Source organism: Trichoplax adhaerens, genomic scaffold, assembly GCF_000150275.1.
Source record: "Trichoplax adhaerens TRIADscaffold_16 genomic scaffold, whole genome shotgun sequence".
Classification (NCBI taxonomy): Eukaryota; Metazoa; Placozoa; class Uniplacotomia; order Trichoplacea; family Trichoplacidae; genus Trichoplax; species Trichoplax adhaerens.
The window spans coordinates 1,207,310-1,265,955 of NW_002060958.1; the positions used below are offsets into that span (position 1 = coordinate 1,207,310).

General features: G+C 32.6%; 6 protein-coding genes across 6 annotated transcripts; 4 read left to right on the forward strand and 2 right to left on the reverse strand.

Annotated features, from left to right (window-relative positions):
- Nucleotides 1-20,342: 20,342 nt before the first annotated feature.
- Nucleotides 20,343-24,042, forward strand: TRIADDRAFT_60614 (uncharacterized protein; the record flags this gene model as incomplete). Its single annotated transcript, XM_002116530.1, has 3 exons — nt 20,343-20,700; nt 21,612-21,671; nt 23,639-24,042. The coding sequence occupies 3 exons, from the start codon at nt 20,343-20,345 to the stop codon at nt 24,040-24,042; spliced, it is 822 nt and encodes a 273-aa protein (XP_002116566.1).
- Nucleotides 24,043-28,236: 4,194 nt separating this feature from the next.
- On the forward strand, nt 28,237-31,315 carry TRIADDRAFT_31028 (uncharacterized protein; the record flags this gene model as incomplete). The annotated part of the gene is made up of 5 exons (XM_002116531.1): nt 28,237-28,470; nt 29,213-29,476; nt 30,149-30,487; nt 30,582-30,875; nt 31,007-31,315. The coding sequence occupies 5 exons, from the start codon at nt 28,237-28,239 to the stop codon at nt 31,313-31,315; spliced, it is 1,440 nt and encodes a 479-aa protein (XP_002116567.1).
- Nucleotides 31,316-34,981: 3,666 nt separating this feature from the next.
- On the forward strand, nt 34,982-36,940 carry TRIADDRAFT_60616 (uncharacterized protein; the record flags this gene model as incomplete). The annotated part of the gene is made up of 1 exon (XM_002116532.1): nt 34,982-36,940. One exon carries the CDS (start codon nt 34,982-34,984, stop codon nt 36,938-36,940), a length of 1,959 nt encoding a protein of 652 aa, XP_002116568.1.
- Nucleotides 36,941-50,129: 13,189 nt separating this feature from the next.
- On the reverse strand, nt 50,130-50,934 carry TRIADDRAFT_6541 (uncharacterized protein; the record flags this gene model as incomplete). Its single annotated transcript, XM_002116599.1, has 3 exons — nt 50,130-50,243; nt 50,435-50,541; nt 50,718-50,934. Coding segments are annotated over 3 exons (438 nt in total), but the record flags the coding sequence as incomplete, so codon positions are not given.
- Nucleotides 50,935-53,906: 2,972 nt separating this feature from the next.
- Nucleotides 53,907-55,598, forward strand: TRIADDRAFT_31069 (uncharacterized protein; the record flags this gene model as incomplete). Its single annotated transcript, XM_002116533.1, has 2 exons — nt 53,907-54,177; nt 54,430-55,598. The coding sequence occupies 2 exons, from the start codon at nt 53,907-53,909 to the stop codon at nt 55,596-55,598; spliced, it is 1,440 nt and encodes a 479-aa protein (XP_002116569.1).
- An 873-nt stretch (nt 55,599-56,471) lies between these two features.
- On the reverse strand, nt 56,472-57,169 carry TRIADDRAFT_31104 (uncharacterized protein; the record flags this gene model as incomplete). The annotated part of the gene is made up of 4 exons (XM_002116600.1): nt 56,472-56,546; nt 56,668-56,784; nt 56,873-56,941; nt 57,032-57,169. Coding segments are annotated over 4 exons (399 nt in total), but the record flags the coding sequence as incomplete, so codon positions are not given.
- Nucleotides 57,170-58,646: the final 1,477 nt, after the last annotated feature.

Sequence of the window (58,646 nt, forward strand, 5' to 3'; positions counted from 1 at the left end):
ACTAGACAATTGAGAACTGCTTTATTCACTATCTGACGGGCTTATATACCCTTCTACAGCAGTTAACATTCACGAGTCATCTTATAAAAATACTTAGGTGAGAACATCTACTAACTAATTTTTCACAGTCAGACTACAATATGTCCATTCACAGAATCATTTCAGTGCACATTACAGCACAGCATTAAATTTACTGTAACACATTTATTATTAGAGTAATTCCTACTGTAAGTAACTAGTTGTAATATATTATCACTATATTATATTAACCAAATTTAGATGGCTATTTCTTCACGGTAGTTCGTACCGTGACAAGGTGTAATAGATATTGTGACCTATTAATGCTAAACTTGATAGAAACTATCAATTCGCATGTTATAATGTCTTGGATGTGATTGCAAGCTTGATATTTTGATCTGAAATGTTGACGAGAGAGGTTGGAAAAAAAGGCTAACGTCAAAGTACCTGTTTACATGTTTATTAATGTATTAATGTTATAAAACCCAAATTAAGGCCAGGGATGATATTTTTTATGCGAAGATGATACTCTCTATTATGAGATCTTTTTAGGAAATAAAGAGACGAATCGCTCTAAAATAGAATTAGAACTTTATGTAAGATTGCTATAGAAGGAAGATTGCCCTACGATTTGTTTCAACTCTATTTTTACAGTACTGGATAATGATAAGTACGGTACTATCTAGTGTCACGAAAGTAATCTTCGTGACATATACTTTATTTCTATTTTACGTTCTATACATGTTTATATCTCAGAAAATGTTTAATGGTCTCCTTAGTTGTAACTATGGTAGTTAACAGTTGATATCCTTAATTTAGCATCAGATAGACTAAAATAGTAATTGCCAACCAGTAAAACCAGGTTGTATTTATCACCTCCAAGGTTGTTCAGTTCAAGAACAATTCTAAATTCTTCCATTTCACACGAGTATTACTAATGATGATAAAACTTTCTCAAATCTATGATGTAATACTAGTAAATAAATAACCACGCAGCAATAACTTATGTCGAGATACATTTTGCTTTACTAAGGCCAAGGTTATTATACAATTATGTTATTTATTTGTAGTATGCATCCCATATTGCCCTGACTGGCAGACTTTTTCATACATATGTACGAAATTTACGATAAGTTTAATAAATAAAAATACGTAATGATCTACAAATTAAAGGTTGTTTTAAACAACTTTATCTTTAATTTACCAAATGGATTATTTTGAAAGTGATCTTTATGTTTATCGAAGGATTACTTGATCGGGATCAATTGTTTAGTAGATGTCCGTTAAACCGATACTTGGTACTTGATGTTTTTATTATAGCAGTGTTTTTCTTGTTTGGCCCGGTACGATCACGCGATAGTGAAAATTGATACCCGGTCGATATGAAAAGATAATTTCGATCTCAAAATAAGGAGTTACTTAAGTTCACAAGCAGCAGATCTCGTATAAAATAACAATCTGATCCAATTAAATTGATTTTGAATAAGTACCGGAACTTTACATTCAGAACCTTGTTTTTTCTGTATTTTCAAGATACTATACTTGCTCTTAATTCACCGCTAGAAGGTATCATTCAAGGATATTATAGGTAACGTCGAATAACTCAGACAAATAACTGCAACTTTTCTATAATGAAAAGCCTAATCAGCAGATTCGATTACGCTCGTCTTTTGCCGTCTGTTTTATTTAGTAGACAAATTCTCATCAAATCATGACCTTTATTAGACTTATTAATAATACAGTAGTTATCTTAATTGAATTACTGTTCATCATCAGGAACAGATGGAATAGGCACGTACAAGAATGATTTCTATTGGTCTAGCTAAAGTCTATAGAAAGGCCGAACTCAGCATATGATATTACCAAAAAAATTAGCAGATAAACTTAACGGCAATAGTTAGTAAAATGATGGATTAGTGGAACCTTGCCACATCCCTACTAATTAGTGACACGCAATAAGCATTTAGAAAAACTATAAGGTAAATTGTGTTCTACTGCTTGCTATAGCCTTCTTTCTGTTATCGGTTGGGACCTATTTAAAATTAATTTAATACCTTTATGGTACAAATGGAAGTTTACGGCAGTCGTAAAATTACACAACTATAACCTGGCAGGTTTTTTTTTCAACAATTTATATACTTTAGATTCTAAATATTATCAATTTCCTATCGCCAGGAGGCTAAAGAACTACTTATTTCTTTTCAAATGGAACTATAGGCCCATAATTACTTGAGGTATGAAGAAATTCTAGTTTATCGTAGCAAGTATTAAATGAAATTTCCTAGATAACAATATAAAAGCATGTAGTAATCTATTCAAATTTGTATTAAATCAAAAATAAACTTGCGGTAGCTAAATTCCAAGCTTAGCTATATGGCGATAGCGAGCTACACTTACTATGCAACAAAAGTTATTTTCTAACGGATTATATTTAGTGTATAAACTGTCTACTAATATTATTCGAAATTATGGGCCCGAATGATCTAATGTCAGATCTCGAAGAAGGGAAATAAATCAACTGAAATTCTTATTTGATATACTACTTTGTTTCAGCTATCTCCAATACACCTCAAATCATAGAGCTAATTTATTACCACAGCAAGTCTATATTTAGATCAAGTAAACATTATATTGCCTTTTAAATATTCTCACATCCGGTCATCATTACTGATATCGCCAACTGGAAATACTAGATACAAAAAATTTTCATTTATCAATATCTTAAATAGCCATGCGGATTGTATATAATAACATTATTGTCTTCTTACTGCATTGATTGTAATCTGTTTTATCTTTAAAGTTAGCGTACACTTTTAATTAAAAATAAATCCGAAATATTGCTGAAAAGATGATTTCAAGGTTAAAACCCCCAAATTTAAACTGCGGTTACTATAAATGAACCAAACAGAGAAAAATTATCCGGTTACTCAGTTTCCGGATAAGATAAGCGCACAATTTTAAGAATGATCTTACTTTTACAGTAATTTATGACTAAGAAAATAACGATCTGTTACGGAGCCATGCTCCGAAATATTAATTGCTAAGTTAATTAAAATATCTCATTTAAATTATTGTTTGCTCCAGTAGCTTATTAGATATTAATGTTTATTTATAAGTACTTATTCAATATTGTTGACATGTCGGAGCTAACACGCTTAGTCTGTAAACGTTAATTAATAACACCTTAAGTGTAAGATTAATTACTTTGCAGAGCCTTGAGGCTCTAGTTGCTATACTAGGATATGTATACTGTACAGTGTAAGCCGCTATTTCAAGAATATTCACAAGTGTACCATCGGCGAGACTATATAAAGCGGAGCACTAGCTTAGCTTCTCAGTTCCAGTTAGTCATTTGCAGGATCTTGTGACTATTATTGCTAAGAATATTCTTACGTTTTTCTTTAGTACATTTTACGACTAAGGTTAACGAAAATAAAGTAAAGTATTTAAACCTATTACTCAATAGTAGTTTTTTGTGTAGCTGAGAGTTAGTTCAACTCCACTACGATAGGTCCCTAAGTTAGTTGGGAACACAAGTACTAGTGAAGATAGTGTTTAAGACCCGGTTTCTTGTTACAAAGAAGAAGATTTGTAACACGATCTGATTACCAAACGGAAATTAACGAGACTAAAATAATAGTAAGTTTCAATTTTGGTGACGCTTTCTTAGTTTCAATCACAAGCAATGCTGTATAACTGACGCAATTACGAAATCACACAACTTTTCATTAACTTATCATTTCCGTTAGCCCGGATAGTAGGTTCCAGTTTTATGAATAAGCAGTTTATCTGAATGAAATTAGCATAAAATTCATAGCAGAAAGTTAATTTATTAATGATTGGTAAGAAATTTAACAAATTGATTGTCATTAACAGGGCAGACATGCCTTTATAACATTACTGATTTAGACCTATAGATTGAGAAGAAATAATAGTGACAACGGATTCAATCATCAATTCGGTATTAGAGTATGCAATATAGTGTCTTTGATATCAATTTGTTTCCTATAAAGGATAGTTGCAAATGATATCTCGTATTCTGAAGCCTTTTGTGATATATCAAGTCTACTTTTGAAAGAATACAATATTTTTTGTTAAAAATATAATTTCATTGACAGGATGTGCTAATAATTGTATATGCTTCATCAATTTATAGGAATCCTTGCAATAAGTAGCGTAAGTTATGTCAGTTAGCTCGCAGTTAGAAAAGTATTGACCTGCTAGCACTACAATTGTTCTATTTATTGATAAATAATAAATATTGAGTGATATTTTATACTCTAGAAATTAATGAAATATGTTTATTGCTTGCTATTAGGTATCGCTGAAAGCTTCCTACAGCGTTAAATGTATCAATTGAAAGCGACAAAGTAAATCAATCGTCCATTAAATTGCAATATTTATCATGACGTCAATGAAGCTCTGTGGATAAATTTTTATAAACCTATTTAGATATAGCTGAGGTTTGCTATTAATCAACCATTGTTAATTGTACCGATTTATTTCAAAGGTATACTATTATAAGCATCGTTGATAGAGGATTAGAGAATTTTTATAATTACAAATAATAAAGGAGTCAGAAAAGTATTATGTGTTTGTTCCTTGTATCAAGCAGTCGAATAAAGAGAAGGAAAAAGTCTAAAAATTTAATATTTAAAACAAATTATAATCGCAATAGGTACTGTCTAAGAATTAGTCTAATTGATTACAATTATAATACTCTAGTATGTTACGTACGAAGGCCTAGTTATTCACAACCCTAAATCTCCTAGACTTATTCCATTTTATTCATTTTGTTTACATCAATAAGTATTTATATTTTTCTATCTAATAGTTTAAATCATTAATAAGAGGAATATCAATTGTAATCGAAATCAATGCCTGTAGTGTACAATAGATGTAATAAGTGCCTTCTATAATGCTAGGTCTTGGATCAACAAAATTTGACGCAGGTTTGATTTACAACTTAGCTTTAAGATTTAACTATATAGCGGAGTAGAGTTACTTCAAGCATAGCCGTAACACTAGCTAGTGCAACAGTGATTTTTTTGGACAATGTAGCATATATGTGTAGTGCTTGTTAATTTATATTATTATCTTTCAATTTTTTTGTTCAATAATTCTTAATGGCTAATAATGATCCTGTTATAATGTATTGCAAGATTATTTCGAAATACATTACATGAAGACTTCTTCTACATTAACAGAAAAAATAAATGAGTCAGGAATGAGATACCTTAATTTCTTACCTTTTGTCCACTTGCCAACATTTCAGTAGCCTTCTGAACTTCGCAATTTATGGAAATTAATTAAGATGGATTAATACTTAAATCAAGCAGATATTGTTAATAAATGTTTCAAATTTGCATAGCGGATGATGAATTACGATATTGTTATCATATATCCGGATCCATTTTAAAAATAATTAGCTAATTTAATGCCTTTAACTTCGCAATGATAATAATAAGTTACATTATATGTCCCGGCGATCTAAATCTGTTATTCAATTAGGCTCAGCTGACGCTGCATTTAACCTATAAATTCATTTGATGGTCATTAGATCTAATTTTATTTAACAAAACTATCTATACTGAAATTAAATTTATGACCCTATATATGACGATGGTAAACAAAATCTTCAGTTGCATTCTGCCATAGAGAGTTTAATTATTCATTTATCATATCAGAATAAAGGCTGTGACTTCAATTGAGATAATGTCAACTTCAGTGTATTGAAGATATGTCTAAAAATGAGCTGAAGGCTAGACGGATATTTAAGCTAGGCTTTACTAACTTAATGGCAATAGCCAAATGAAATATTGACGTTGTAAATATGGAAAATGTATAGTCAATTGCTTTATATTATTTTAAAGATAATGCCTATCGATGATGAATGTTTTCGTTAAAGTCAATTGTTGTTAGTTAATTATTGATATAAGAAGACTAAAATTCGATAGTCTAGTATAAACCTTCTGTGTCTTTTAGTACGTAAATGAGTATAAATGGCTGGTTTCTAACGTCATCGCCGGTATAAAATAGAAAATATGGAGGATAAACACGCAATAAAATTTATTTTTGACGATTGCATCATTTTAAAGTGGATAATTTCTGATCGTGTTACAAAACAAATTTTCATGCGCAAGTGAATATCAAAACAAGCTATAAAGCATTTGATAGAAAGCCTTCCTGTTATTGACTGATTAAAGAATAGCTTATCAACTTTTACCACTGATCATTCTGAATATGAATAATGATGTACAGGAGGCATATCTCGATCGAAAGTACTAGTTTAGCTTATATTGGTCATAAACTTAACTTAAATTGATTTAGGAGTCAGGTAATTACGAATTTGTCAACTCTTTTACAAATGCAGCTAATAAATTGGGAATAATTTAGGGATCAAATCACAGAATAGTAATGTTTCTTTCGATCAAATCTGCCTTTTCCATAGCATATCAAACAGTACCGAGTAGTTTGCTTTAATGTAACCAATTAGTTACACTTATTATGGGCTGCTAGCGTTACATATTATAGTACAAGGCCTAGATCTTTAATTGCTATTTTAACTCTACGATTATTGAAAAGGGCAGGGTTCACAATTACTTAAAACATTATTTGCGCGGCCCTATTTTCTATTCTCTAGCCATAACAGTGATGTAGCAAATGTGATTTATAACTGAGCCTTTTGTATTGAGTAAGTAAACATGATGTTTCCATTTCATTGAACATAATCTTAATCATCGCGTACGGTAGAAAGGTATCGTTCAAAAAAATTCATTTCTTTTATTATCGATAAACTGCTATTTTTCACTATCATATAATTAGTTTTGATTTGATCTTGAATGTAGATATTATCGGAAATATGAATAGGTAGCCAATTGTTCAGACAAATAATAAAGAAAGTACGGTATCTTCCCACGCGAAGGGTCTGCAAATAGAATTGATGTAATTAAATAAATTTATTAGCGCTATTTGCTGATGTCTTATTACGGTTAGATATCAAAAAGTAAGCTAAAGTATTGACATGGACGAACTTGATATTTAAAAGCTATAATCAGATACTAAATATTAATGATTGGAACCTGATGAAGACTTAAAGGATTTAGCAGATTAGATTTTGTAAATACTTGGGTAGGCGTTATATCTTATTCTTAAAAGTGGAAATTATTTTACTTTGGAAAATGCTCAAATTTTTTAAATATGTTACAGTATGAAAATGCGTTAATGACTTAGCCTAATTTGCGCCTAAATGCAGAACAAAGTTGCAAACAATAAAACACTAACTATAAATAATTTGAAAAAGAACAATAATATCAAATCATAATTTCCTAATGGAAATACTTTCTACATTACCGGTATTGAATAACTAATTCGATTTTTAGGAAAATTTATTTAAAGTATTTACTTATTAGCTATTGGCCAAAGGGTAGATAAAATAACTACAGGTGATAATTTCTAAATGCGGCTATTAATTTTACTCTTCCATTTATTATTGTAAACCCTTATTACTGCACTCGTCATTAAGATGCAATATATTCTAATGATAGATTATGATACTTAATAGCGCTATCGTTACTGTATTGTCTGCTATTGTACAGAAATACTACTTGGCCGCAATAATATACTTTTACAATATAAAGATATGCCTACTAATTATTATCTCTTAAGTTGTAATGATTTTGAAAAAATGAAGTTAAAAAATTAAGATTTTGCTTATATTATGTGCTACAACTGTCTGTCACTTTAAAAAAAATCAGAAGAGCCCTGAAGAAGTGTCTGCTAATTACTCATCTGCTTTGAAAATTAATCAATCAATGTTACGAGGAAATGTTTGTAATTTGTAGAAAACCGCTTATCGTTAATTGCAGGAATTTCTAAAAAATTAATTTAAAATTCTGTAAGATATTGAACCTGGTTATACGACAATTATCCTGACAAGTAGTGGTAGAAATTATTCTTCTTACAACATTGTAGATGCCAATCTGTCTATACTGTACATAGTAAAGACATTTAATTTTATTGGATCAAACAAAAAAAGTAATGTCAGGTTGTTCAATAGATAAATATAAGCTCCACAATTGTAATCTTTTCCATTCATATGACCACCTTACATTGCTGATAGTTGACACTAAAGCAGAGTCATGTGGAGACTATTTTATTAGTCTGACCGCGTCACAACCCTCACTTGTGGCAAAGGAAAGTAAAGAACTCTAGTGTAGTTACTTAAAGCCTGGGCTATTTCTCCCAGTACTTTCAGTTTCTATGAGAGAAGTATTTGAGAACTCGATTTCTCGGCTGATCTCCACAGACAACTGACTAATTATTACACTATTCTTCACGATATGAGTCTTGCCGTTTCTTGAGCAATTACTAACTTTATTCTACAAACACACGCGCTTAAATAGGTTTCTACAGTGAATTCCAATATTAATGAGTGAGAAATCATACTTTACAAGTTACATTAATTAGTATAATTCCATTACTAAATATACATGTCGATATTCTCAGACTTAGATAACTACAAGCTATCAGATGTTAAGACGCTTAACCTTAGCCCATATACAGCTCAATTTTTAGAGATTAACACACCTTACAAACCTACAGTAAATTAACTGCTAACAACTTCTATTTTTATCTCATTTCTACCATCCTATTATCAGCTACAAGCGCATTAAACATAACACATAACCTTATCTTATCTATTCATAAGCATTCATTAAACAACTGTTACTTAATTAGTAACGGCGCACCATGACCGACCGCCATTAATTGTATTAATGGATCAATGAAACAGCCAAATGGATAAAAAGTTGATAACGAATCCCTTTTTTTCGCATATCAGGGAGTTAATATGCTGCAGTAATATATTATTAAATTTAGATTCATTGCTGTACCTGCAAATATGCTCCTTAAACATATAATTCACGTTATACAGGCAAAAGTTTATACGGCTAGAATAAATTGTATTTGAGAATAGGAAAGCCATTGGAAGAGAATATGTTTATTTTGAAAGCATCCAGGTGTTTTTTATTCAAAATCTTCTATTTAGAGAGCAATTACGCTTCCTGGAATGCTACCCTATTTTAATTTAACACCCGTATGTTATTAATTCAACGTTCATAGTTTATTTTTACTATATTAGCGGGCTTACTATTTCAACTCGTGAAAAAATTAGTTACCCAATAATTAGAAATTAATATTATCAATCAATCTAGTGCAGAGAATTATCACGTTACGTATGACTTTCATTTAAACCATCAAATGCTAGTTTACTATTTTTTTACCCATATACTATCAATGAAAGTAAATTGAACCACTCAGATTTCTAAACAGTAAGCGTAAAAACCAGTGATAAATAAGTAACCGGTTTTCAATAAGAACGCTCTTCCTTACCCAGCTTTGAATAGTTGCAATGGAATCTAATCATGAGAATGTTAAATAGAGATTTATTGAGATAGCTATATTTTGATGTAAAGACTTTTCCATTCTACAATTCATATATACAACATAGTTCTAATAAAATCATAACGATATATGAATTGCTTTTCATCGTGTAATATCCTATAAAATTAGCAATGTAACTTATATTTAGGTAATAAAATGATACAGTTGATAGAGTCCAGAACTAGATTCTAATTACTAGAAAACAAAGCATATTATTATTCTTATATGCCGAAAGTATACAGAAATCCCACGCATTTTGCAATAGTGTAAAATAAAAATTTATCCGTAGATATTAAAATAGATTAATTAATTTCAACAACTCCGTTAGAAATAGCCTTGCAAACGATTGTAGCACTTAGAATTTAATGCAAACATAATTTAACCGTTACATTTCAATTTTATGCTAGTCATTAACATTAAAGCACTAGAGTTTAAAGAATATTCGCTACGGTTTATTACATATGATTGAGGAGAAGGTCATGCTTTCTTTAATAATATATTATATATTATAATTTTTGCCTATCCAGATAGGTGTAGATAATGATATAATTATAAAATTTGACCGGATACATCGGCCTAAAAGATGTATTGAACGATGTTTAATAAACCGTAATTACCATTTAAAGTAATTCTAAATTGTTTAAATGGTATTTTCCGCTTTGACATCGTTCTCTAATTTCAGACATTATATCTAAAATAGCAAAACGCTAGTAATAGGAATTCATTGTATAGAGAATATTAGTTTATTTCTTATCTCAATAAATGTATTGATTAGAATAATTCTTAATCATCTTTATAATTAGTTTCAATTACATGCTGTACCATTTTTGACGTCTCAGATAGAGTAGATAAACTGGACTTAGATAAATTATCGTTACTGTTAGCTCTCACGGGACATCATTTAATGACCTTTAGTAACTGTGAAAGAATTTGCAAAGATCAGTTTTCGATTTATAACCTTTTGTTTTTATTCAACAATATTACTTTCTGATAGTTTTCTATTCTAAAATTTGGAAATTAGACGATGTTATAATGAATGGAGTAAGAAAGAACACTCATAAATGGAATCGGCAGTGAATCTAAATTTAACATACGTCTATCTTGATAGATAGTAAGCGTGATATAAATTTTCGGATTAAAACACCTAACAGCTAAAGCCTATTATCTCAACATACGAATCTATCTACTGAATATTTCAAGGAGAGACTACTGATTATTTATATCTACAAGACAATTTCGCTATCGTTCATTAGAGGTCACTCAATTAAATATTTATATAAAAAATGGTTATAAATGGGCAGCGTGTAGTAATACCGTACTACAGCTTAAATAAGCAAAACCGGTGAAGAAACTGTAAGGATAAAATTTCCTAACTTACCGAGAGTTAATGGTGGAAACTATATAATATCACTACATTTATTAGGTTTAATTTATGATTTTAGGACAATTAATTAATTTATATTGTCACTTTCATAAAATTCTATTATTATTTCTCAATTTAGGATTATTTCTTAACCATTTAAATACTGCACTAGATATGATAGATATCTTATTAATTATAATTATCTTGATATTGTTTTCAAGAGATATTACGATAATTTTAATCTCTTTATCGTACAGATGCCTCCTCCACATTTCCTAATACATTGTTATCTGTAATTTACAAAATACCAGTAGAATTAATTGAGAATTTGATCATTCTTACTATTTCTAATAACCCCGGGATATAAAAAGGCTCTAATATAAATCACTTATATCCAAATCACCATATGAATGTATATTCTATAGATCACAGAGATGACCTCTTTGTTATAGGTATTCATCTAATTATATTAAGATATTATCCATATAATTGCGTTGAATAGTGATAATAATACTCAAATTTTTTTGTCAGCAGTCTAAATAATTACAAGTGAAAAAGCAAGATGACTCCGAGTAACACTTAATTTTTCTATTGAAAGTATAAGTTATCGTGATAAAGAATGGATAAAATCTGGAATATAATTAATAAAAGCGTGTCTGGAAATAACAAAGACGTGCGTTAGTACTGTTTTTACCTACGATTTTATTATTGCAAGCTTTTAATAATTTCATTAGCTATGTATAGATCAATTTCAGTCACTCAAAAAAATCTGAGTTACTCATAGCTATATAATGTAGAGCTAAATGTGGCAGTTCAGCCAGCGAATTATTGGCATACAACTAGTCAAGATTGTCTATATTTCGCTAAAACATTAAAGCCACTACCTGCGCTAATACAGATGTCATTTATCGTATTCCCATCGTACTACATCGGCTAATACATTATTAGTATACAAGTAGTCAAGATGGTATTTGTATCGATAAGACGTCAAAGTCAGTACCTACATTGGTATAATGTCGTCCATCGTATTTCCCTGGTATTTTAACTATTTGTGTGCCGCCATAACAAGATATTTGAATATTTTGTCCTTATTGGACCATATCTTAAATTCTGATGATGTATCGCTAAGCAAAACAGTAATGAATACCGGTAATGTGAGAAACAGTATTACCTCATAACATTACTACTCATTTTGTTATTTCCTGCAAATTGTGAATTAGGCGGACGTTATTTTAAATTTTAAGTGAACCTTGACAGTAACACATTAAATTTTTGATTTTAACTAAGAAAAAATTACACTAATCTTTCAATGCCATTGCTAGTGATTTCTCAATAATTCATACAGTATAAGTGGCATGCTCAAACAGATCAAGATCATGAGATTTTTATCTTTATTATTACTGAGTTTCTAATTCTCAAATAGACTGATGTTAGCTAGCTGCTATACTTGTATATAATTATACACCACATCATTTACTATGAATTATTCAAGATCAACACCCATGCAGAATATTTGAAATGGCCACGTACAATACTCCGTCATAATAATATAGGAATAGCTGGAATAGCTAAAATTATTACGAATTGGTACAAAAACTGTAGGCAAACACTTTTTTATTATTTTGATTTTATAGTATAGCATTACACTACTTTACGAAGATCAATAGTAATCAACAGCTAGAGCAAGAAATTATTTGGATATACAAGGTATCTGAACGGCATATGCCAAAGACGACAGAGCCAATAGTCAAATAACCACCAAATGCAAAGATAAATGATGGCTACGGTTAACTATATCTGCTCATCGGTTTCTATCATCCCTTTTGGACTAATTATGATGTAAATAAAGATAAAAACTTGAAACATTTAATCTAATGTGATAATATCATATTTTATGTAAATGGGACGCAGACTATATGCAAAATATGTTGATTTCATGATTTTGAAATGTTTCCAAATGATCTTCCCGTACGTAAAAACAGTTATCATGAAATCAAATTAGAGCGCTCTAATTTCGTCAGTAAAAGAGTGAATAGTTTATGCAAAAAGATAGATACTTGATTATAATGCCTCACAATAAATGAAATTGAAATTTTTTATTTTTCTTTAACTAACAATCATGTTTTCTCATCTAATCGACATCTATAAGTTTAACGGTTGCCTTCCAGTTCGTCAATTTCTTACAGCTGGCTTTCGTTTAAACTGGCTTGTATCATGTAATTTCCAAACTCTTCGCATAAAAATTTTGTAGCTGTAGCCATGACAGTTGAAGAATGATTTGCATTATTAAAGTTTTTATTTATCTCAAAGTTGTAGTTTATACGATGTGATGCTGACTACTGTAATGACTTAATATACTGTACTTAACGAATTCTTTAATAAATTTGGACGTAATTATCGTAATCACTTGCAAGATTGACAAATTACATGCAGAAGGATAAGAAATGAGATCTTTCAAATATCAATTTTGAGTATTTGTAATCTCCAGTATTGATCTCAATTTCTTTGAGATAGAGTTATTAGCGCATATAAAATCGATCAAAGATTCAATGCTTAATTTCGAAAACCTAGAATTAAAATCTTTAATTTACATCACTTAGTCACTGTGCTGTAGTTATACGTATAAATTACTGTATAAAATGATGCTGAAAATGATAGTAATTAGCTATTTTCTTTTATGGAGAAAACATTGAAAAATCAAATGGTTAACTGGTGTAGAAATAAGCCAGTGATGATTTTAAATCAAACTTGTATAGCTAGTACGCACATTTATTTGGTAAAATGTCTTTCATTCAAATAGGTGTCGCAAAATATATAATCGACTATTTTAGAATTCTATGTTATTCCATAAATAAACTCCAAGCTAATCTTTAATGAAATTAAAGGCAAAGATTGAAACAATTTTGACGCACTTGTACCTCTGTTTCATTCCCATAAAATCTACAATCTTACTTCTCTAATGATTTCAATCGCATACTTAGCTGTTACGGATGATCCGATATTGATATTTGTTTAATTTTGACAGAACGTATTCGAGGTTAAAAGTAATAGAGTTAGTTTTATTTGGAAAAAGCATTAAAGTCTCGTCCGTACTAGATACCGTAGCATGAATTCTAGTTACTTCTCTTCATTTTGCACTACCCTCGCAAACATTTAGAAACACAAATTTTTATCTGCTATTGATATATTTGAATTTCTTTTTCACTGCAAGATTTTTCTGACAGTCGATCAATATTACTACTATAGGATACTTTAATTTTATTTAAATTTTAATGGTAATTCTTGATTTGTGTTTACTTAGCTAGGCATTCTACGATGATAATAATAGCACAAGCATTAGTTCAGAATATGCAGTTTTCGAGCTTGTAAGTTTTTAGATCATGATAAAAAATTGTAATGGTTATTCTAATTTTCATATGATAATCACTAGTAAATTAAGACTAAATCTCTTTTCGTCTATGATAGGTAACCTTAGACTAATAGGACTATCATTGCCGTATAGCAATTATAATATCTAAACTTATAAATAATAAGCCTATAAAATAGCTAATAAAATTATCTTTCGATGATACAATCAACGGTAAGCTTTACAAGGTAGTCTGCATACATAAAACGTCGGATTTGTTTAATTAGCACATTTTCGTACGTGATCAGTTTTGGACATTACGACTTGTATGAAATGATGGCAACAGCTGTGTATAATAATAACATTTACATGGAGAGATTAATGCTGTAGTATGATCAGAAAATGCATAGAGATTGCTAACGTTACATAATAATATAAGCTTTTAACGTTGTAGATTTAATTAAAATACATCGAAGAAAAGGTTTGGAGTTTTAGAGAAAATCAAAGAGAATAAAAAGCTGAAGCATCGCCTACACATTTCTCGTCGCTACCCTAAATCTTTTATCCAAATCAGTCATTGATTTACGACATTTTCCTACAGAAAATGTCGTATATTCAACTATTGAAGTCAGCTATTTTAAACACATCTTTGTATAGTATCAAGTATTTGGCTACGATAGATGTCCACTCATGCATTTCTTTTTATGAAATTCAATAATGTTTCTGTTTTAAATGCTACCATTCACGATCAACTAGTTGTTTGATACAACATTGATTGAATGGTAAAGATTATAAATCGAAGCGACAGTGTTACTATAGATAGATTAAAATCTAGCTTAATTGAAGCTAGATGAGGCATAGATCTGACAGAAAACTTATTGTACTTTGTATTATTATTAAATAACTCTTATCTAATAATGAGAGTTTTGGGCTATTATTTACCAATCAAGGTAATAAATGAAATTGAATGATCTGTTGTAAGGAAAAATATTCAATTAGAATCGATCTAATTTTAAAATATAATCAACAATTCTTGATAGCGTTCACTTTGCGACATTTTCAACTTGCTTCGCACTTTAAATTTAAGAATTTTGCTTTCTGTTTATTTAAAACTTTTTATAAGCTAAAAATTAAAGCTATCATGTGAATCTATAATCTACAAAAGTAACTGTTTCGTATTCTAAGGCATTATCAAGACAAGAATTCCATATCATGTAATTTAAGTTGATTAAATGTCTCCGTCGGAGAATTTTCTGTGCGATTTCATTTCCTGCGGAACCTTTTCTTACAAGCTTAGTATATATGTTATATACTAGCCGTAAAATGGCTTAATAGAGGAATAAAGAAAAGCATTACTATAAATAAGAAGTTTATATTTTAATTAATACTAATTATATTATTATAAATTGGTGGTATAATTTCTATATTACCTTAACCATAGGATTGATTGTTTACTTTGCGTTTATAAACTTTCAGTTTTAGTATTATGCCCTAGTATAAATGTACTATCGATCAATCGTTTACTCTACTTAGTGAACCATATTATGCATATTGATCACTATAATAGGAACTAATGCTGCGTAAAGAAATCGGCTTATATCATTTATTTTGATATTGCAAGCGAACATAAAATAACGATGTCTTTGGCAAGAAAAATGAATTTCACTTATTTATGCAAGCTTTTTGTTCATAGTTACTAATTTCATACGCCAGCATACGTTTGCTCTCGTGATTGAATTTATAAGCATAACATTCTATAGGACATGACTAGTGATTAGCTGACTCATACGCAATTTATTGTAAGTAAATAAGCCGGGCCAATAAACTATATTAATAGCATTACCTAAATAATCATCTACAGTACATATCGATAGACTGACATCAAAGAATAAAGTAAAAAATTTTTTGAATAGCTATTGATTTGGAAATATTATAGTAACGAAAAACAAAGATTGTAATGGTAGCAATAAATTAATCTACAAATGTAGATCACTTTCATATTAGTAAAAGTAAATACGAATGATACCGATTATGTAAAATTATAGAATCAATAGACCGAGATATATATTGAAAATAAATCATGTCCAAAATGATTTAAGTGTGTAATAGAATAGGGATAAAGATAGGAAGTGAATGACATCAATTGTCTGCAGGCTCGTCATGTTGGATTCAAAGCAACGAATAACGTTATCGACATAGTGACTTGACAACTTGACAGTATTTCTAATAAAAAAGAAGATTCGACTTCAAACTTGAGATGATAATAGATTTTATTATTTTCAGCTTGTAGACTGTCGTCTATGAAAAATATTAATTTGGTATCAGTATACGTGTGGATATTGTATGGGCCGATTTTTTTGATCTTTCCTTCCTGGCTTCAATTCAATGTTATTTATAGTATAAACGTTGACATTATAATTCAGGACCGGTAAATAGTTTCAACAATTTCATCGCATATTATGTAATATTATTTCAATTGACGTCTTTGTTAGCGGTGTGTATTGTTCATAAAATAAGGGAGAAAATGTATAAATACTCATCATTTTACATCGATTTCAATTTATTTTGGCAATCGGTTCATAGCCAATCCATCCAAATTTAAAATTTGCTAAGAATTTTTGGGTCAAGAAATATTAAAAGAAAAATTACCTGTAAGTACACTTAAAATGATATTGTATTGTCAAAAAGTCGCATAAAATTTCAAGACTGTGATTGAATCCAATCGCTGCTAGCTAAAAACATCAAAATATTACTGCAATGTTACGTATGATATAAAATTGATCGGATTCATCGATAGGATAAGAACTTTATATTTTATAAATGGTTTAATGATTAAGTCTGAAGCACCTTCACCTCAGAATGCTATTAAAAGGCAAAATTTTGTACTATATCTTACTAGAATTGATAAAGTAAGCTAATTAGTGGTTCAATATAGGCTAATCATTTTAAATTTTCAGTTTATTAAAATCGTAAGTCATGATAGCTTGCGAATTATGAATAATTAGCACCACAGAAAAATTGTTTAACCGAGAAAGCTACATTAAATTTTAATATTATTTGATGCTGATCGCATCAAATTGATAATATTTTCCATCAATATAAACTGCTTTGCCGCACACTTTCATAAAGTTATGAAGCTTACTGTATTGCAATTGTGCTAAAATAGTCTTATTCGAAGACAAGTATTGCTTTGCTAGTAATAGGGGTTATGCTATGAATTACTAGATTTGTTAACATGATGTTTAAGCTACCATTGGAGTAATGCTCAAAAAGTGCATATATGAATTAGAAAATTATAATGCTCGATAGAAAAACTGTATTATTATTTGTGATTAGCAGAGGTAATATTAAACATCACAGCATCAGTGCAATTTTGAATCTGGCCATCATTATTCCATGAGTTTCTACTTTCATTTTGAGGCGAAAATAGTCACAGAAGTGTAGAAGAAAGATAGTCTATAATTTATAATCCAACATGATTCTTACCGGCGTTTAATAACATATTGAGATACCGGAAGAAACGCCAAATATTGCTAATTAAAATCGATTTTTTAATTTAAACTTATAAAAAAGAAACCGCAATTACAAAATATATAATCTAATCTCAAACATTTTATCCTACATCTCGTGAATAATATCTATTCAAGTATAAATTAGATAGAGAAGGCTTGAAATATTAATGAACATTCCCAGTATGGATTAGATAATAATTGTAACGGATATGTTAATATTTGGCTTTTCTATTTGATATGCCAACAATTGATTCATGATTAGTCCAATGATAATTTCTGTGGCATTCGATAGTAAATTATTATGAAATTTTAGTGAAGGGTACGAGGGCGGATAATTATAATGGAATATGAGAAAAATGGTTTTATTTTACAATATAATTGATTAGTGATGCTAAATAACAACAGTATATGAAATCAGCCAATGATTAGTGATGATTTATAATTGTATTAGATACAATAGTGTTGCAAATTACTTAACTTCTAATCATGAATAGAATTAAATTATGGCTAGATTTTTAATATTGAAATCTGATTATAATTCAGGTTATCTAGTATATTTTCTATAATAAAATATTACTCAATTTTGGACTGTCCATTTTTTTCTAGCTACAATCAATTAATTATTGCATCATTTAGGCTTAAAAATTGATTTCTTAAGCAGATTCAGCAGTATTGTTGTTATTTAGAATCTTGTTATCAGAATATTCGATATTACTTAGTTTCTAATGAACAGCTTATTCATTTTTACCTATTGAATTAGACGTGACTATAGGCTGATTATTCATTGGCATTTTAATGTGCTTAGGGAATTGATATGTCATGCTATTTTTACCAACCTTGAGAACAATAAGTTATTCTACTGTATTCGCCAGCGAATATATGCTGTATTATTAATAAGCATTTTAGCTATCACTGTATACTATATAAAGATATATAAGCCGAAGCCATCAGCATCAGTGGGGGGGGGGAATTTGTACACAAGAGAATCTTTTATTCAAACCTATAAAAAAAATTTATTTTCCTATCATACTTTTACAGAAAAATTCAACTTTAGATGTTAAAAGGAATTTTAGACTTAAATTTAGGTATGGAATTTCATTTTAATAATTTAAATAATTAGCTACCATATTTTAGCTTAGATCATAAAGTTAGACTTGTAACAGGTTAGTCCAAAATTTCGACTTTCTCTTTTTGAATATTATTTTTGCTTACATTAAATATACACTTTTATATAATAGGGAACAAAGTACCCTTTGCTTTGTTTTTCTATTTTCTTCTATATGCCTTGTTTTAACAAGCGTGTATTAACGCGCTTAAGATGCAGCTGATTTGTTACTTTATAGAACTCTTTGAAGCAATTATTCCCAGCGTAGTTTAGTATTTTGTTATTTTCGTGGGCTTATATCACTAGAAATAAGATTACTCACTTTATTTCCTAAATATACAAATTCGTATGAATGTAATTAAAATAGACTTATAGACTGATTAAATCAAGGAATTGTTATCAGAAATGTAAACATATTCTAGAATTAGCGTTATTTTTCGATCATATTCAAGCCTTCCTATAATATGGAAAGTCAATAAAAATCTATCAAATTACTTCCGTTCTTTTTAACGAAGAATAGCAGGTTATGGTTTCCGGCTATTTATCTTCGTTTAGCTTGCCATAATTCACTACAATGAATAGAAGCTTTTCATCTAGTGAATTAAAATTAATGCCATTTTCTATTATTATCAATTGAGTATATTAAAAAATATATTACTCATGTTTCATTTGTTGATTTAGTAGTTTGAGCTATAAATGATGTGAACTTTTTTATCCGGTCAATTAAAATCGATAGCCGTAAAGCTTTAAATTGTTGTGTTAACGCCTTATGAAGAAGTAGAAATATCAAATTCTGCACCTATTATAAATTAGGCTACTGTCCATTAAACTTACCAAATATATGCAGATTTTATAATATACCGTCTTTTATTCCTAGTTAGTTGAATACATTCAATACGTCTACTAATGGTATTCGCTAATATGTAGTTATTTCCTTCGTCAAATTGATAGACTTGTTGTAAGCGTTTGTCATTATGAATTATTGACATAGGGATGTGTTATTTTTAGGATTCTTATTGGAAATAGATAATGAAATTTTTTCTTGGCATTCTCTTTAATTTAGTCATCTGCTTTTGTGATCTTATCTATGCGAATATAACCGTACATAGTTGATAGGGTAATTTTCAAGTATGATTGAAATATGACCAGTATAAATATATTATTGGATGGTGCAGGTGTTTTCACTTTTTTTTGTATTAAAAAGTTTTCATTTCAATTTTTTAAGATAATCAATTTGTTGTTATTACCAGAATTGAGAGCATTATTAGATCGATTAATAAATATTAAGTCAATAAAATTACGTTATGGTATGCACTACTAAGTAGATATGATATAATCACTTCATATTTAGATTTACTTTAATAATACTCTCATTTCATTACATTTTATCGTTTATATCCGGACATATGCTCACGAAATTATATATGAATCTTTGCGTGAATTATAAATACTGAAAGAATTTAATTCTGTAACTAAAATTGTTGATACGGTGCACTATAAAGTAATTAATTAACATAAATTTGCTATAATTTTGGTACCGAATAGGACAACACGATGAAGTTTATTGCCGTAGCAACTTTATGCCTGATTATATTTGCTATTGATATCAGCTCAGCTAAAGCTGTTATTAAGAATTTAAATCGTTTAAAAGCTGGTGATCAAGATATTTACAGTTTTATCAAGCATATGATGGAAAAACATCGTGGAATGCAACCCAATATGGCAGAAAATAAGAGATTGACTTCTAACATTGCGGATAGATCACCATCAGAGAAAATACTCAAGCTACGTCTTGATGATCGGTATCATGAACTACTACGCAGGAAAGAAGATGCATATGACGAACTAGATCGTTATGTTAGTCAATCTATCAGGAATAGTCGTTTTCGGTCTTTTAAGGGAATTAATTTAGGTAAGTTACTTAAAGTATTTATATTATTGAATAATCGGCTACTATTTTCATGTTATCTAGCTGTAATGATTTCGTCTTGATAATTTATAAAATTTAAAATATTAATGCCATAGTAGTTATTTAGACTGACCTTTAGCTCACTTTAAGACTTGAAATATTTAATTACATATTTTTCATAATGTATGTACTAGACGTACAAAGTTACCGTATAAGACATTAAACTAAAGTAAATCTTTTCTAAAGGAAACATCGATATCACAGACATGCATTTATCCTTTGGTATTAGTCATTTCTAGAGTTCCAGTCCCATATAACATTTTGTTCTCGATTGTTATTTTCGTCTATGCACCTGCCTTCAGTTTTCTTGTATTATATATAGTGACATATGCCATATTGGTCGAGGTTAAAATATTAATTCTCAAATTTGTGTACACGCATAAGAATGTCCGCAACATGCAATATGACGTTTTCATTTGCTTATCATGCCGAATGATAAATCAGCAAGACCAAATATTGGCATTCTGCCATTTAATCAATTAGTCTACTTTATTCTTTCTCTGTTATTATTGTTGCGACGGCTTTAAATTGTTAAGATTTTAATGACCTTAAATGCCTTATTAATCCAAAAGGATTATTTCTAAATTATGAGCCCTTAAGCCTGATCTAGTAAAATAAATTTTCGTGTTGGTATACTCTGCTTTTTATTATTTTTATATTACTATACTACAAAGAGATGGCCAATAGTTAATTCTCTTTGCTATTATTGCTTATCAAACTTAATCTGTAGATTCAATTATTGTTTATGACAATGAGATCAATAGCAAGAATCAATTTAATACTTGTTCATTTTCTAATGGATCTTCAATTGGTTACTCTACCAGCTAATTTGAAATTTTATTTTACTACATTAGAAGACATGTTGAAATCAAGAAACGCATTTAATGAATTGACGCCAGAACGAAAGGAACTTGGTAAGGCTATATTATTGATACATTTTTATGTTAAGGATTAAAATTTAATCATCTACATATAATATAATGGTGAAATGGTCTTTCTCACATTGAGTTTGCAATCAATGCTAAGTTCATAGAGTAACGCCAAGTATTTAATATTCGAATACAAAATTTGAATAATTAAAATAAATACTGTATTAAATATTTTGTCAAGTTGCTAAATATCGTTTTTCATTAAATATTTACTTTGAAGTCCATGCAGTACAATCGATTCAGTAGGAATTTCTGATTTTCGAAAACAACACCATAAACTTTGTTTACTTCATTCACATGAAATGTATTATGGGTTGTAACGACTGATACTTATAGTTAGATAGAGCAATACGTTTTGTGATTGCTTAATAATTTTTACTTACTCGCAGTATAATAATAGTTTGATATAGCTTTGGTTGCAGCTAATTCACGTGAGAATACATATGCATTTAAGTCTATTTAGTTTAGTGGTAGATTTTGCAATCCAATTTTGAAATGCTAATGCATTCGCAAATCTGTCATACAAAGTAAGTCAGTGGCGATAATAGTAAAGTGTTTTAAAAATTAATAGTTAAAATTTTAGATTCTTAATCACTAGATCAAATCTATCGAAAGGAAGTAACTTTCCCTACTCTTGTTTTGTGGTGTTACAAAGAGATATAGAATAACTATTACTTTATGTGGGCCTAAATGTCATCAGAAGAAGGGATAAATGAAAACCTTTTTAATTATTATTGCTAATAAAGCCTGTCTGATAACATATAATCAATTATAATTATATAATATACCGGTTTCATTGTTAGTTTTAACCTTCAATTTGAATTGGACCATCACTATAAGAATTATTAATGAATGACTGAGTACTTTGCTATTAACAAGTCGATCATTTCCATAATCTTGAATTTGTTTTCTTATCCTTTATACTTTATTACACCTAAGATAGAGATGATTTCTACAGTAGTTACAGTAAGACAGTGACAAGTTGCGCCTATTTAATATAGGCAGTAATTTCTTTACCTTTTTTTCTTTTTCGTCTATGGTATATAACAACAATTATACTGCTTTGCTAATGAAAATAAGTTACTCAGGATTAAATAACTGATCAACCTACTAATAATATTGAAATAGTCGAAATACGAGATGATTTCAACTTAAATTTAGCCATAGTATTCCTTGCATTTTTCGATTTAAATTTACCATGTTCTGATCGAAGCTATATGAAATTATTCTGCATTTTCTAAAGAGTAGACAAAAGCAGATGTTCTTTACTAAAACATCATTTAGAACATTTAATTTCACCATCTTGCATTTGTCCATATGATATACAAAGATACTTACGATGATTCTAATCATCATAGCTAAGAATAGTCGAATTAACGTTATTTTAGTGACTATTAAGTATAATTAGGCTAGCATTCCATTGCAATTGAACTATGGTTACTTTAAGTATTTATGTTAGTTATTTGTTGAAATGCAGTTTATAATTTCTGTTGCTCAATTCGTTGAAAAGATTCCATTATATTATATACGTAATTACTTAATTACGTCGGTGTTAGAGTTAATGAAGTATTTTCTTAATGACCTATTTCAATAAAGAGATCTGATTATGTCAAATAGTTAAATGATAGTGCTCCAATAGTCTAGCTTGGTTTTCACTTAAGCTATTCGTAAAGTATGATTAAACAAAAGGATTTAAGAGAAAACTATAATTGTTGAATACAGTACGTATAACTAGTCAAATGAATTGCTTCGCCTTAATTTTTCTAAACTGCATGATAATATACAATCGATGTTTTTCAAATTTGTATTATTTTACGTAATCTGCTCCTACTATGACGTGATTAAATTTATTCGATTAATGCAATTATGATGTTATCGACTGCATTAGTTATTGTTAATGATGAAATTGATGACGATGTTGATTCTGGTTTTGTTTATCGTCATTGATTTAGCTGCCAAACCTCCAAGTCGAGTTGACGAAAAAGGCGACGATAGAGACGATAATGAAACCACAAGCGAAAATGATAACTCTAGTCAAGATGATAAAATTCATGGAGAATCCAGTGAAAATGATAAGAATAACGGGGATGATAGCAAACAGTCTGATTTGTTAAAGCAGCAAAAACAACAACAACAACAACAACAACAGCAAGACAATGAAGAATATGAAAAGCAAAAGCAAAAGGTTGAGCAACAGCAAAAATTGCTACAAGAGCAAGAGGAAATGAGAAAACAAAAACAGAAGTTTCTTGAAGAAACTGGCAAGAAAGAAAATGATAAAGATAAGGAACCAAGTAAAGACAAAAATAAACAAAAAGGTTGTAAACTAGGTACATTTTGGTTCTATTGCATCTAATGGACGTCAGCCTAAAAAGCAATCAAACTTAAAATTGCTTTAGAGAAGATTACAAAACATAAAATATTCCAAAATATTATATAACTTTTACATGGTTGATTTAAAAATATTTATTTCAATATACCGGTAAATAATACCTGAATGAATTAAAATTATACTGTAAGAAACATAAAAACTAGTTAGGGAAGGAATATACTGAGGACTATAACATGATTGAGAGATAGATAAGGTTACATAGACTCATCCAAGAATTCTTCTACTCCGACATTATCGATCTACGGAGAATATAAAAAAATTGTCTATATCATGCAAAAATTGTCTGCCTGAGCATCTACGTTGATATAGTATAAATCAGAATGCTATTGATTGTAATGATATCATAAATACAAATATATAACAAATAGAAATATAATCATGTATACGGCATAGAGAAGAAATAAATTGCCGAATTATTCTCTGTATCCCTATTAGTGTTGGTTTTTGCGATTTAATCAATAACCAAATCCTAATTATGCATTAAGGTTGTTAACAATCTAGCTATTATATCATCTATATTAAAGTCTCATCTATATACATGCTGCTTAATTAATTAATCAGTCAAGCAATGTTAATAACTTGCCCTTCACCTGATTATCAAAATTAATAAAAAGAATAAAAGCTGATATGACATAAAATTTATAATGTTGTTTGTTTATTCTCTTACAAAGGAATCACGATAACTATTATTACAACAGATTTATTTTCTGAATTTGCTATTACTCTATAACCCTCTACTCTGGTACTATCATGGTACTGTATGGACTTGACAGAATAACATTTTCCAACAATGCTAACGTATGGCTATAATATTTCAGTTAGTATTTCTCATCTTGAATGGGAATAAGACTTTAGTTCGATCTTGATGACTGAATGCTTTCAATTTAATTTAGGTCATAAGATGAATTTAGCTACATTATTGCGTAGTATTATTAATAAAGTACATCTGTATATTACAGCAAGAGCTACCGTTTCATATCGACTTCGTTTATGACACAATTTGGTTCTCCTACTAACTGCAAGTTAGCAAAGACTATTTACCTCCAGTCTCAAGCTATTTTAACTAATTATATCGCTATCTACGATGGATGTGCGGTATACTTGTACCAGTATATCAAACTATGTTGCTGTACAGCATAACTGACTATAATAGAATTTAATCTATATTATTAACTTGAGCAGACTGCGTTAACACAAGCTCTTCTTTGAGATATGCTAATGAGCATTATCGATAACTTTAATCTCGCTTTTGATGAAAATTATATTCGTCTACTAGCTAGAATATTGTATATCAAAGCAGTTTTAATTCTAATACCTACATAGGGATTACTCTGTATAAAAAATACTTTTGGTTGGGTGTAAGGTATTTTAACTCCATTTTTTTTTTATGAATCAAACGGTAGACGCAGCCATTAGCAACCAAAATAAATCATGTTAGATGATAATTGCGATTCAAGAGTTCATATCTGACGAGCCCTAATGTAGAGTCTCTTTACTGTCATGTTTTCATATTGTAACTTTAAAATTTGGAGCAGGGCTATCATTTGCGATCAGATAACCTAGCATAACTTTGTGAACAGAATTTAGGGTTAAAGAGAAATAAAATTTGGATACATTTGTTCATGCTGATTCCTGTTCAATATTGCTGTGATTTATAGAGTACTATGCAACGTTGAAGCTACGAATGTTACAAGTACTACGTTGAAATGTTGAAATTAGAAACGTTTGTATATATGGTCGATTAATTTTCCAAACTAGCGTTTTATAGACCTGTTACGGCATTATGTTACCTAAATTAATAGAGTTTATAGAAATGTTGATGCTTACAATGTTATAGTAGGTGTACTCGTCGTTATTGGTTTCAATCAGTTGATTTTGTGTGAGAAGAATGAGTGATAAGTTCACTGAATAAAGAAGATTTGTAGATTAATTAATCATTATAGGACACCTTGCCTACTGATTGTAAGCCATAAGTAGTAAGACTAGATCACTTCCTGTATAGAATATAGAATTAAAACTACGTTTTTAAAATGGAGAAGCTGCTTACGCGTATTAAATACTTCAAGGGTTCGTTTCGAAATCGACTTGTATGGGATAAATGTCTATAATTTTAATTTAAGCGTTACTAAACGTCTATTAATTGACATTGATTTATCAATTTTATACGTTCGTTCTTGTGAATGACTGTAAGTCTGTGTTACTAACAGTTGTTGTAATTCTATGCTGCCACTTCTCAAAAAATCGCTCTGCTTAGGTATTCCGGTTAGTCAGTGCGCTGAAACGATGTGTATTGACGATCCTTTATTTACAATCAAATACTTTTCTCTGTGGACGAAATCACTTAAACCTACCAACTAGAACTGAAAACAGCCACTTCTACCGAATGTAATAGTAGATACTGAGCTATAATGGGTATTGTACCCATTAATTAGCATTACCTAGCTGTCTTTAATGAGGGAATAATCCCTAGCTCCTACTATAGCTTATTGAAAGGATTATTATATTGCGTTCAATTAGGCCAAAGTAGAAGACAGTTAACTGTCCTTACTTTAAGTTAAATTAGGAAGGCTTTAAGGGTTCAATTAGCAATATAGGAGATGGTGCGTTATTAAGACAGCCTGATTAGTAATACCTATCCTTAATACAGAATTACAACAAGCGTACAGCAGATCCTTCAGATTTTTACTTGATGTTTCAGATTATGTGCTGAAACGTCTCAAACGATGGCATTTCCTTGCTAGAACTCCTCTCAAAGTTGCAGTCAATTCTATCCAGATTTTTTGATGCGTGCCTAAAGTCTGAATAGAATTGTACAAAATTGCAGCCATTTCTATCCAGACTTTTTTGATGCATGCCTAAAGTCTGAATAGAATTGTACAAAACTGCAGCCATTTCTATGCAGACTTTTTTGATGCGTACCTAAAATCTGAATAGAATTGTACAAAGTTGCAGCTAATTCTATCCAGATTTTTAGATGCATGCCTAAAGTCTGAATAGAATTGTACAAAATTGCAGCCATTTCTATCCAGACTTTTTTGATGCACACCTAAAATCTAAATAGAATTGTACAAAGTTGCAGCTAATTCTATCCAGATTTTTAGATGCATGCCTAAAGTCTGAATAGAATTGTACAAATTGCAGCCATTTCTATCCAGACTTTTTTGATGCATGCCTAAAGTCTGAATAGAATTGTACAAAATTGCAGCCATTTCTATCCAGACTTTTTTGATGCACACCTAAAATCTGAATAGAATTGTACAAAATTGCAGCCATTTCTATCCAGACTTTTTTGATGCACACCTAAAATCTAAATAGAATTGTACAAAGTTGCAGCTAATTCTATCCAGATTTTTAGATGCATACCTAAAATCTGAATGGCATTAGCTAAAATTTTGTAGAGGAGTTGTAGTTTGGCAATGCCATCGTTTGAGACATTTCATCACATCATCTTGAACCCGGTGGTTCTACTGCGCCTAAATAGCGATGCAGTCAGTCAATCAAAAGATACTAGAACTATGAGGTCTGCCTATAAAGCATAGACTGCAATGCGCCATTTTGATAGGAGTTTTGAAGGAAACCCTCTGATGAATTCCCGCTGCATTAAGCCGTAGAATCCGTGTGGACTGTCCAGTGGCTAGGAAGCGAGGATCAAAGTATAGAGGTACAGACACTGGTCTAGGCAGGGACTACTCAACCAAGAATTCTCCTTCAAAGGCGGTAATTAAAACAATTTCCCTTATATCTTTTGAGAGAGAATTCTTAACTGAGTACAGGAGTCCCTGGCCTAGGCCATCTTGGAATTCTCTTCTACTAACAGACCAAGGTCCAGATCAGACGATGAAGATCTCCAGGTATAGTGTCCAAACTGGACTCCAGAGGAATAGCGTTTAGTACCGTATATTGTATGTGACTCAAGATGTCCTACAGTACAGTACTGCAAAACATCAATCGGTAGAATACATACATACGGTAGAGGCAAAACCTCGATGAAATTTGCTCTCACGTATGCTTGGTAGGCCTTGGGTAAAAGGTAAATCTACGGTTGCCAGGGACTACTAAAGAGAGAAGAGAGCGACTATACTGTAGTCTTGTTGTTGTTGTTCACTGCCTAAGGTGGTTGGGGATTATCGACAGCGATTGGAGTTCTACTCGTTGATCATGGCAGCCTCCAAATCAGTGGCAATAGTAGGAGGTGGCATTTCAGGTTTAGCTGCTGCTTTTCGATTAGCAAGACGAACGAGTCCGACTAGTTACAAAGTAACCATTTTTGAGTCGACCGATCGTGCTGGTGGTTGGATCCAGAGCACGGTAACTGACGAAGGCAACGTATTAGAAGGAGGCCCTCGAAGTGTACGACCAGCTGGATTATCCGGCAGAGCAGCGTTAAATTTGGTAGGTTATGATCGCGAACTATGAAGAAACTGACCTTTGCAAACCTTGTACAAATCGATAGTGAGCGAATACTGTACAGGATAGCCAATGACCTCATTAATGACCAATATATTATTTATTTTGAAAGTCCGTAATTGCATTCGGGAATTGTAGTCCTCATCTACTGTCTCATAATCCAATTTTCCCCATTTCCCCAATCAACTTCCCAATAGTTTGGATTATAGGCCTTGTTTGGTGTCACGTTCTTCTCTTTGGGGAACATGGGGAAAGTTGATTAGCAGGGGAGACAATTTTTTGTTTAGCAGTCTCTGCCTCATTGCTGTCATCAATATTGTACCTTTCTTTTATCCCCCAAAATCGAGTTGAGTACGGTAGTATCTGGCAGTACGCCTACAATATTATGAAGTTACAGAATAGTCAACTAATCGAGCTGCTGTGGTTACTGTTACTTAGTAGTCTCCGTCTCATTGCTGTCTTCAATATTGTACCTTTCTTTTATCAAAAAATCGAGTTGACTACAGTGGAACCTGCCAGTATGCCTGCAATATTATGAAGTTACAGAATAGTCAACTGATCGGGCTACTGCTGTACATATCAATCGCAATGAAATGTTCATGTTGTTTTACAGATCAATTCTGAAGTAATGTATTCTGTTATATTTCATTCATTACTGCAATGTTACCGCTATTATGCTGTGGCTATTTTGCTATGCATTACCACACTAACACGTTATTAAAATCAGGTGTATGAACTTGGCTTGCAAAATTCAATCATTGCAGTGAATTCAAAGCATCAAGCTGTAAGCAATCGCTACATTTATGTCTACAACAAATTGCACAAACTTCCATCTGGCTTGATGTCCATGTTGAAGCCAATTTCTCCATTCAGTAAGTCATTAATGTATATGATCCTTCGAGATTGGTGGATGCATTACGGGACTAAACCCTCATTGAAAGATTCGGATGAAAGCGTTTATCAATTTTTTCAGCGTCGATTTAGTACAGAGGTAAAATTTTGGCATGAATTGTAAATGAAAATCTGTATATTGTATACGATGCTAAAAATTAGTCATTCTTTGCTTTACTATGCTACGTACAAATATGCTGCAAGAGATACATTAGATACTAGTAATTCATGATGATTTAGTAATAACTTATATAAAGTATGACGTTTTCCTAATAGTCTATCATTAGGTCGATTTCATGGGCGTTCTGGATGATTTTTCTTACTGAATGACTTCGCCAATTATAGTCGTACATCCGTAGTACTGTATTTATCATGCTGTTGATATTCACCTCATATTGCATTAGTTATGCAACAGTAGTTATATGATAGAATGCACTTAATTCAATCCACATAGTAAGAAAACTGTAGTAAATCTTTAATTAAGTTTAGTAGAACAATTACACTTTTAGCGAGTAGATTCAATGATATCTCTCATACCTATGTCAAAATTGTTCTTACAAATTTCGCAGCCAAGTGGAGAACTTCGAACGTACACGTTAATGATATTAACCAAATCAATTCAAAGTATACGAATGGTTAATAAACTAGTTATTCAATGTTAAATGTTATTCTTAATACTGTAAATTGGTTACTGATATTACTGCAACATTGATAAGGTCTCCATGAGAAGAAGTATTTAGCTCTCGTTTGCGATTTCTTTGTTTAAATATAGATGGCAGATTTTTTAGCAGATCCCTTTTGCAGAGGAACATCGGCAGGCGACGCGCGTAAATTAAGCATGAAAGCATGCTTTCCTCAAGTCGTCAACTACGAAGAGCAGTATGGATCAATTTTAGCCGGAGCATTACTCGATAAAGCTATTCCAATAAGTGAGGCTGATTGTCCCCTTGTTTATCAAGCGAAGAAAGAACGATGGCGGATGTGGACGCTGCAAAATGGTATGGAAACACTGGTTAACGAGTTATTTAAACAATTAACAAAATGTGGAGTTAATATTCAACTGAATACGAAATGCCAGCAAATGTCGTTTTTATCGGATGGTAAAGTCATGGTAATGGCATTGATATGATATTCGTAATACGTATAGTTTTAAGCAGTATCTGGCATTCGTATGTTTTAAGTATTCTACACGTCTTGACGCGTAGATTAACTCAAGTGAAGGATTACAGGATTTTGATCACGTTATATGTGCGTTGCCAGCGAAGAATCTTGGTGCAATTCTATCGTCCCAGCATCCGACCCTTTCTAGTAAACTTTCGAAGATTGAAAGTATAACTGTTGCTGTGGTTAATCTAATTTATGATGAAGCTATTCCAGCTGTAAACGGCTTTGGCCATTTAGTACCTTCGATTGAAAGTCCTGGAATATTAGGAATTATTTACGACTCTTGTGGTTTTCCTCAACTGGATTCAAAAACAAAATCTTCGACGCGATTTAGTGTAAGTTCAATTGTCTTCAAAATAGGATGTGCATTCCGTTATCTGCTTATTGTCCAGAATGCTACGCAATAAATAAATCTAATTATTGTAGTCGATTTTCTCAGTTCTGTTGTATCGGTTTCTCAATATAGGTGTTGATGGGGGGTGCATGGTTTAGCCAAATCCATAAAGAAAACGCAACAGATGACTATTACATACAAATGGCAGTGAATGCTGTTCGGAATCAGTTGGGTGTAAAATTAGAGCCATCGACGGTCAAATTATCGATGCAAAGAGATTGCATTCCGCAGTATACAATTGGCCATTTACCTCTTGTTAGGCAGATCTTTGACTATATTGCTATGCATAGCTTGCCAATGTCATTGGTTGGTGCTTCTTATCAAGGTATTGGACTAGCCGATTGCATACGTAATGCAAATTTAGCTGCTGATAGGATATAGTAAATAGTTCGTATACTGCAGTTCAATTTTATCAATCTTTCTTAATAATAACATTGCTATGTTACTGTATTGATGTTCGACTGAGTAATCTTAATGAATATTTCTATATATTGATAGATAGGCTTTGCAGTGTATTTTAGTATTTTTATAGGATTGTAATAATGCTATCTTTTAGATGTTTCTATCCAATAATTTATTGTTCAAACGTTCTATTGGACAGGCAGTCTGATTTATAAAATGAGTGATAAACAATTAAGAGTCGATTAGATTGACTGTGCAGGAATTAGCGTAGAACTATTCTGGCAATATTTTTGATGAATACTAGCATTGGAATAAGTGCAGAGTAAGGAACAATGCTTGAGTGTTAATAACTTACTATACTGTCGTAGTTCAAGATGCAGTGACAACTCATATATAGGCTACGAATGTTGGAAGAATTGGTGATTCAACTTCACTATTGGCTAACTGAGGAAATCAATTATTAAGAATCATTTTTATTACAGATATAATTACTGACTGAAATGCATATATGTACTGTACTATGCATTACCACCACAGTATCATGAAAATGAAAATTTTAATAAAAATTGTAGAAAATGAAGAGTAGGTTGCTTGGTCGCTTCCGCAGCCGAGCTATTGTACTGTACAAATAGACTATAATAACGATTAAGCGTGGAATAGGCGTATATAATTGGTGATGTTTTGAATTGTAGATACTGATTCTGAAAATATGGGTTAATTTATTTAAATAGCTGTCACTACGAATAGCAATGAGTACGGTACGAGATCGCTTACTTATCAATAATCCTAGATACTTTGTTTAGTGAAAAAAAAAAAAAATGGATGATGTAAATGTTTAAATCACGATGTATTTACAGGGTTATGCGAAGAATTTCCTGCAGCGTCGTGTCGGTTGAGATATACTGTATTCCGTAACGAAATGAATAAGTGATATCGCTCACATAAACCTACAGGACGACTATAAGCACTGACAATCTCCTATCGTCAAGAGGAGCAGTAATACAACACTAGTCTCTCTTCGACATCGCTGAACCCAAACTTTATTTAAAAAGTCAGTCAATTTATAAAATCTCCATCAACATCAATTATTATCAGATTATAGATAATATTCTAAAACAGCAGTACGTAGTTATCTATTTTGAACATGTTTTTTAAAACGTCGTGGATAAATTAATGAAAATGCATTCCTGGATAAATTATCTAATGGAATGTACAGTATGTTACGACCATAAAAGTTAAAAGTTATGCCGTAATATCTGGGCTAGAGCCTTGAATTATCTTTTCAAGATGCTATTTACGCGTATGGTTAATGTTGATGAAAATGTAAGATACGACTGATTCAGTGCTTATTCGCTCGCTGTGAGAAAACGAAATGGAAGTCATCTTCGAAAATTTGTTGCGTTATGAAATCGATCAAATAGTATCATGTCACGGCATACAAGTAGCTAATCGTAGACAATCTGATTGCCTAATCATGTCATGACAGTTTATTCATTTATTGATTAGAAATATAGAACCAACGTCTTCTATTGCAGTTGTGACCATAAAGCAAATCGTGCAGAAAATGATCCCACAATCAGAATCATTTGCTATCACTTACTCTCTGTATACAGTACAGTAGTGTAATTTGTTGCCTAATCATGTCATAACAGTTTTTCATTTATTGATTGGAAATATAGAACCAACGTCTTCTATTGCAGTTGTGACCATAAAGCAAATCGTACAGAAACTGATCCCACAGTCAGAATCATTTGCTTATTTTGCTATCACTTACTCTCAGTATACAGTACAGTAGTGTAATTTGTTGCCTAATCATGTCATAACAGTTTTTCATTTATTGATTGGAAATATAGAACCAACGTCTTCTATTGCAGTTGTGACCATAAAGCAAATCGTGCAGAAAATGATCCCACAATCAGAATCATTTGCTATCACTTACTCTCAGTATACAGTACAGTAGTGTAATTTGTTGACTTGCTAATAAGGTATGGATTAATGAATTAACAAACTTTCTTTCATTAATGAATTAATGATGTCATTCTTGGTGGAGCAATACGCGTCAAAATAGTTGATCGCTTTAGTCGCCCAGTGATGGAAAATCATTTATTCTTTCTTTTTGCGACTACTCAACTTCTTTTTTGGTAGTTTTGATCCTAAATACTTTAATTGTACAGTTATTGATAGTGCAATGTCATCCGTTTTCTTCGATATGTTTGCGAATGGTCCAAACTAGAAGAAAAACGCTTGGATCCTATCCATATATGCGCGTACATATGGGGGATCACGTCGTCTCTTCCTGCCCAAAACGAGTCCCTTTAATTACGATTGGGCTAGTACCGACAGATGGACAGGATGGCGGTACCGGTACAGGGCTAAAAATAAGTCAATCTTGATGGAATGTTCTAGAATGCGATGGTAAATGTGATATTGCGCACTCTCAGAATACCCTCTCTGACTTATAAGACACAGGACTGAACTGTACTGGTACATAGTCCAGTACAGTTTCTTTATTATGCTTGCATAATACACCATGATGATAGCATTGGTACAGTACAGTATACTGTAGTAGTGCAACGGTAGTGGACTAAAAGTGGATCAAGAAAAACTTGAATTCATTAATCCCATAAATAAAGGATATATACTGTACAGTGGACACTATACTATGGACTATGGACTACCTAAAAAAAGACCTTTTCCCTATTAGTCCATATGATACGAGGCCATTTTTGACGGTACTTTACCATAGTTGCCATTGTGACTTGGATGACGTCAGAATTCAACACGGTTCAATGCATACGTGGAAGTAGTAACCAAGTGACGATGGTACCGGACTACCAGTACAGTACAATATTTGAGCTACAGTACACAGTACGCACTGAGTGCGTTTGTGCTTGGCTAAGACAGTAGCCAACTGCTCAGAACATATCGATAGCCTATGTATTTTCACTAGGGATTCCTTTTTCCTTTTACAGTCTATTTTCATCGGCGCTACAGTGCAGCAGCAGAGTCCAAGTTGGTTATTTATTTACGGGACGGTTGAAACGAATTTATTTTCACCCCCTTTGCTTGACTGACTTGTTAAAGGTCAGACGTCACATAGCAGACGGTTGACGTGCAGTGCATTGAAAGTTAGTACCGTATTCGGTACAGTACAGTACGATATAGACTTGTGTATCAGATCATTACGGACCAGTCTGCTTGAGTTGGCCCTCTTGCTTTTTTTTCTTGTCTGTCTTTGCTACGGCACTCCTGTTGGCCATTTTCTTCCATAGCTGGTTAAAAGAGAAAATTTATAGTCTAATTAAAAGGTAAAGAACACTAACGATTTTTGTCTTATTCTTAGATTTTTTCCAATTTGTCTATAGTACTACCTTGTTGATGAGGAAAGACACCTTTTGGGTGATTGATCGTTTCATAGAAAGTAAAGTCAATGAGTGTTTTTCTCCATTTTCTTGTTTTGACACAGTACAGTGAAAAGTGAGAAAGATACAGAGAGAGAGAGAGAGAAAAATCCACTTGAAAGTACTGTTTTGGTGAAGAAAGTGCTGACAGAAATAATTTCGACTGTTAGTTCAATTCAATATTGATACAACTCCACTTGGCGACAACGCCATTCTTGGATAGAAAGAAATCAAAGGTACAGTGATGCTTTCAGCAACGGATCTACAACAGTTCATCGTCGGTATTTTAACCGATGTAGCAACGTTATATGTTTGCGCATCAAGACAAGAACTGATGCCATATTTAAAATTGGATGACAATGTCATCCATAAAATGAAATCGCCAATGTGGGATGAAGCTGTAAAAACGATGAGTAAATATCCACAAAGTACTTTACAATTTCCTTCGGGTTATCATAACAGCTTTTCACATAATATTCACTGGCCAACTCAAGCGGTTGTTGCTTTCTTTGATGTGGTACCCGACGAACAAAATATCAACGAGCAGGCTGACAACGGCAACAGCAATGAAATGCCGAATGAACTTGCCAATGATGATGAAATGGATGATATTTTCTCAAATGTTGAGGAAGAAATTACCACAGACTACAATACCAACTTGTTAACTCCTGGAGAACTATCATCAGCTGTTCTCTCCATGAAATCCAATACCACGGGTGAATTCGATTGGGATTATTGGCATTTTGGTAATGATGACACCCCCAACATGCTGCCATTAAATGGTTGGAAAGGCGATGACAATAAAGGCATTGCATCATTGACTGGCAACGCTGTCAATGGTCTCAACGATGAAGACTCATTCGCGTTAGCTAATATCGTTGATGATGATGATAATAACAATTTGGGTGTGAGTGAAGATTGGTGGGGGCAATTGCCGACTGATTTCGTCGATAGCCCAAGCGAAGGATGTAGTAATGGCTATAGAAGTGACGGCAATAATACCGATCAAAGTATCTCACCATCTGTGATTGCTGCCGACAGCGACAGCAACAGTCGTAGCGAAGCATGGGATCAAATCAAGAAACATATCAATGATGATGAGGTTCTACTTCACTCTATCAATAGCTTAGCATCTCATCAAAGTTCGCAGGGATTTCTACCATTTATTCCTCCAAATATAGCAGATATTAGCCCTATTTCTCGTAATGGATTTAGTTGGGATCATTCTGGACAAGATGATGCATCTGGCTTTAATACAAATCAAAACGATTTATTTCACGAATTAGGATTAGAATTAGATGTTCTTGGTAGTCAAAGCAATAATGAAGCTTCCTTACATCTTAATAGAGATGGACCGCTCAGTATCTCGACCACGAATGATAATCATTTTCTACATCATGGAATACCCAATAGTTCTTTTAATAATGCCACCGGTAATCCTTATGGTGAGTTCTTTGATCTAATGGGTTTAGATAATCAATCTCCAACTGGCGAATTAAAAGGCGACTTACCTTTCCAACCAATACAAGCGTCCAGAAATGGAGTTGCTTCAAATGCTAGCCAACCTCATGTCCCACCTTATAGCAGTAGCTCATCCTCTTCAAGGGATGCAGTATATGCGTTATTTACCGATAGCCGCCCTTACGAATGTAACCCTCAAACCATGGGTGCAACGATGGACATGGGAACTTTTTTCGGTTATAACAATGATGCTATTCGGCTAGAAAATTCCATGGTTGATTCTCATCAGGTTGCCAGTCAAAGTCAGCCTATTGGCGAATGGGCGTCTGCTAATGGGACTGTTGTTTATGGTGAGACGCAAAGCGAATTTGCTGAAATATTTGGTGTACCAACCAATAGCATGTTAGTTTTACCAGTACCTGAGCGCGAATTAGTTGACATGCCTGTTAATGAGTTTCTAGCCATGATTGAGCGTTTACCCAGTGATGTTGCAGCCCTTGCTAGAGATGTTAGGAGACGTGGCAAAAATAAGTTTGCGGCTCGTAACTGTCGAAAAAGAAAGATCGACGACATAGATGGCTTAAAAGATGAAGTAGACGAATTAGAAGTGCAGAAAGAGAGTCTGCTTGCAGAAGTTAAAAAACTCGAAGAAGAAAGCGAGAAATATCGTAAAAAAAGTGAAGCCATGTACAAGAAAATCGAAAAATATGTAAAAATGAAGGAAGCTAACAATCGATCTTGAATGAATGTTCCAATGTGATGCCTATCTTAAGTTCCTGTAGTCTGAAGAACGATTCTTTTTAATTAAAGATCCTATTTGAAAAACATCGTACTAACAGCATGTTGATAGCATGGTAGACAACAATCGTAGTAGCTGTTGTACCAAATATGATGTTAACCTTTGTGTAAAACACTACGTGGCGACAGTTTGTTAATATTGTATGCAGACGCATTCGTTATGAACTTTTAATTCATAAAATACATTTACATATGTATTTATCAACATTTTATTTTTTTGGTCGCCAATGGCAGTATCAACCCATGTTTGATCATAAAAATTTACTTTGAAGGCCTTATTATTGGACTGAAAGATTTTAACTGTTAAGCATGTGTTGAAATCTTCAGCAAGGCATAAGATATCTAGAATAATGATATCTGGTGCTTTGGTTATTATCGTATATAGAGTTTATCTGTTTTCCTGGCTCAGACTACAGCATTGGTTCTAAGGCGAACAATCGGCAACTTTTGATTTAATGTACATAACATTTTGTTGCAAATCGGCTATGCGCTATTACTTCTTGCCGTTTCAACTATAAAATTGACTATACTAGCGTTTACGGTTAGCCGTTGTTACCTATCTTTATATGAAATGGATTGAAGTTGCTGTCATGAAATAGATATGTGCATCTTTCTAGTATCAATAATTAATAGTAAGATGAAAGTAGACAAGTTATGCGTATACATATTTTGGTATTGCTTCTGCTGTTACTTGTTATTAGGTCAATAATATTGCTTGTATGAATTTATCTAAGTCTTGCTTTCTAATTATGATTACTTAGCAATGTCATGCCAGCATTATCAAATTCAGAATATGATAGAATTGTTTCTTTATCGATAATCTATCATGTTAGTTTTTGGTGATATAAATCCAATAGTTTAAGTCTTTATTTGTTATCGATACTTAGTATCGCTGATAACTTTAGAACTCTTTGATCGACAATAATAAAATTAGCTGCTTTTAAGCGGTCTTAATGTATTCAGGCATTGACTAATTATTCGGCTTTGGGAGGCTAGGATATCCTCGATTGATTTTCATTACTGCAAAGAGCATACAAGGGCTAGAGGATTACAGTCTTGTAAATAGGATGCCACAGGAAATTACATCACTATGTAGCCATTTTGCAGTTATAGAATTAATTTTGGGAGTTTTAGTTACTGAACCGCTGTTGTAAATTGCTATTCATTCCGTCAAGTTAACTATCTTGGGTTAATTTGTTCAACTTTTATCAATTCTGTATGTAACATTTACGTTTTATCGTCAATAACGTACAACTGTTACAGATGCCTAATTTTACTTTAGCTAAAATTTAAAATACTTTGATAGCAGTTCTATCATACCATTATTAGCTGCATACTTTGCTCAAATAAGGCCGTAAAGAAAACGTAGGTTACTTTTTGGATGTACGGCTCTGTATTGATAACAACATCGTTGCAGTTTAAGCAAATATCTTGCACTTGATGCGACAGGATCTATCAGCGATCTCTTGAGAATTTATGGAATGAGTTTGCAAGTTAGACGGCAGGGGTAAATCGTCATACAGCGTTAGAGGAAGTACTTAATTATTTTTCATTTAAGAATTGGGTAACGGAATCATTTATTAACTGCTGAATTATGAATCTTTGAAATTTCGTCTACGCCATGCACTACAGATTCAGTAGTCTATGATATTGGAGCTATAGCGCTTACCGTTTCTGCTTGCTACCAGCTTTTGCATTATATACAGTACTTTAGTTTCGAAAATGTAACATATACCCTAACCTAAACTCAAATCATGCAATAGATTTTACTGTAGTGCATAATCTGGAGCTGAGTAGAGAATAACGAAACATTATTGAATTTACTTGCCATGGCGTGTCTATTAACTCTCGCTAATTGTTATATTCATATAGCATGCAAATAGGTTATCTACTCTCTATTGCATAAGTTGTTTTGGTCTTAGAAATTTGCAGTTATTAACAAGTCTGTTGCTATCTTTCATCATTATTATTATGCTGTACTTTTCTCCTATATATATAAACATTTTCAGTAACTGCATTTATAGTATCAGCTTATGTTGCACAATACATATTACCTTGGATCACACACAGTATTGTATTGCACGAAATAAATTACCGCAATTAGATCTAGTGACCAGAATAATGATGAAAATCAAAAAATTACTCACTGTCCTTTACGATAGGATCAAATTTTGTCCTCAAAGTACTGAACGTAATAATATTTATTCGATCAGAAGACCGTATTCATAAATCATACTCATAAACTTACATTATTGCAATTAGCTAACTTTTATTTGACATTTGGGCGAAGTAATATTTTCGGGACAACTGTCAGCGATGCAGTAATATTGTTTCTAAAGCAATATTTATATGGCTCCATGCCTATCATAACTTTATTTTATAACAATAAAATGCAAACAAACATCGTGTTTTTTAAACAAATAAATACCAATGATAGGAGAAAACGGTTTTCTTTCAATTAATTGAAACAAATATTAGTTAATTAAAAAATGCGGTAGTAAAATAGTTGCATGATTTAATGGTATGACTAATGACTGGAAACCATTGAGAATAATTTATCCTCTCTAAAATAACCTTAGTAAGTTTATTGTTATGTATTAGGCTAGCGTCACATTTGTTCTTATTTAAGTCACTTTGTCTGTGTTATGCCTTTTATCAAATTATAGATAATAGGAATAGGAACTCTTGACAACTGCAGCATGATACTATAGTGTTGGACTACCTTAATATAAGCATGAAAGAAAAGGTACAACAATTTAATTACCATACTAAACTTTGCAAAGCAATTTTATTCAAATAAAGTACGTAAGTATCCTTAAATATACAATCACGTAGCTACAGACATTGAGGCGCATGCTAAGGGTAAATGGCTTCATGATATCAAATTTGTCGTATAGCAGTAATAGAGGCAACAACTTGTCATTTTTTTTTAGCTCTAATGTACATTTAAGAATGTGAGAGATTTCTACAATCAGATCGGAAATTCCTTTTCTTGGAACAACAATCGAATCGCTAGAAGGGCTAGTTTAAATACTACGGCATTCATCACATCTTAATTTGTTTTGTAATTTCGAATCTGAATCCATTTTAGTACCGAAGATTGCAAGATTTCTTAACATAGATACAGGTCAGTCCTAGATACAGCTAAGAATAAAATTTGGTTCACTTCCACTGCTCTTCGTCTATCATGCTGATTATACTGTACACACGCTTTCTAAAATATCTTAACTAGTTGTAAACCATTTCCTGAGTAACCTCCAGCATGACGATACTAATGGCCGTCTTAGAACTACTGCAGTTTAACTTCCAGCTCACTATGACTATTCTGGACTGTCTACTATCCGCTAAACTAATTGATTGAATTCTCCATGGTGACGGCAGTTACTATACCAGGTCCAGTATGTCACATCGACTTTACTGTACAGTGTACAGTGTACAGTACAGTACCTCCATAAAAGTGCAAGTACTGTAATGTAAATACTGTACTGTACACAGTGTACAGTACAGTAGCAGTAGTACAGTACAGTACTGTACAGTGTACACTGTGCACTGTACGTTACTGTGCTTTTATAGCACTGACTGAACAGTATTTAGTCCAACATTCCCATGCGCTTCTGTAGTGTCGAATCTCATTACTGTAACTGAAGGACTGTAACTGGCGGAAACCGACTTTCCCTGGGTGTTTTCCTTGTCAAATTGGAAGACATTTGAATGGTTTGGTTTTATTACAGGACATTTTTATTCAGAGAATTGGATAATAGGTAAGAAAAGTTGAAAATGATATAGTAATCTGATCTAGATGAAATTACTCTTATCCTTGTAATAACTGAAATTAGCGTATTTCGTCTGTGAAGTATAAGAGATTCAATTACATTGAACGCGGCGGCGCCAATAATGTCGTGATATTATTCTTTGAGCATTTCAACTTGGACGCATATTGTCGATGCGTAATATGAGAGTCCGTCGAGAAAAGTTTTCCTGTAGTACTTTGTGCTAAAGCCAATCTTACGAGCGCTGTTTCTTACTGTTGAATTTCCACTTTTACCAATGCCTTTGAAAATATAGTAGGCTAGATGTGCATTTAACTGCAACGCTACTGACAATGCCCACCTCTTTGCTCAAGATATCTGTACTGTCATTTGTAATGCGTTTTCCTTTACTAAGCAGTACACTACTCTACTGTATATCAGTGGGCTTGATGATTCATTTCTGAACTGGCAAGTTATGAAAAAGTCAGTACAATGAATGGACATTTACACTAGGGATGGATATTCGAATTAACGATTGGCCTACTCTTTACCTTCAAGCATACACTTTACTGCCGTACTTTGAAAAAGGTGAATTGGCCATTTCAATAGGAAAGAAAGGCATTGCACGTGCGTAGAATGCATTCCTGCATAATACGTATCCGTATCGCGCGCTCTATCACTGTCAGTACTGAGCAAGCATAACTACTTATAAACATTCACCGACAGTTCAACTGCAGAACTTGGGTAGAAGGCTCTCTTCAGCTTGAAAAAAACAAGACATCATTTTACTCCCGCACCTTTTTTTCTCTACAGCCATTTTTTTTCTTAGCATCAGTAATTTGCAACCTCCTTATTCACTCCGACGAGATTTTTAACAATGGAGATACTATGGATCATTCACCTAACTATGCTGTCAAGCATTCCCTACCTAGTTGACCGTTTCAAAAATTTTCTGTGAAGGATTACGCCAGTTGTGCATCAAGCTACAATTATCAACATACCCCATTTTAATCATCGTATAGTATGCAATTAGAACATTCAAGGCACTTCTTTCTTAATATATAATCAGCACACACGGTGTCTATAGACTTTTCTCTCTGTGGTAAAAATTGATTACAAATTCGGCAAAAGTTGTTGGTTGACCTGCTTTGATGATAGTGTGATTCATAACGAGTGAAGCGAATAGTAACCCGAATCACAAAATAGTCGTACTACAATATGCTATTGTGTCAGACGGACGGAGTTACGATGGTGACAGGTTGCATCCACCTTTTTATGACGATAAATTGAATTTCTTCCGACACTGGTTCAACCATAGTTGAGATTCGATGCCAGTTCTTTGCAGTTACAAAGTAAGCAATGGGACTTCTTTGAATAATCCTTGACTGACCTGCATCAGAATCAATCGCCGTATACAGTAGTAGCTTTCGTAGTTTCCTAAACGATTGTAGGACTTTCCTTGAAAGTACATCTTTTGATGTTTGTCTATTTGGTTATTGTTGGTGTGTGTTGTTATTGTTATTATTTTTCTCCCACAAGTCCACAACTAACGAACTAGTCCTTTTAGAGTATTTGAAAGTTCATATACAATTTTGGGTCAAGTGGTAATGGCTAGAATGTCGCACATAGGGTCTATAAATACAGCAGGATTAGTGACTTTAATAGTGGTCTTATTTGTCGTAGCTACAAGGGATCTTTGCTTTTCTGCTTGTTAAAACTAGTCCATTTCAATGATCTCGTAAATTCACATCAGATGCTTATTTTGATTACGATTTGGAAAGTGTCAATTCAGAGTTCCTCTGTGTGAAGATAGGGGCCTCACACCTCACTACAAGAATAATTAATATTTGTTTTGCATGGCTCTGTAGCATATCTGAAAGTAGTTGGGTTATAATTTGAGCATTCCAGTTCATTAATTAATCTGTAGTTTACAATACCGACTTCTTAATCGGATTATTACTATTTATTATATTCGTATCTTATTTTGTACGTCGAGTGATATTTGGTTTTTGATGGAAAATTTATAGAATAGACCATTAGTATCGATTAAAAACAGCCGACATTTCAACAAATCCGAAATGCTGTATGTTGGATTAAATTGGTTAATCGTTTAATTAGCAAACTCGATACGAGTATGTTTTCATTACAACCGAAGTTACAGCGATGCTTTTAATACCGATAAAAATAAAGTTACTCGCAAATTTATCAATTGATTCATTTCAGAGATAACTATGATATTTCGTAGCCCAACTATGCCAAGTAAAAAGTTTTCATCAATGATTCGCCTTGCTTTGTATGTACAGTTTGAACTCGCGACTTTTATTCTCGATACCAGTTATACGCTACGCCGATAATAGCTGACTACCTCTGTATCACCCGATACGAAATCGCATTAGCGTAGAAGTTAATTTTTGACAATAATAATAGCTCATTACTGCTTTGCCGCACGCTGCAAAATTGTGCTAGATTAGAGCTTAAATTTTATAGAGTTAACACGCTGTACGATATGTAATGCTCGATCTTTTGCTGTCCATATTACAGTATTCGCCGTTATCATCAAACCATAACATTTTAATGGGTTATTATTGTAAATTTCTTAATGGAAGGCTTTAAAGATGTAACTATGCCTACTGCATGATAATTGATAACCCTTGCACGGGTGGCCAAATAACCTAATACATAAAGCACTTCCTTTTCATTCGTGCACAATTTAGCAAGTTTAGCGGTTACACCTAAATGCGTTAGATAGTGACGCTACATACAACCGCTTTGTTTGACAAAACTATAATAACTACATCGTTTACAATCAATAGTGCGATCGATACTTAATTGCTATGCCTGGATATTTTTTTCCGATCTTATAGTGCTAGATTTAAAGAATAACAATTTACAAACAATGGATGAAGGATCTGCGGAATTTGAGGTTGAAGAAATTGTCGATGATAAAATTATTAATGGGGTTCAATATTATATGGTGAAATGGCTTGACTATTCAACTACGGAAAATACGTGGGAGCCTGCGGATGGTTTAAGTAATTGTCAGGAAATTATTAATGAGTACCGGGAACAAAAGTCTCACGTAGAAAAAAAGACCATAAGTGCTAGTAGTCGTCGATCGTCAGGTAGTGTAAAAGTGAAGACAGTAATTCACTAAGATAATGAAACTAAAATAAATCGATTATGTAATAGCCGCAGTAAAATAGGTATGCAGATTTTTAAGTTACTGCTGTGTGAGGTTAGCTGTTATAGCTTAATAAATCAACGTCATCTCGGTAACTTAAAACTTATCTGTAATGATAAAGATTAAATTATGTTGATTCTCTTTATGTGGTAAATAAATTTAATTGACCAGGTTACGCTGACTCAGTAAAAGTGGATTTGTATTGTAAGAGACTAATATGAATACATACTTGTTTTTGTAAGGATCGGATAGTATAATTACTAGCAAAAGAGCCGCATCAGATAACAACTCTATTTCCAGTAGTAAGAATGTGAAAAGAAAGAAAGTCTCCAGCGATAGTCGATCCTTGAATGAAAAGGTAACATTTTAGCTATTTTTAGTTACGTTATTTCATTACCAATTGGCATTACTATTGTACTTTACCTTCTTAAGACAAGTACTTTGGCATCACTTAGATACTCCCTCGTAACAGTCTTTAACAATGTACTAATGTCAGTCCCTACTATCCATTTTATGCTGATAATTCATCATCTTCTGCTATGAATAAACGGTATTTACCACGCGTAATTAGATTCATGACATGTTCATTCTTTGGAGTTATGTCCACGGTTGCATATATACTGTAGACTCTTTCTCCGGCGATGTTCCGCAAATTATCTAAATACGCGTATAATGATGCTAGCTGTTATAGCTAATTAAGATTCAATTAGCATATTTGAATTTTGGCGAAGAGTTTGGAGAATTTAACTCTGTTTTATATTTAATTCCGCAAGTATGCTTGGACTCTATCGTCTTAGTAAATATAGACACCCTGATATATTGCTTTAGGAAATAAATTCACATATAGTTTATTATTAAATATTTTAAGTAAATAGCAAATAAGGTATGAATGATGACTGCATGGTTTTGTACCTACGTACGCATAATTAGTTTATATATCAGTCATGCTCTATATCCTAACGATCGATTGTAACGTGTATGTATTGTGTTGATAATAATTTGCACCAGATAAAAGCGAACTTGAATAACAATCATAATTCAGAAGACGAAGATAAATTATCGGTCGATGATGATGGGGGAAGCACAAGTAATAATACGGATAAATTGCAGGCTCCTCTACTAGATATGCAAGCTGAAAGGAATAGAAATGTTAAAAGTAAGGCCAAATCCAGCGTTGGTAATCGTAACTTGGTAAAACTTAAGGGTAAAGGAAATGGAAACGAAGCCGATGCTTCAATAACAGCAACAGCGGAGAAGATTTTAGGAGCAACTAAGTCGAAAGGCAAATTATGGTTTATGGTTAAATGGTAGGTTTAGCATTCCATAATTTTGCGATTTCATTATTATGGATTTTGCTAAATGATGTATTCGAATTTGTAGGAAGAATAGCAGCAACATCTCTGTTATGCCGTCTGAGAAAATGAACAAGGCTTACCCACAATTGGTTATACAATTTTACGAGGCTCGCATAGTTTGGCTACAAAGTTGTGAATCTAACGATTCTGACGATGGCGACATTGGCATGAGTAACCAGAATAAATTTATACCTTGAGGTAAAAAAGTTGACTATCTGCAATTGCTGTTTATCGCCTAGATGACTGATAAAATCAGGCTGATTGCTATTTTCTATTTCTTACTATAGACTATGATCGTAGCTGACTAATAAGATCAACTATGCAACGGGCTGTTTTGTATCAAATGTTGCTTCTGTAGTTATAATGTTTCGGTCTTACTAGCAACATATATCGGTTGCATTGGTGACTTAATGCTGGTCAGTATTGTAATTTTCGTATTCTCAATGCTGTACTTAACATAATGTTGACGTTTTTGCTCGTTTCCGAGCATGGTATTGAGATATTGACACTTATTGATGACTCCGTCAGTATTAGTATTGTATATTAATCATCATTATACTTGGGCTGATACCTTTACACTTTTGTTAATTCGAATATGATTTTGAGTTTTTTGATGTGCTCGTACTTGCATATCTTTAATGTTATACTAATGATGGTTACTGTAAATTTTACGAAGTTAACTGTAAGTTCTTGAACTACGTTACTTGAATGACTAAACTTTTTTGTCAACAATTTTTACTAATGTTCTAAACAAAAAATTCCGTTCATACTTTATTTAACTAAAATCTAACGTGATACGTTTGAAATCCACTCGTGTCCAAACATGTACAGTACATGTAAATATCTAATTTTTTATTTATACTTATTCGAGCAATAAATCGTTGTAGTCAATACATGACATTCGTTACCAGCTAATTATAGGTGTCGTAATTGTGGATGTGTGACAATCTTATTGCTAAATATGCATGGGATTACAATGGGGACTTTATACTGTACAAAACATAGGTGTGGCTACCAGCTAAAGGCTTCATTGGGCACCTATTCTGTCGCTTTTGGTTGGAATACTTAATCAAGTCTGTAGTATCCTATTGTTGATGAAAAGTTATTATAGATTAAAACGTTACAGTGGTACATGAAAGATATACTTTTGAAATATGTGAGAAAACTAGGTCTGCATGCAGGCGATCGTAGAAAGATACTTGCCTGTAAGGGTAGAATACTATAATTTCGAGATCTACAATATATCGAAGGTATATTTGTATATCAAGCACCTTATTACATAATATCTATGCCACGGTGGCATAAACCTCTGGGATACTTGTATTTAATAGATCTTACTTACGTACTGTAGGTTTAATGGGATCACTAACTTATCAGTCTTTTTAAGATGAAGTATTAGTTATTAATTAATTATGTAAGAAAGGCCTAACGATAGTTTCACATATTCATGAGGGAAGAGTTAAGTTGGGTACGATATTATATGGTAAGTAAAAATTTGAATCGAAGGGTACTTTTAGTTAGCATTATTAAATATATAGAATTTTTAATCGAATTTTAAAATAATAAAGTTAATTTTCGAAAAAGTTAAATCTCTACGGTAATATAGGTGTTTCCATGATGTTTATTTATGGTGATAGGTTTGCACTATTAGTGTTCGGTTATATACTTCCAATAAATTTTACTTTCATACTGTATCATGGATATTCATTAAATGTGGAGTCCTAAAGGCATTTTACAAGTACTGTAATTTGTAAGTTATCTTTCCATTTTATCATTAGCAATACCGTTTATTGTATGGTGCATTAATAATCAAATATTATCATTAATCAAAGGACGATTTACTGTAGTACCGAGGACAGTAGCGGTAGTAGACTGGAGTTTGGTATTTTTGCTGATACAACTAATACTTTGGACGTTCATTAACTTTATAATTCCCTAATATAGTATTGGCGATGTCGTGGGTTTATTATTAATATTCTAATATACGCATTATTTTATTCCATTTTGAAAATAATGATCTTTTGCTTAATATGGTATTCTAATATTGAAGTCATCATAAACGACATTGCTAGTAAGAGTTGTATCGTAATTTACGATTTTCCAACCAGGGACTTTGCACCTGTACAATATATAAATATGCAGCACTGTATTTTGCATGGAATAACAGATCGAACAGAACTATTTTTGGAGTCTCCGTTGCTGATTTCTTATGTCTATTTATGTCTGCGTAGGTAGAATGCAAGCCATTGACGCATTGATTAAATCACTATTAAAAAAGTAACTGAAGGTTTAAAGTTATGGTAGATTGTAGCTTTGCCCGAAATCTTTTTCGTATTCGAGTATTGCCCTGCGATGCAGATTTTGTAGCCAATTAAATGTGATTGGTAAGGAGAGAAAATTAACTATTGGTAACTATTGGTTGTGAGTTGTAATATCCTTGAAGACAATCATGGAAGGCGAGAGTGAAGAAGCTGAATTCGAAGTAGAAAAGATTATGGATCATCGTGATGTCAATGGTACAATTTTTTATTTGGTGAAATGGTGTGGTTTCCCAAATAGCGATAATACTTGGGAACCTAGGAATGGATTAGTTAATTGTCAAGAGGCCATTAAAGAGTATCACACCTCACTCAGCCTCGGTAAAAAAAGAAAACGAATGTATAAACACTTGTCTGAAGAAGTCCAAGGTCAGAATTATCACCACATCTGGGCAACATACGATTACTAGATCGGAATTATTCGTCATCCTACTTTTATAATGTTTAACGCAAATGAAATATTCGGTCTTTTTTGATATTGAAGCACTTTAAAGTGGATTTAAAGAATAAAAATTGAAGGTTATTTTAACGCCACGACATTGAATGTTTTCTTGCTTTTTGCAGGTGATAAAAAATCAATGAAGATGGATCTCACTGTTAGTGTTGACGAGAATATACAATCATTAACCTGCATGCAACGTAACCAACAACTCGAACAACAGGTAAAATTATATTTTATGCTTGGCATGTTGTTTTAGACTTTCTTTAATCTTGGCTCCACCTAATAATTATAGATACCGTAGTAAGAATTGCCTGAGCCAATATTTGCAATTACCTTGTGCATTTCCTAATATTTACGACTTAGGATTTTTCCCGAAATTGTTAAGAATGTCTCATTACCATCCACTTGCCATACTGTACGTTCCTGAAATTAAGCTTTAATTTGCCGATACAGATTTTTTTAGAAGCTGATTGCCGCTAATTCACATTACCAGTTTTTTTAATTTAAATGATTTGGCAAAGACACTTTAACACATTAAATTAATTTTAAGCTGTATAGGATTGAATATTGCAAAATTTTAAATCTAGCTCTCGTAATATCAAATCTAATACTGACATTATTTTTATTCCGTACTATAAGTTATTGTAGATCTTACGTTAACTGTATGTTATATTTTTATGACATTCCTCTGCGCTCTACACTGATGTATAGCAGATGCTATGCACAGCCTATACTACTACTTTATACGGTGATAAAGTATCCGCATCGTCTTAGATCCCTAGTTTTTCGTTAACACGGCAGTAAATCACTAAAGTATCGAAAAATATTTTCTTCGCTAATTTTGTTGCAATTTGCAGAACTTTATGCGGATAAAATCCAAGAAGCCTGACAAGAAAGTGCTATTTGATGGCTGCTTACAGCATACAGATGCAGAAGCAGAAGAAATTGTAGCCGCCAATAACGATACAGGACGAATACGTTTTCTTGTTAAATGGTAAATAACAATAATACAATAGTAGTAGAAAAATCCTGCAATTGTGTTAATACTGAACAATGACTTAGATCTATATATTTGTTTAATCCATATTCTTTTCCGTTAAATATGGCCGTCATTTGTAGGAAAAACTGCCAGCATATCACGATTTTACCTGCCTCAGAAGCAAACAGTAGATTTCCTTGGCTAGTGATTAAGTTTTATGAAGACAGAATCGCCTGGAAAAGTACGAAAAGTTGGTGATAGAAAAGTGTTGCTTTAGCTGTAAGAGTCATTTAATTCTATGTGTATACGCAAGCATTGCCTAAGTGTATATTTCAAAATTTCGATTCCGAATAAAACTATTGATATAAGAAGTAGATATGCACAATAGTGAGTTATCTCATGCCACAAAAATCGATGATTCGTTAATCATTTTATTTTAAAGTGTCGCAGCATATCGAGTATTGAATGTTGCACCAAAATGTGCCATGATATTGAATGTGTCACAAATTATTCTCGGCATGTAGGCATCACTGTAGTGGATAGATTTATCACGACTTTATGACTGGAGTCCTTTCCTTTGAAAATAAATCAATTTGAGACTATGATGTACATATTACAGCATGCATATCCAATATAAAGTATCAATTTAAAATTTATTCTATAAATAATGCCACATTAACACATTTAGAAATCTTTATATTGTGTCTTTCATACATTTCAACGTTATGCAACATTGTATAAGGGAGGAACAATCTTAGTATAATACAAGCATAATGATGACAATGTGAGGATAAAACATTACTGCTATATTTTACGATCAGTCTAAACTAAGAGTCTTCAAAGATGGTATGTTGAGCAGTCTTCATTTGTCCAGCAGCCTGTTTGCGAAAGCATTAATATGATTGAGACATTAGATGATTAAAAGTATCCTTGGATAATAATTTTTTAGGTAGGGTCAATTGACGGGGATTGAGTACTTATTGAGAAAGGTTTTAAAGTACAGTTAACTTGATTATTTATAATATGTATATGAGGATATCGTTTGAGCTATGTTGTGGACAATTTATAGATTACTGTCAGTTAAAGTTATCACGAAAAAGCAATTTACTTACATAACCAGGGAATTGGTAGTCTATTCCAAGTTTTTGTAACTTTTTCCTACGAACATTTTCGGCTTTAATTAACTTATTCACTACTTTGGTGTTCTCTTGATCTGTTTTCGGCTTCATAATTTTGACAGAATGAATGAATTAATAATTAATTAATGTCAATGATAGTACGACAAGATTAAAGCCTTAGACAAATAATACAGTAAAAATACTAGTAGTTAGTTATCCATCAAAATCAATAATCACTATTTCGTGGTTAACTGATTGAAAAATGTCATTCCTCTGTCTTTAATAAATTTACTTACTGCATTCGCTTGTTTCTTGGCTAACTCTCTCCAGTTAATTTTGCGAAATTTTCGGTTAGCACCTTTAAAAGTTTCAGGGTGAACCGATTCGCTTTTCATTAATTGACCTATAGATATGATCAATATCGGTTACGTTTATAGGCTTGATTTAAAAATGCTAACGTAACAGTTAATTTTTTCCCTATAAATTTCATTTACACGAGTAAGAAGTGCTCGCTATTAACTAGTCCTACTTGAAATATACAGAATAGCCCTAAGCATGTAGATCATCATTCGTACGCACATTTTAATAATCTGCCACACATCATATAATTATTCATCGTTTCCGCTACAATTGTAGCTACATCTTGATTCGAAAATTCGATAAATGCATAACCACGCGATCGACCGCTTCTTTTACTGCGTGATAGCCTAATTTTATTGATGTCGCCAAACTGTGAAAAGAATCCTTTCATTTCCTCTTCATAAAATCCATGAGGAATGTGTCCAACGTAGATTACACCAGGTTGTACATTATCTGCCTATTTTATGAATTGATCACAAACATTATGAACCTTTCTAATTCAATACCAAATTCATACCTACGGTTTAACTCTTACGATATCGTGTAATATTTAATAAATGAAATTTTTATATATATAATTATGCGTACAAAATATGATATCGGATGTCAATACTGTATAGTATTTCTAGTAGGGTATTGACAGACCGTATAATGATTGTCCGGGGCTTAGTCTTGCGATAAGTAATGGTATTCTGAGCAACTTTAATACTAATTCAATCAAATGCTTTCATACCATGAATCCTACAGACTCTAACTATATATGTATTGATTAAAATCTCATCAGCAGCTGTATGAACTTCGAGTTTACTGTTAGACACTCTCCTCAATGGTAGCTCCTCTTACAGTTCAGTATCATTGACTTTTGATAACTTAGACGTGAAATCAACTGCATTTCAAGAAAGTAGAAGACTTTGATAGAGGTTCTCCTGAGCTCGGCTATCCAATAAAATTGGCGACATAATAACTACTAAGGATTTTATAGAATCCTAGTCAGCTCCTGGCTAGTCAATCTCTTCAATGGTTGGTCTCTTATGGTATGTCCGGTAGCATAGATCAACTGTAATTGTGTCCTACTTATTGAACTAAAAATGTCATAAGTATCAAGTGTACATGAAGAATTTGAAGACGTTGGTAAAACTCTTTTAAGCTCGACCTGAAGGTAAATGAATCATTTCACGATAGATTAAGCATCTTGAATATTACTAACATTCGTTCCGTTCTGTGGTCGTCAAGAACTGCAGTTACTGTGTACGTGCTCTACCAGCGAGCTCCACGGGTCGCCGTGATGGGCGGTATTCTACATAACCATACAATCAACTCTCACTACTTCTAACTTTTACATGATATCAGGTCATAATCCTGCAAAGTCAGTTAAACTCACTCAGGTATATTTCGAGAAAGTAATCGTGCACATTCATAGCGTGATAGATTAAGCATTATGACTATTACCAGTATTAAAATAATTAGTTTAATTAGTTCCTTCCTTGGTCGTCAAGAGCTGAAGCTGCATGTGCGTTACTAGCGAGCTCCCTAGTAGCCGTGCTAGAATCAACCCTGACTACTTCTAACTTTGATATTAGGTAGATTAAGAAAGTGATCGTGCTGATGAAGATAGTGATAGATTAAGTAACTTGAATATTACCAACACTACAACAATTAGTTCCTTCCTTGGTCGTCAAGAACTACAGCTGCATGTGCGTTACTAGCGAGCTCCATAGCGGCCGTGCTGGGTAGTATTCTACATTGCCATAGAGTCAATTGCCACTACTTGAAACTTTTACATGATATCAGGTACATTTCAAGAAAGTGATCGTGCTCATTAAGATCAGTATTCTACATTATCATAGCATCAACCCTTGCTACTTGTAATTTTTACATGATATCAGGTATATTAATAAGAAAGTGATCGTACTCATTTACATTAGTATTCTGCATTACACTAGAATCAACAACCTTCACTATTTCTAACTTTCACATGATATGAAGTAAATTAAGAAAGTGATCGTGCTGATTAAGATTGTGATAGATTAAGCATCTTGAATATTACCAACATTACAACAATTAGTTTAATTAGTTCCTTCCTTGATCGTCAACAACTACAGCAGCATGTGCTTTACTAGCGAGCTCCATGGTGGCCGTACTGGGCAGTATTCTACATGACCTTAGAATCAACTGTCATTACTTCCAACTTTTACATGATATCAGGTATATTATCAGAAAGTGATGGTGCTCATGAAGATTCTTCTGAGCTTAACCTTACTATAACTCAACAATATACTGCAATAACCTCTTGAGCATCTCCTATAAAACGAGTTGCAGTTGTGCAGTAGCTGCATCAACCGAACAACTCTACCTCCTCCATGATCGAAATAGCTAACCTTAGTTGGCAATTTTTTGAGCTTTTTCTCAAATTCTTTCTGTTGCTTTGGGTCTAAACTAAGACCATCAACAGCAATACTTGCAGCACTATCATGCTCTGAGTGATCTTTGCCATCTTCCATTACTAAGCTCTCATCAGTTCAATGTCGGGAGATTCTTTCAGCTCGAAATGAGGAAAATGCCAGCAGTCCACCAAACGTTAGGAGGATTGATGGCATTGCCGTCATTAGGTTACGTTGTAAACTAGTCTGCGAGCGCATAGTAAAGCCATTGTTGGACTCCTTCCCGTGCTCAAGTAGGCAAGACCGTAGTGTGCATTGGGGACTTGCTGCCACCGTACAGCAATGCGGCAACGCACAAAATAAATGTCATGGGCCGAAGCTATAATTTAAAGTAAAGAACAAGACATTAAGTGACTTCATGCGACATAAGTTTTACACATTTTTCCTGGACTGTAGTGCTTGCTTTAGAACAGAGTCAGTATGGGCAATTAGTACGCTAGTCTACAATCATCAGATAGAAAGTAGATGTCGTAAGTTGGGCATTTTTTACGGTATAAAATCAAGCCCTACTACGACATATATTTTACACACTCGTTACAGTACTCGGTACCGTACTGTACGCAAACGAACTCGTCGGCCACTGTCTGCGCGTCTTGACGTCTGTATTCGTCCAATCATGGTCAGTGTGCGTCGTGTATCTAGGCAACAGAAGTTGTCGATTCCGAGATTGCTGTTATCGTTTAATAAATTATATTATATAATCATATAGAAACCTACAGAGAGACGTTACTGTACTCAATCCTCCAACGATAGGAGTATAAACGCTAGAAGTAAATGTAATAGAACCGATTCGTTTGAATTGAATTGCTGTAGGAGAGCCAATTTTAGCCATTATTTTCTAAATTGGAATCATAGAAGTGGACTAATAGCATCCAAGTTGAATCAAGACTCAAACAGTCGTGCAAAGAATTAATAATAATTTGTTTATTAACATAAAACTGACTTTATCCATTACCAAGAATTAGCCATGGTACTAATCGTCATTGCAGGAAGATCAAATTGCCCCTTTTATGCCAAAGCAGAGTTATTAGCCGATGAGTTAGCCATGAATTTGCCCAATTTTAAGGTACACAAAATTTCGAAACATCCGTCCGAATGGGAAGCTTGGCTAAGACAGACTTGTTTAGGTATGGGATTTGAGCATGATACCTCACCTATAGTGTGGCGAGAGTTAGTTGAACGTGGTGGCGCCGGCAAACTTATTGGCGATTGTAATGATTTTCTAGAATATGTTGAAAGTAAGTTCCGATCGTTTTACATTTGGATGACTAGGATACATCAGTAATTAGATCAATGATATTGCCAAGGCTTCCATTAAATGAAATGGCTATAGTAGTTGCATTACAGTTAATTGTCAGCTTGCACTACGATACGAGTGTATAGATATTTAATAAGAGGGTTACCAATGCATAACATTGAAACCTTTTCCTTATCGTTTTGATAGGATTACCATGTGTAGTTTTAACTTGAATTTTTTCTTCCTTTTTCAGGTTATTATCACTTCTCGTCAAGCATGATGAGTGAAGAATTAACTGTTGTCGCTGATGAAAACATGGAAACTTTAGCTAAAGATCTGGCAGAAGCTAAAATAGTTAAAAGTTGGCCTTTAAGAGTATGCATAACTAATGCGAGCAGTTCTTTAGTTTACAATATCGTCCTTAGCCTTGCTAATGGTGATGCTTTCGGAAAGAACGAAGAATTAGATTTGCGTTTAGTTGATTCAGGTGAGAATTTAGAAAAACTGCATGGACTTGTCATGGAACTAGAAGATTTAGCTGGGCCTCTACTGAGAAAGATAACAGCTACAGGCCAGTTAGACGTTGGAGTGAAAGATGCTCAAGTAGTTATTTTAACTGATGGAAGCTCCATTCCTATTGATGCTTCTGATGAAGATAAGCAAACCATCATTAATGCGAATAGAGCAATTTATCAAGACTACGGTCCAGTTATAGAAGAGGGCATAGACAAAGATGGAATTATATTTATTGGCGGTGAAGCCGCTAATTATCAGGCATCAGTTTTAAGTAAATATGCCCCTAAGGTACCTAAGCGTAAATTTATTGCGTTGTCATCCAGATTACAGGAAAATCGGGCAAAATCTGTTCTCAGCAATCGCTTGAAAGTTAATTCATCAAAAATTAACAATGTTATTGTATGGGGAAATCCACAAATAAATCAAGTTATAGATGTTTCCAAATCACATGTATATGACTGCGACAGTGCAATAATGGGACCAGCAGATTATTCAAGATCGGTTGTGGAATTAGTTCATGATAATAAGTGGATAAACGGGACATTTCAAGCTACTGTCAAAGATAGACACGAAGAAATTACTAAACTACGCCCAGGAGAGACGTCTATTTCAATTGCTAATTCTATTATTGAACAATTATCCGATTTTTGGCACGGAAAAAACGACGACATAATAACATCAATGTCGATCATTTCTGAAGGTTGGTATGGTATTCCGTACGGAATTGCTTTCTCATTTCCTGTCCAATTGAAAGCTAGAGGTGAATTGCAAGTAGTAACAGACTGGGGATTAGATGAGACGTTAAGAGGTAAATTGGTTGCTATAGGCAGAGAGTTATTCAAAGTTTTAAACGCTTCGTCCGAGGCGCAAAGCAAAAAGCCGAAAAAGCTTCATTTTATGATCTAGAAGCCAATGCAGTGTTAGCAACACTCGTTACTTCGTAATTGTAGCTATTTCTATTAAAAAAGATTAATTGATCCATATCGTGAATATTTACGATCAAGATCGCTATCGAATGATTAATAAGCTATTAATGCTATAGCACTTAGCAAACACTATTATAGAGACGAATAATTACATAATTGTAGTCATGAGTTTTATCCCCAAAATGTGCTTCCTTTGCGGTTATAAATAATTTATTAACGTGAAGGGGTAAAAACAAATCATTAAATTACATAATAATCAATGTCAAAAGCAATATTATAATTAATAAAAATTTCTGTAGGCTAACTATTTCTAGTTCATTAAATTCGTAATAATACATTTTTGTAATTGATCTGGTCCTGCGTAATTCATTTTATTTAGTTGATTTCATGTATTATTTATGATTATGCTAGGTAATAATATGGGTAATAATAAAGTAGTACAGTATTATTAATCAGGCATTACAAGCTGGTACTTGCCAATGTATATATATATATATACTGTATAAGTAATAATACTGCGAACGCTACAGCTACATGTTTTGTAACATGCAACAAACTGCATCAATATTAGAGCTTATGTACATATAATACTAAAATTTCGATTCATTTTCGTAAAGCAAAATAAAAGAATTTGAATAGCATTCTACCACAAAATATTTTTTATACCTTCCGTAATATAGAACAGAGTGACGCCATAAAACATTGCATTAATATTTAAGTTTTTTTCTAAAATAATTACTTTCCATAGCATTAAACATTACATGCCATTAAATTGAGGGATGCATTTGACACTGTAACGGACAATTGCTTCATATACGACTACAATTGTATAGTAGTAGTAAAATTAATTAATTTATCGACCGGTGAAATTTGCAGCAGTAGTCGCTTGAGATACAGATCGCTTGATGTAGAGATGTAATAGCTTTATCTGTAAATGCAATAGTAATGTCTTTAAGTTAGCATTCAGCGTAACATTATGTGTTATAGCTTAAATTTATAAAATCTTTTACATGGATAGCGATATTTCATTAATATATCATTACATCTACCTGTGATCCCGTTAATCCAGTCAGGTAATTCTTTAGATCTTCTCCAATTATTTTATGTAGTGCAACCAGACAGAAAACACAAGCTTTCCTAACGCTGCTTTCATTATGTTGAAAAGACTGGCAAATAAAAGATAATTGCAAGTATTAAGTTAAATGGAAAGAATTGTACTTTTTATTCGCTATGCTATAAATTGACAATAGATACCTTAACCAATGCGGGCATTAAATAGTCTAAACTAGGAATGATGTCTTCTTTTTGAATTTCATCTAATATCTGTAGCAATAATACGTAGCAATCACAAATAAATTTTTTATTAATTTCATTTGAATAAATTCTTTGAATTGGTCATGATACAAAACTCACCTTATTCAATAATTTCAAACCAGACAAATTGCTTGGATACTTAAATTTTTCAATAATAGGAACTAAGACTGGAAGTATTACTTCTCCAGGGACGGCGGCAGCGTACGCAAAGAGTGCTTCTTCAGAAATCCGAGAAACCTATAGGGGCATTTTAATCCATTAATTCATCATCATTTCGTTAAAGTTATTATATCATATTTACCTCTCTATCGTCATTAGTGACTTCGAATGCAATAAAATTATTTATTATTTCATTCGCTAAATCCGTTAACTTTGAAAACTGCAGGTCGAATAGATATTTCATAATTCGAAAAGACAGTACTTTGATCGAAGTCTAGATTGTTTACATGCATAGAAAGCAATTTCAGAAATAGTTTTAAAATCGTTTTATTTACGAGGAATACGCTAAGATGATTTACCTCAGTAGGGTAGGTTGTAATAAGCTGAAACAAATTCGAGACCAAGCCTTTTAAATGTTTATCCCAATGAGATAGAGTTACATCTTCACTTATCAATTGCAGTAGATTCTTAAGGGTAATTGTGACTTCGTCCAAACTGCGTAGCAACGTCATTAATCATTACTTTTTGTATAACATGTTACAATGACATACTGTAACTAACAGCATCTTACTCAAGCGATACTAGTACCTTTGCAATTGTGTTGGTAAGGCAGCGGCTAACTTTGATATAAGATCTAACAAATCGGAGTAACAAACATCATCATTTATTCCGTCAACTCATTATAAAGTTTTAAAATAGCAATTCCTCATAATTGGCTATGAAAAATGGACTCTTACCGATGCTTTCTGATCGCCGGCTAGGCTGCTTAGGCATCTGTTACCCAATATAATATTTTAATTGATCAGTTCATATCAGCTGAAATGAGCAATAACTTAGAAAGGATTATAAAACACCTACATGATTACTAACTGGTGATGGAGGTTCATTCTCGTCCTGATAGTAAATTGGATTATATTCATTGTCTTGCTTGTAATGATCTAAAACATTATAAACTTTTGCTGAATCATCATTTACCTTCAAGTTCAATACTTGACTGACATGATTGTATAAAATCGTTGTAGGTTTTCATGAGTTTACTATGTCATTACATATACGATATAAAGAACTACATAAAGGAAAACTACAGTCGTTGTGAAAATTTAAGACAGCAGGCGACTACCTTCCATTGAATTCTTTCTAGCCATAAGTGGTTTTGTTGTATTCGTGTTTACAGGTGAATAGATATCCTTGCCAGGCATATTTTTTTCCATCCCTCTTGGGCTGCTTCTTACTTTACTACTGGCTCTAGGTGACTAAGCAAATATATTCTTAATTAAGAACTTTATATAAAACAAGATTTCAAGCTTGGATTTAATAAATCATTACTTCAGGAACTTCCATGCAACCACTGTCAAGATATTGTTGTAGCATGCTACTTGCGATATCCTATTATTATAAATTATAATATGGTTAAATTACGAATATAAAATGAAATGGTATGATATGGTTTTTATTCCTCGATTTTTAATGTAATGGGGTAAGTAGAAACTTCGTAACATTATCATAATTGTCGGTAGATATCATTACCTGGAAAGATTTCGGTAAATTGGATAAC